We start from the raw sequence: 72,089 nt of genomic DNA, 5'->3' as shown, positions 1-72,089 counted from the left end.
CACATCTAGGAGACATTTGAAGTAGATTAGAATTGAATATTTTTGGCATGTTTGAAAAGGTGTCACGTAGACATCCGAGGTAGATGTACATAAAAGTGTAAAAACTTAACAGAATGATGCCAGGTACATGTATAAAAAGTTGATCTATGTACTGACAACTAATGATCAATGTACATGTATGTCTGATATATGTAACAGTGATAATTAGTTGTCAGGGTTAACAAGAAAATGTCCGTTAGACATCTTCGAATATGTGAAAAGGGATACACTGTGCATATATGAGCTTGTATCTATTTAACTCTTTAGAAACTAAAGGGGCATATGGTTGTGTAAACACAAACATAAATAAACTGTTTTAAAATACATAAGCCATCAGATGTAGTACCAGCAAAACGTTCATCAAAATCTGTTAAAGATTGGGAACTTCTTTTGACTTTGGTTTGCACACATTCAGTAGATTTTTCATACAGACCTACTACAGGCCAGGATGATCTTGACGTTTTCTTAAGTAAGACCACAGCTAGTTAAATAACTTTCATAATTCATTGAAGCTGTGCTTAACATTTTTACCCATTGGAAAAGCTTGAGTACAAAATTTCTGTGCTAACAACTTTCCCATGTTAAAATTCAATGAAGACCCTGTTGAAGATTGTGACCACAGCATGCAGTACAGGAAATTTACAATTATGCCGAATTTCCCACCTGTCACAAAAGTATGTATCCAAAAACAACCTGGTAAGTACCAGTCACTCTTTTGCTGATTATCTGTGTCAATGTGACAAAATACATCCTAATATGTAAAATAAAAAATATATAAATACAAATTTTCATAAAGAGAAACACAATTCCTGGGCCTTTGCTGCATTAACTTATGGCACACTACTCGTACTATTTTGTCATAGGCCTAATTTAAGTACTACTAGTAGGCCTTGCATTACTCATTAGGCATAGACCTCCAAACAACTAGGTTATAAATATGTTCTTATGTGCATAGTGTCCAACCTTACTTTAACGGTTTCCGTTAAAATACACTGTTAAGCGTAATGTTTAAGAGCAAGCCTATCGAATGTAGGCAAAGAGACCTGCGGCCACGGCGACATTGTTACTCTTCGTTCGTTTCGTTTATTTCACTTTTTTTCTTTTTTACAATTACATTTACAAAATACCAATGTCAAAGAAAGAAAAAAGCATGGAAAATCTGAAAAAGCTACGCTTGTACACTAATAACGTGGAGATTCACCATAAATTTAAATACAATACGCTAACTACCCCCCCCCCCCCTCCCCCAATTCCCAAACGGGAAGCACAAATAGCATTATTATATGTGATAACTTTAACGTATATATCAGAAATCATTGTTTAACAAATATAGCTTCAGTTGCTTTATGAATATTGGTAAGGTTGGTCATTTTTTTCAGTTTGGGTTCGAAAGTATTCCAAAATGTGGCACCAGTTAATCTTACAGATTTAGTATTTAAAACTAATAGTGGGTAATCAAAATGAATGGCAGTTATGACTATGGAGTGGATTATTTGAATTTAAAAACAAAAAAAATTAAACGGAGGTGGAAGTAATTCGTGAAGATATTTGAAAACAAAGATTCCAAGCTGGAGTTTATATGTCAAAAACTGTTAAAAAAAGTTACATTCTTCAATATAGGAGTAGTATGACTTAGATAATCTGATTTGCTAATCAGTCGTATCAACTTCTTTTGGAGCACAAATAATATATTCAGGTGAACAGTATGCGCATTGCCCCAGAGAATATTACAATACGAAAGATGAGGATAAACCAATGTATACTAAAGGGATATTAATACCTGATGTGGAGCCTGAAGCCTAATTTATAAAGAATGCCAATCGTCTTAGACACTTTAGTACAAATATAATTAATATGAGTTTTCCAGCTTAAGAGTGGGTCAAGTTGAACTCCAAGGAATTGAACGTTTTTGTTTCACATATTATTGTATTGTTCAAGATAAGTTTTAGTTTGGGTTTAGTGGCATGGTAAGTGTGAAAAACAGTTAATTTTCTTGACATGAAGAGACAACTTATTAGCACAAAACCAATCTGCAATAGCAATAGCAATATGCATTCAAATCATTATTGTTAAATAATATGCTATAAAAGACAAAATTAAATACTTCAACAATTAGGGAGATCAAGGGTAGACTGCTTAAAATTAAAACCAGTAGTAATAAAAATCAATAACATCAAGGCCAGCCATGCTAGTTGAACGATTTGGACGAAAACCATACTGATTTAGTTATAGTTCTGGAGTAAATAAGTTTCTCACTTATTTTAGATAGACAAGTGAGTACTGAATTTGACAATTCCTCAGGTTTTAGCTGTTACTCTAGCAAGTTTGGCAGAATTTGGAAATATACCAGTTGATAGTGAAATATTAAAAATATGATATAATGGCCGGCCAATAACATGTGAAATAGATTGTACAATGTGCACTGATACCATCAACCCCAGATGCACAATTCCTTTTAAGTTTACTGATAATATTGCTTAATTTCTGAAGGATTAGCCGGAGACAAAAATACAGAATTTGTGCAAGAGCCTCTTAGGAAATCATTAAACAGCGCATTAGAAGTAGGAATTTTCTAAGCCAGTGAAGGGCCAATGAGTGTAAAGAAATCGTTAAATGCGTTTGCAATATCATTCGCATTAGTCAAAACGCTTCCATTGTGATTAATCTTTGAGACACTGGTTATTTCATTTCTGTAGACTGAATATTTTATTTTATTTCCAGGAGTATGTCGAATAAATTTCAAAACACCTCTTGTTAACCACGCTGATGAAACTCGTCTATTCTTAGAAGTAACTTTTTGTATAGGGCAGTGCTTATTAGAAATAAATAGGTAATAATGTATTGATAAAACCATCATAACATATGTCATTCCCAATCTAGACAATGAAGTTACGCAACAAGGCTAAACAAACTTGTAGGTATAATTTTCCTTTTATAAAATACGGAATGGTTATTGCCAGAGTTAGTAGGTTGATTTAAACTTTGATAGTATCTAATAAAGAAGATAGGTCCTCGATAAAAGTCGGTATTCAGTTTGCTGGGGGACGATAAACTTCACCAACAATAGTATTTTTACTCTTATTTGAGATTTTTTCAACAAACATTGATTCAAAATTATTACAATTGTGCATTACGTCATCCCGAATCCTATAAGTAATATGGCTTGCAATATAAAATCCAATACCACCACCTCTTTTGTTAGGTCTATCACGATTAGGAATGGACAACATTTGTACTGGTGTATTAGGCTCTAACCACGTTTCAGCTATAGCTACAATGTGAAATGGGCACTGTGAAAGTAATTGGCTTATATGATCATTGTCTGTTCCGTTTCGTCAACTTTGGTTACCATCGTGTGACCAGGCCGTCCTTACTCCATGGTGGTTCCGTGCCTTGTACGGGAGATCTTGGTTCTTCTAGTGAGATCATCTGTGATTACAATCTTCGACCCCTTTAGCTTCCTCCTTGCACCTATAAACATACCTCTGGAACGATAGGAGGTAAACAATGATTGCACGAGATGAGGTTGTGTTCCTTGGATGTCCAATACGATGAGAGCGATCAATGTCGGTTTTGTTGAGAGTAATTCCCAGGCGGTTGGCAGCAATATCCAGTATTATTTTGTCTGTGTTTTCTTGTCCGGTTTCCTCGACTCCGGTAACTCGGACACAGTTCCTCCTCGAGTATTGTTCTAAAGTATCCATTTGCTTAGTCAGGGTCGACGTGCACTCCTCCATTCGGCTATACATTTTCTTCCACTCATTAAGCTCTTTGGCCTGCTCTTCAAGTTTGCATTCGATGTCGTGAATGCCACAAGATTGAGTCGATATAGAGAAGATATCTGGTGGCGAAGGGCGTAAAATTTTACATCTAGTGCTGCCTTTAACACAGTTTGAGCATATTCTGGATTTGTGGACATTTTCAAGACTTTTTCAATGACAGTTGAAACAAGCTGCTGATCCTTTGTTGGAATAAATTTGACATTCTTTCAACATTTTCTTGATAAACTTACCTCCAAACAACTAAATTACATCATCTCCAAAACCCGTCTTCTAGCAACTGCGAACAGGACATTTTTTGGAATAAAAACGAGTGAAAATGGCGTAAATGCATAAACCTCATGCATACAAAAAACGCGTACTGATTGGTTGATCATTCACTCCATGGAAAGAGTGAGCGTCCTTTCCATTTGATTAGCTCATTTCCTCACTCTTTGGTTAAGAGTGAATATTAAGTACTTCGGCTTGGAAATATGAAACTTCCTGCCATCCAATGGAGTGAAATTCCGCTCCAGAGGAGCGAAAAAACATTCACTCCGCGATGAGAGTGAAAATTTCACTCTTTTGTTTCTAGAGTGTATATCCGCGCATTAATTCGAATACATGTGGGGATTAAATCCAATATATGCATGGATTAATTCGAATACTGACGAATGTACATTTCCGCTTTTGCTGTGTACATACATCCACGATAAATGTTTTCAGTGGCGGGCTAGCGATTTCACTTTAAAAACCGAAACTTGTGCAACTCGAACGATCACGTTATCGATAAGATGGATGCGTTACCAGAAATTTGACGTGCCCAGGATAATATGAACGCTGCGATTGATGATATAGGCCCCAATCGAAGCAGCTTCGTGTCTTCATTCGTTGAACGGTAGGCAGTGGTCATTTTCGATTACTCCAACCTTTGTTCTTAGTTTTGTTAATTATTAGTGTAAGCACGTGTAAATTAGTAGGCCTATCTAGCTCCGGAGTCAAGTCAGTACTACAGGTAGTAGGCCGTACTAGTATTAGTAATGTTAGGGCCTAGCCGTGGGAGTATTAATACTTCCATGGCTTAGCGCATGTACTTATGTAGGGTTATTTACAGTTATACGCTACAGCAGGCTCCCCCCCCCCCCCCGAGAAGGCTATTAAAGCCTCAAGTAAACATGCAGAAAATACGATCACACATACTAGGTGTCATACCAGTCTTGATAGAGGTGAATACACACTGATCAAGAACTTTGCAAAGTGAAAAGGAGGAATAAATGGCACTATTAACCTTTATTGGCCAATGCAATCGAATTTGCATGCTACTGAACAGTGTGTTCTAGAAAGACATTACTTAAGATAGGGACACACTAGAGAGCATCCCATAGCTGTATTTTGTATAGCCTGCATCAATAAAGTACCCTAAGGGGTCATGTGGACTTTCTTTTTAAAACTCAATTGTAAAGTAAACAAGTCAAGAGAATGAATGCAAAGAAGATATACAGTAAATACAGATTACAGGTAAAAGTAACAATGCCTTAAAAACTCTTAGAAAACTTATTGTAACAGCTAAAATATGTCTCACAATTTACACAAAACCAACACCTTTAAAGAAACCAAACTATGTGTGACTTCAGAGCAACATGGATCTGTGGGTGTTTGTATTTCATGAAACAGATACAGTAGTATAGTATGTGATCTTTTTGGTCTAACAGTTTTAATCCATTTACTGACTTCCAGGTCTCATGCACACAGGACCGGGGAGAACCCCCGACCATCAGCGCGTCGGCACACCACGAAGAGGCTTAAACGTGGTCGCCCTGCAATGGCGTATACAATGAAGATTGTTGCTTTGTCGGATCCCAAAGCAACGACAAGACCTTCATGGAAAGCACTTAATTTTCCAAATTTTATGCAACTTGGACAACATATGTGTACAGTTTCATGTGGGTAACGATATAATATTAATTAGTACATAAGGTGAAGTTAAAACCTTCAAATTGCAATCACTTGGCAACCATAAGTTCGAATTTCTTCAAAGTTGGTATGGTGATATTGGTCGGTAGCCTACACATGCTGGTCATTTAGGAGGTCATGCATATTTAGGAAGGCATAGCCTAGCAACTATGACTTTGTTTACTGTAAGGCTTTGTTAAAAATTTCCTATGATTTTTTTTATTCTGCTTTCACCAGGTCTCAGGTCATTTCCTTTTAATAAGTACTGTAAATAACATCTCATATTTAAATAGAGTTAAACTGAATAACAATATATTGGACATTGACCAAAGGAGCTATTTCCAATCGGCAAATAAGTATTTTACATGTTGTTATATGCAACATCTGTTACAAATATTTCAATATCTTTAATAATGTTTTATATTCTTCTTCAAATTAATTGATCTTTTTTAATTGGTCACAGCAATAGCTTAGTAGTAATTCATATATGAGTTGTCTGGAAATTTAAGTTCAAAGGTAATTTCAAAGGTAACTTTTTGAAAACATGCCCAGTACATGCTGCTTCTCCCATGTCAATGGATGTTTTGTGATTTGTTCACAGGATTCCATGGGGAGTGGGTGGAAATTAACCAAGGTTATTTTAAGGCCAATTGTTGGGGTCAACACTCAACAGTGGTGGATAGATCTTCTTGAACCTCTTAAAATCATATCTGGCAATTTGTATTCTGTATGCATGTGTTGTATAAGACCTTTAGTATTTTAGGACTGCAAGTAATAACAACGTCCAAGTTGAAAATTACATAACCGTAAGATATATCACTTTAAGGTTCTGTCATAATGAACTGCTTTGCTCATTAAAAGAAATTCTAAACTTTACCAAAATACTATCTACAACTAAACATGTGACGGTCTTTCACAAATAATAAACCCTTTCAAAGGCATGAACCGCTGCACATTTGGTTCTTTAGTTTGCACCTTTCAGTTCATGTGGACAGAAAGTAGGTACCTTGCAAAGGTTGTAAAATTTGGATGCATTTCTTTTTTTTCCCCTCTTCCAATACCATGTAGTGTGCTATTTCTACAAACAAAATTCCCTCTTCTAACGGCAACATGTAAAGTTTTCTATCTGTACCATCTATGACACAAATTTAAATGATACAATATTTTCAGGACATCTTCCAAGAGAATGCACCATACCAGCTAAAAAGTTCCTGTGGGGGCAGTCTCCATCTTTGACCTTACATTCAAAGGGCCAATGCGAAGCGCCTGCCCAGCATAAATGAAAGATAGAAGCAGATATTGTTTATATGTTCTGCCAGTATCTGTAGCAGCCATACATTCAGTAGTATTTGCTTCAAGTTCTAACCATGTGAGGGTTCCATAATATAAAGTTTAACAATTCCATGATTGTGGTGTGGTGGTGGGAACCGATGTTCCCCGATTCAATTTGAAACATGTTTCATTCATGAAACCATGTCGTAGATGATCATCACTTTATCAAATCTTATTTACATGACACAGTGACAAATACTTATACCATGATATTTAAAATTATCATGCAATGACCATTAAATTCCATATTATTCCGGTATGTAGTACTTGATATACATGACCAAAACTTTCCATAGTATTCTAATGACTACATATGTGTGCAGTGTGTGTTGAGTTGTGTATGATGTTTTAATTACACTGTTACTTTTCCATCATAGACCATTTGTCGGATATGTTGAAGGACCCTCAATGGTGCAGATTGTTTGATGTGCCAGCAGGATAAGGAATTTAATGGGTCCCTTGCTGCAAACAGAAAGCAGGTTTTTATTTCTTAATCTATCCTCCATGGCCATGAAAATACGTCTGCACTGTTTGCTTAGATATTTTTGTCACATATAGGCACTAGCAATGTGTCTTTAAGCTCATTGGTTGACAACCTATGGACCAGTGGTTCATTGAAAATAAATTTTCTGGACAAGATGGGGTGGGGAGAGACAGAGGGGCCATAAAGCATGGCACCATGGTGCAACAGTTCACCGCATTTGGTTCTTGAATGTTTACATTTAGATTCATTTATTTTAAGCACTGTATGTACACTCTTTGGTAGTGGTCAGCTCTAAGCTTAATTTGCAAAACTATTTCAAGGTACAATGCATTTTGTTGGAAAAGAAGGAAATCATCAACAAGATAACGTGGTTAGAAACTACCAATCAATAGTAAAAGATTATTTGGAACACAAATGTTGCATATAGTATCATTTAATGAGTCGTTACAAATAAACTGTCACACATTAACAGGTGTGCACATGCATCCAGACAGCTGAAGAGTTTAGCCTGCTCTTTGAAGAAACGTTTCAACTGTTGGCTAGCAAATATAGCTGCTTATTTTACCCAAGTAACAGTAGAATACAAATAATAATATCACGCAAACAGCGAGTTTTACAGGCATTTTGTTTCAATTATATTTCATGATTCTCATTAGACATTTAATTTGAATTCATAGCAATGTGCTGTTGTTGCTAAATGTAAAGTCTTTCCATGGCAGTAAATCTATCCACATATGTGGGTATTGAACGGGTCCGATAAAAAGTATGTGTCAGTTGGCTGCATGCGAGGTCATTGAACCTTGTCAGGCCGATTGTGTCTTCAGATGCGGCTTGCTTTTTTGTGGGATAGTACAGTGCTAGATTATCCCAAGTGCCAGTAATTGTTGTTTCATTTTGTGAGGATATTCCCACAGTTTGGCAGTACTAATACATAAAGTACAGTACATTCACACCTTCATGCAAGCACGGGGAGTGTCAAAAGCAATTCAATAATGTACATACCAATTGAATGATGTGTTCAATTGTTAAAACGCTTTAAATGACTATGTCCGTTGCACAGGTATGTGTTTGATTAGATTTTTCAGTGGTAAACAATGGGACATTAGCAAGATATAAAATATTGTTAAAAACTCGTTGAAACCCCAATATCCCTTACTGTGTCTATCATTGCTATAAAATTACATATTTCCATTCCAAGTTCTTGAAAAACTTAACCTTCATTAAACATTGATGTTTTATTTATAATGATGGAAAATTTGAAATTAAGTTTCTTCACATATTGGCAGGGAATCAGTAAAGCACTTGACTTGACTCTGCTAATCATTTGTAAAATCATTAATTTTAGTTGCCCGTGGTTTCGGTCAATAAGGGTGTGCTGATGGCCCTAGAAAGAGTTCGAACACTTCGGATTAGATGTGTGAAACATTGATTTTATTCCCTTTCGTAACAGCTGTGATCAAGGTGTGAAATATCTAAAAACATACACACATAACGATTCAAAATAAAAAAGGGCGCCAGCCCGATTAATGTATATAAAGAAAATCATTCTCATCTCTCCATTTCTCCCCTTCTTGATAAGTTTTATCAAAATACTCAATTGTTCTGATAAGATATATATAAAAAAAAAGTATACAATGATATAGAAAGATATGGGATAAAAATGTTTCCTTTCACAAATACCAGACTGTCCATGAAAACAATCTAGAAACTGACATAACCTGACAAAACCTAACTATCCTTCTGCAAGACCTAATCTCTTTCTAAAATGGGCATAACCTTCAAATAAATCTTGTAAGAATCTTTTTGCCTACTTGGACTCTCACCACCCTTACATGCCCATCCACACCGGGTAAAACTTCCACTATCCGTGCCAGCTCCCTCTAAATGTATCTGAGCTATACACTATAACCACATCTCCCACTTTGAAATTCCTCTGTGGTAGTCGCCATTTCCTCCGTGTGCTTTTTACGTGGAAAGAAAACGGACACGGACCAAAGGTCAACAGAACCAAAAGAAATCTCAGTCTGTAAAACAACCACCACAAACAACCACCTGTAAAACAACGACCAAAAACCCAACTGAAACCCACAAACACAAATCTCTCACTAACGTAGCGTTTAACGTGACGTGAAAAGGACACGGACCCAAAGGCCAACAGAAGCAAACCACTACAGCGACCATCGTGTCCGGTATAGCGGAAGCGACTGCTGGCAGGGCCGCTCGAGTCAATGAGATCAGTGGCCTGTTTCGTCTCATCAAACCAATCGGAGGACTCCTTAGCTGTAGTGCAGTCCTCCATTGGCGAATCTGGGCCACTTAAAATGTATCTTGAGCCGGTTGACTCGGGGCCCGATTAGTATCACCGATAGCGGGCGTAGCTACCGGTGAACCAGTACAAGCGGCATCCTGCTCCGCATGCCACTCCGCTAATACCATCTCCGCCGTTTTGTCCTGCTCTGCATCAGTGGGCAGGCGGGCAGTCTCGGCAAGTTCGATCAGGGAAGAGCGGGGCGCTAGTGTCGGACACTGGGTCGATGACAGGAGCATGAGGTGATACAGAGACCGGGACGGGGACCGCTTGAACCACGCCCGTAGCCACTCTCGCGGCGTATGAGCGGTCTGGGCATAAGCGGGCGAGATGGCCCGTTTTCCCACACGAGTTGCAAACAATAATCCCCTTTACACGCGGCCAGGGTATGCCCAACCTGTAAACAGCGGCTACACCGCTTGTTCGGGCACAACCTGGCCTCATGCCCTTCCAGCCGACACCTCCAACAAGTGCGAGGCTGGCCTGGGTATGCAATGTGGGCCCTGTGCCCATAAGCCCACAAGGTAGAGGGGATATCGGACTTCAGCTCGACTAGTCCCTGTCTTCACACCCTTACATTCAAGGAAGTCCGGCTCCTCGTAGCCGGTCACTTTCCCGAAACGCCCCACACAAGTGTCCGCACAACAACCTGTTCAGACATGTCCAGAGGGAGATGGAGGACTGTCACCCACATCGAGCTGAGCTGTCATACGGTGTGACCTTCAGTCTCTCAACTCCCTCCCAACACCTGGACGCCTCGGACGCGGGCAGCCTCCGAGGTGAATCGTACATCAAAACAATTCATACCCCGGAGAGGTTTACGCTGAAGCGCGTCAACCTCTCCAGGGACCTTTAAACCAACAGAACGCAAAACTTAAAACTCCTCGACCCTCCGCCATCGTTATCTTGGACTGAAACTGCCGTCGTCCACTGCATCCACTGCAAACTGTCCTCCGACCTGCCCATGTAAGAAATGGTTTGGCGTCAAAGGAACGTCATCTTGTGAGTCTCCCGACTGATAAGTCAAGGGTCTGGAGTTTAGCAGTGCCTCTGCACCAGTGAAATACTGTAGTAAATTCCTCATCTGTAATATCTGCCTTATAAAACCCCATTTTTAATGGCTTTCTTAGCTGCCTTAATCATTGTCTCGTGCACACCACCAAAATGCGGAGATAATGTAATTTTATCATTTGGTTAGCTGTTGACCTTGTTATTTTGTCTTTGTCCATCCTGTCGACAACTCTCTGAGTTCTTTTTCCGCACCTTTGAAATTTATCCCATTGTCGGACATCATTTCTACCGGAACACCACGACGATTAATCATCCTGTTTAATGCATTAAGGAATGAATCTGTGTCGAGTCCGTAAGCCATCTCCAAATGAACCGCGCGAGAGGATAGGCAGGTAAACAAACACAAATATGTCTTTAATTGAGTTCTCAAGGGTAGCTTCACCCTAATCCTCGCAAGCGGTGCCATAATCTGCGACGCAGTCTTTGTTCTAAGTCTTTTACACCCGAAACATGATCTTTCCCAGTCTCGGATCTCCTCTCTGGCAGCGATTATACAGTATTTACTAAATAGATCTGGTAGAATCTGATTTGTTCCCCAAACATGGTGTCTCTCGTCGTGGAACTGTTTTACGATAAGTTTGGTTAGCCAATTTTGCCTTTGCAAAATAATCGGGTAGCTTGCATCATAAGATAAGAAGTCAGAATTGCGCAACCTCCCGTCACACCTCAATAAAGCCTCGTCTTCGAGCTTTGGATTGAAACTCAGGATCTTTGTCACGGGTAAGGTAAAACTATTCGACTGGACAACGTAAATACTCGGATGGCGTGTGTCTTTTGTATAAGCTTTATTTGGTCCTCGTTACCAGGGGCAAAAACCGCAATTCGGTCAGTGTCCGGCTTTTTACACGTATCGGTACGTTATTTAAGATATCTGAAAAGATATATATTACCACGAATTCATCAGCGGGGAACTGAAGTTGCCCCTACATATACTATAGTAAAATAGCGAAGTACTGCGGGCTATAACGTCGCCCAACGGACATCGTGTCCAACTGCAACACGTGACTGCTGTGGTGCACCCAGCACCCTTGCACAAAGTATATTATACCAAACACGAAAACGACGCCCTCACCTGCTTACCCGGCCTATTCATACCGACCCTTTACCTGCATTTTATGCAAATTAATCTAAACAATCACTTGCACAAATTCCATTGATGCCCGTCGAGCAATCAGTGAATTAAACAAAGTATATACTAGAATGTCGTATGTTACTAATTTGAATTCCCCATCTACCAGGTCGGACGCTTTCATCCCTCAGCCGGGTTTTGGTTGGTCGGAACGTATCTCTACTGTTTTGGCTCTGTCATTCCCTGGATCTCACCGACACGATTGGCTACAAACGGTTTAAACTTTCTACTTTGTCGACAAACCCACCAGAGAACATTCATGCTATCCGACCAAAATGTAACATCTCGGATCGACAACTCCAATGCTCCGACAATTGAGATCGCCAATATTAATCCCCATATTGCAGCCATTAGTTCTCTAGCCGTGGCACACTTGTAGCTGATAATGGCGCCACTATAGTCTTTGAGGCGATGAATCTACTCTCTATATGAACACTCTTATTGTTACGAAATAGTAATACTGCCTCTTTGATGTTCCTGAAACACTCCATCGAGAGACAGTACAAGCAAGCCCTTTACATATTTATGTAGGTCGAGGATTGAGTTTTCCCACGAGAAGTTTTAACTATCTTATTGAATGATGTTACAGGGACTTTTCCCAAAATAGATCCGATGTGTCTGTGTAACATTCGACAAGGCTCTTCTCACGTGGTATGGAAGTTTCCATAAAAAGGGCTGGACTTCCAAACTCCCAACCAATCAGGGCAGATCAGTCTTTTGTCCACTGATTTTTATACCGTTAGCTAATGCAGGATGGGCTGGTTATTGGCTGCGTTCTGACTACGCGCAGTGGGATTTTCGGTGGAGTAATCTATAAAAGGCGGCATGGGTTTCGGAGGTTGGTCACTTCTTCGAGTTGTGTAATTTTATTTAATTAGAGAAGAAAACGGACAGCGAAGAAATTAAGACGAATCACTAATCAAATCCTATCTTGTCAACTTGTTTTTCTGAGAACTCATTGTTTTCTTCTATCTTCCGTTCGAGACGTCTCCTGAAGAAGCATCAAATACGGCATCAAGATACTCCAGTACATCTCTCTCGCGAAACCCTATATAATCTTACATTATATTTTGTGATGGCATAGACCACCCCACCATAAACTTCTTGGGAGGCATCCACAAAGCAATGGAGTGACACGAATTCCATTGCTTCATCAAGCCTCAGACACATGGGCAGCTTGACATTTCTAAGAACACTGATTTATTTAAACAACCTATCCTCTTTCCCCGCCAAATCCCCGACAACTGGTTCATCCCACTCTAGACCCGCAGCCCATAACTCCTCGATAATTATTTTGCTCCTCACTATGAATGGTGAAATGAAGCCCAGGGGATCGAATATTGTAGCTAATTTCCTTCAAATACTTCTCTTAGTCAATTTGTAGTCCGCTGGTGGCGGACTTGGCTGTAAGGCAGAGACATCCTCTTTGGACCGCCAGAGAACTCGTAACGTTTTGCCACACCCCTAGCTGTCATGGCGGCTCGGCGTGACAGCAAAATCGTATTGTTGAGTTTTTCGGGGGAGGCTAAGGTCGTCCCCGGACAAGTTTTTTTTTCAGTTTTGCGTTCTGTTGGTTTAAAAGTCCCTGGAGAGGTTCACGCGCTTCAGCGTAAACCTCTCCGGGGTATGAATTGTTTTGATGTTCGTTTTACCTCCAAGGCTGCCCGCGTCCGAGGCGTCCATGTGTTGTAGGGAGTCGAGGGACTGAAGGTCACAACGTATGACAGTTCGGTGTGGGTGACAGTCCTCCATCTCCCTCTGGACATGTCTGAACAGGTTGTTGTGCGGACACTGGGGCGTTTTGGGAAAGTGACCGGCTACGAGGAGCCGGAATTCCTTGAATCGAACTAAAGTCCGATATCCCCTCTACCTTGTGGGCTAATGGGCACAGGGCCCACACTGCATATCCGGGCCAGCCTCGCACTTGTTGGAGGTGTGGGCTGGAAGGGCATGAGGCCAGGTTGTGCCCGAACAAGCGGTGTAGCCGCTGTTTACAGGTTGGGCATACCCTGGCCGAGTGTAAAGGGGATATCGTGTGTAACTCGTGTGGGAAAACGGGCCATTTGGCCCGTTTATGCCCAGACCGCTCATACGCCGCGAGAGTGGCTACGGGCGTGTTTGAAGCAGTCCCCGTCCCGGCCTCTGACACCGTACCACCTGATGCTCCTGTCATCGCCCCAGTGTCCGACACTAGCGCCCCGGTGGAGGCTTTGTTCCCCCTTTCGTGTCCGACCTCTCCTCTGATCGAACTTGCCGAGACTGCCAGCCTGCCCACTAAGGCAGAGCAGGACAAAACGGCGGAGATGGTACTAACGGAGTGGCATGCGGCGCAGGATGCCGCTTGTACTGGTTTACCGGTAGCTTCGCCCGTTATCGGTGATACAGGGAGGTCCACTCGATCAATGACGAGGAGCTAAGAACTCTGCTCCCTCGTAAGAAAAGGGGGAACACTGCCAGGGGCTTGAAAAGACCCATATTGGGAAAACTTCGCAGGTAATGCGCAGGCCTGTTGTCTACCATCGGGACAGCGTACCCCGGATGAAGTGTTGGAGTGGGTTATTTTTCAGGTGTGTGTGGGGGGGGGTTGTGTGGTCGTAACATAATATGGGTTGGGGGGGTTCTGTTTGTGGTTTGGAGTTGGCTTTTTGGGGCTGGTTTGTGTAGCTTTATTGTTTTGGTTCTATTGGCCTTTGGGTCCGTGTCCATTTCATGTCACGTTCAACACTACATTGTATACATTTGTGGGTGAGTGAGAGATTTCTGTTTGTGGGTTTTCAGTTGGGTTTGGAGTTGGCTTTTTGGGGCCGGTTTGTAGTGTTTTTTGTTTTGCTTCTGTTTGCTTCTGTTGGGTGTCCCTTTTCACGTCACGTTTAACGCTACGTTAGTGAGACATATGTGTTTGTGGGTTTCAGTTGGGTTTTTGGTGGTTGTTTTACTGGAGGTTGTTTTACAGACTGGGATTGTTTTTGGTTCTGTTGACCTTTGGTCCGTGTCCATTTTCTTTGCACGTAAAAAGCATTACATCAGTATCCTCTGACGTTAATGTAAAGCCATACCTCTTAACCTGCCAAACTGACGAGTTTTTCAGTTCACCTCTAATCTGTCAATGTAATATTGTGAGTAGAATAGGTTCTCACAAAACAGGTTTGGTTTGCTCATCAAACTCACTATCCCTGGCTGACCAATACAAGTCCAGCCCAACCTAGTACGCCTAGCAATTGGTTCCCCTGGTTTGCCACAGATATCTCTCATTGATCAGTGCAAATCTATCAAATGTACTCCAATTAATAAATCAATCTTTGACCTTTCCCCAAACTTGGGAAATTTTACATGTCACGTGTTACTTTATCAGTTGTTTTACCTGAAACTATTATGTCCACACTTCTATCTAAACTCTGTAGTCCGAACTCTACTGGTATGGTCTGAAAGGTTTCGATTTGACCATTCAAAACACTAACTTCTGTTTTTTTCAGACTTACCATGTAAACCTAATTCAGCGGCAACATCTGAATTAATCAACGTTGAAGTACTGTCATCATTCAGAAGGGCATTAACCTTAATGCGTTTCTTGCCATTCTTGACTATAACTGGCACCATTCGCAGTACAACATACTTTCCTTTACACTCTGCACCTGACATAACTGTAGCAGCCTGTGTACCAAAACTACTACGATCATCCACCCTAATTGATTTTGGATCATTTCACTCCCCCTCCGTGGGGGCCTGTTGACACTATTGTCGACATTGTACTCCCTAGACTGTGGGGGTCTATCATGCAGTAATCGATGGTGTGTTATCTTACAACCATTGATACCACAAACTCTGCTACGTGGACAATTCTGCCCTCCATGGTTATCTGTTAAACACCTAAAGCATAACCCTGTCTGTTTGGCCAACTGGCAACGTTCAGTTAGTGTCATAGACTGAACTTCTTCATAAGTCCAAACACCATGTGGACCACTATACTGTTTACATGACCGACCCTGACCTGATGTTCGAGCATGTCTACCAGACCTCTGTTCATTACCCCCAACTACGAGCTCATTAATCTCTCGAATGGCTTCATAGGCTACTGTTCGGTACTCTGCCTCTTTAATCAGCCAATTTTTCAAAACCTCTATGGACTTATGTTGCTGACTGTCTCTTAGCCACCTCGGGTATTATTCTTCACTAAGACCATATACAACAATCTACTATGTAGCTCTGAATAAAGCCCTGAAACTTTCAGATTGATAATAGTAATGTCCAGCAGATCTGCAAATTTATCAACATCCTTGGAATTTCCTGACCTTATAGGTTAGAAGTTATGTAACTCTTCAAACTGCAGTGCAATTTGCCTTCGTTTACCCCCATACTTCCTCTCTAGCCTCTCCTTCGCAGCCTCATATGCCGCCGCTGAATGATTAAGGCTTTCAATACATCTGAGGGCCTCCCCAGATAGATACTGCCTTAATTGCAATAGTTTATAATCTGGTGTAGCAGGGGCATTGTCAATACATGACATGAAGGCAGCCTTTCAGTTTTCGAAAACTTTGATTTCACAATTAAATACACGAATTGTCACTCTTTTCGACTGTTTCCATAAATCCCGGCCTAGTGAATGCGATGCCTGTTCGGTAGGCCTGGTTACTCACGAAAAGAACCCATTTCATCGTTTTCACTGTCCTGATCGTTATTAGGGGAATCCCCTGAAAATAGGGGGCGCGATTCACCTATCGCTAAACCAGCATTGCCACTGTCTGGCCTAGTGTTAACCCTGAATAGTTGCATACGACCCGCCTCACTGCTTTGTTTGCTTCTCCAAATTCTTTCTCCATGACTTCAATCTGCCGCTGTATTATACTTGATTTCGATGCACTGTTCGGATAAGGCAGTCATCAAAGTTTGAGCAGTCATTTGAGCTTTGTCAACTTTCGCCCAAGCTTCCTTAACGGTCGCTCTATCTATATCAACACTCTGTATTTCGGCCAATCCGGCCTCGATATTCGATGTTTCTTCTGAATCAGACATCTTGAATGTATTAACCTCGCTCTGCTACCAGTTTTCTGGGCTGATGGCCCCAGAAAGAGTTGGAACACTTCGGATTAGATGTCTGAAACAGTGATTTATTCCCACTCGTAACAGCTGTGATCAAGGGGTGTCAAATAACTAAAATAAAAGGGGGTGCTAGCCCGATTTATGCATATAAAGAAAATCATCCTCATCTCTGCAAAGGGTGCTGTTACTGTAAATCAGGATCAGCTCCCCTAATGTTATCAGACGATCATCTCTCCATGGGGTAAAGTTATTCATTGGTCCGGACGCATTTACACTTGAGCCGTACTCTGATCCTCCCCCTCTATTGACAAGATACTGGTAAAAAAAAAATCTTATTGAAAATGTGTCATGTGCAGCCACGTAGTACTATACTCCAAACCTTTCGGTGAGAATACTATGCTATGCACGGCCCACACGTAGGAATTAGCACATGCATGATACAGGACTGGAATTTCACGCGACAATGCATGTGATGTAATGAGGTCACCGGATATCTCGGGGCACTGTTAATAGACTCTAATACAACTAGCAAAATGCAAAGGAACATCTTTCCAGTGAGCGCATTTGTGTATTCCCGCCCAAACACTGTTTAAAAACAATAGGCTATGTTGCCATTATTTGTTCACTGTTTCAGTGATGTCATAAGCATGTCTTCAATTTTATTTGTGTATTGTTTCATAACTTCATTTTGAAGGTGAAAGAAATGCACCACCGTGCAACATCCAACATAGTGAAACCTGAGAATGGGTTCCAAATCAAATGTCGTCTCCCTAGTGGTGATATCCTTCAAAGAAAATTCACTAAACAGGATCCTGTGTCTGTAAGTAAATGTATCATTAATTGCAATATGAGTTATTTCATATAATACATCACTCCAAGAACATGGCATCTGTTACGCCCTGGGTTGTTCGGGATGCGTGTACCCCGTATTTCGAACACGCCCAGGGCTACTAACAATATGTTTTCCCGTTTTGTTTGAATAATTTACCCTGTGATTTGTTGTCCATTCATTCACCATTCCATTTACTTTTGTTTTATTATGCAGGTCTCTTTCGCTCTCCCCGTCGTCTGCCATCACCAGCATTCCAGGCATTCGCTCTTTTATTACGCGAGTTGTTCTGTGTACCGGTTATCTATTTTACTGTCACTTGCTCTCTTAACCTTGTTTAATTAAGACGTTGTTTTTCTTATGTATTTTGTTTTGTGGACACTTAATTTATTTCGTTGAAGTTCGGGCAGAGAACTGGAGACCAGCGGTGAGCAGCACGGCAATAACGTAAAGTATTATTTTAAAGGCAAGGTTCATTTATTTTAGAGAGCGGGTCCGGGAGTGAAGGCTGACTACGGGGCGCCATTCCTTTTGTATAGTATAACTAATAATTCCCCGTCCTGGTTGGCTTCTTTGCATGTTAAAAACTCCGGAGGTAGGGTCAAATTAGGGCTCTCCCGGAGGTATTGCAGAAGTTAAAGGGGCGGGACCACATTAGGCAGTATTTGTTTAGTCTGCCGTTGGCGCCACGTGTCGGGTATTCACTCTCGTGATTCTTAAGAGCCGTGCTGCCCACGCCCTGGTATGTAGTGTATTTGTTATTTATTTCAACTATGTGTATGTTTAAAGTTAATTAAGCTATTAAATTGTTGATTTGAGACCCAGTTCTCTTTAACTATATTCTTCTCTCTTTTTTGGGGTTTTGGTTCAAGCCCTGCTAGCATAAGTCTTCCCCTCCCCCCTTCCCCTGCCCTGACATCAGGTGGCCTCCAGCTGCCTGATTTCCCACGCTACCGCTCGGCCGGGGTACAGGGGTGTTACAGAAATTGGTGTCAGAAGTGGGATTGATACGGGTGATGCAACCCCAATCCGACAGCTCCCTAGGAGACTTCCCTTTCATAAACGGGTAGAAGCACAGGCCGAAGTGAATGAGATGTTGACGCAAGGCGTCATTTCTCCTTCTAAGAGTGCGTGGTCCTCCCCAGTGGTACTAGTGAAAAAGAAAGATGGCTCTTTGCGGTTTTGTATAGACTATCGTAGGTTAAATGACGTTACTAATAAAGACGCCTTCCCATTGCCTAGGATAGATGATAGCTTAGATGCATTGTCAGGGGCTAAGTGGTTTTCTACCCTTGCTCTAAAAAGTGGGTACTGGCAAGTCGAAATGGACCGTAGAGACAGGGAGAAGACAGCCTTCTCAATGGGTAGTGGTCTTTATGAGTTTAATGTGTTACCTTTTGGATTGTGCAACGCCCCTGCCACTTTTCAGAGATTAATGTAGCAGGTACTTCGTGTGTTACATTGGCAAATATGTCTTATATATATCGATGATATCATAATATATGCCCCCACGATAGAGGAGCATTTAGTACGCCTAGGAGAAGTTTTCGACCGATTAAGGGGGGCAGGGTTGAAGCTTAAGCCTTCCAAGTGTGACTTGCTTAAAAAGGAAGTCAAGTATTTAGCTCACATTGTCTCTGATCACGGGGTGGGTACTGATCCCAGTAAGATCGAAGCAATCACAGATTGGCCCCCTCCCACAACACTGAAGCAACTAAGAGGATTTCTGGGACTGTGTTCCTATTACAGGAAATTTATTAGGAACTTTGCAGAAATTGCCAGTCCCCTACATGCACTAACAAAGAAAGGCCAAAGGTATCTGTGGTCTGAGGAGTGTGAAGAACGATTTCAGACTCTGAAATCTAAACTGACGACAGCTCCCGCCTTAGCCTACCCAAATTTTAGTCACATGTTTATCCTTGATACTGATGCTAGCAATACGGCAATAGGGGCTGTGTTGTCTCAGACCATTCGGGGTGAAGAACATCCTGTGGCCTATGCCAGTCGTACGCTAAGCAGTAGTGAAAAGAAGTATTCCGTAACACGTAGAGAGCTTCTTGCTGTTGTAACTTTTATTAAGAATTTCCGCCCCTACCTTTATGGCAGGAAAGTTTTGTTACGCACGGATCATGGCTCCCTCCGTTGGTTGTATAATTTTAAATCCCCCGAGGGTCAGGTGGCTGGAAGTGCTGGGCACATATGATTTTCAGATAGAAACTAGGCCTGGCAGAGTGCATGCTAATGCAGACGCTTTGTCGAGAAGTGATCCCCCCATGGTGCATTCGGGAGCATTGCCTGCCAACCCTCCGATAGAGACCCCAGGGTTATGTAACATAGTTACGGCGGACTCTAATTGGGTTGAGAGCTGTACCAAGGAGCAGCTCAGGGGGTACCAACTAAAGGATAGTAATATTGGGCCAGTGTTGAATTGGAAGGAGAGTGGTTCTCGTCCTCCCTGGGAGCAGATTAGTGGGTTAGATAGGGCGGCAAAAGCTTATTGGGGCCAATGGGACCTGTTAAGCATTAAGGATGGTGTATTGTATAGACGTTGGGTGTCAAATACCGGTGCCCACAATAGGGATGTAATAGTGATGCCTCAGGTCCTGAGAGAAGATGTATCGTACGAGTTAAATAATTCTCGAACCGGGGGTCACTTAGGACAAAAGAAGACAAGGGGGAAAGTTCTAGCCAGATGCTACTGGTTTGGTATGAAAAGAGATGTTGAAAATTGGTGTCGAAAATGTGAGCTCTGTGCCCGTCGTAAGCCCCCCAACCCCAAATCGAGGGCGCAGATGAAAGTTGTTAAGATAGGTGAGCCTCTCCAAAGGGTTGCCATAGATGTTTTAGGCCCCCTTCCAGAGACTTATAATGGCAATAAATATATGATTGTAATTGCAGATTATTTTACCCGTTGGACAGAGGCTTATCCGGTCCCCAATCAGGAAGCTGCAACTGTAGCGTCGGTAGTAGCTGAACAGTTTGTGGCACGCTTTGGTGTACCACAGATTATTCATACCGACCAAGGGTCAAATTTTGAGTCTAATTTCTTTAAGGAACTTTGTAAGTTACTAGGGATAGAAAAGACAAGAACTACTGCATATAGACCACAGTCAGACGGTTTAGTAGAACGGTTCAACCGTACGTTAGAGCAAATGCTTTCTGTGTATAAATTAAAATCAGAAAGATTGGAATGTACATGTTCCTTTGGTTTTAATGGCCTTTCGTTCAAGCCCGCAGGAAACCACGGGGTATTCCCCGAATCTACTAATGCTGGGACGAGAGACTACACTTCCACTAGAACTGATGATCGGCCAACCAGTCTCAACAGTGGTTGCCTCTACAACTTCGGAATATGTCATGACCTTCGCCCAGAGGTGTGAAAAAGCTTTCCGCATTGCACGCGACCACAACACACTGGGCCAAAAACGACAGAAACGGTATTATGATGCACGCATCGCCAAGGTGGCATCTTCGTATTCGGTCCAAGACAAAGTATGGGTAGCAGTACATGCTAAAAAGAAAGGCCGATCTCCCAAACTACAGTTGAGATGGAATGGACCGTTTGTCATCACACACAAACTCTCAGACTGTTTGTATCGTATTAGACACATCGATTCTGCAAAACTGAAAGTAGTTCATGTGGACCGGTTAAAAAAATATGTGACTCCCGATGAACTTAATCAAATGACGGTTACACCGGAGCACACTACGATAGAGCCAGCAACAGAAATTGCCCCCGAAAAGCATATAACTGATATGGGCCATGAGGAAGTTCTTGAAGAGGAGTTGGAGGATGTCGTTGAGACTGAGGGGGAGAGGCCCCCACAATTGTTAAAGCGGAAGCGTCGCCCACCAGTGTGGATGCAAGATTACGAACGATATTAGCTTGACTGATCACCTCGCTTCTATTTGAATAATTTGTAGAAAGTTACTGTGAAGGAAACTGAAACGTTATGTTTCAGAAAGCCATACCTCTGTGCATGGGGGTCGGAAAGTGATTCAGTGATCGTTATGGAAAGGATTTTTTTGGAGATGAACGGAAATGCTGTCTTGGAGAAAACCAATTGTGGTGGTGATAGATTGTAGATGTAACGAACTCTAGAATTGTAAGTTCGGGGCCTCAGGTCGCCTAGGAGGCCGGGGGTCCCCTACACATGTATATATAGAGAGGGAGCGAATATGTTTGGTGAAGTATAGAAATTGTGCAAGTTCATCTACCACGTCATATGTATTATATTACTGGGTAGTGTGTTTGGACATCGAGGGCGAGTCCTTTCGAGAGAGTTGGGGGTGGTGTTACGCCCTGGGTTGTTCGGGATGCGTGTACCCCGTATTTCGAACACGCCCAGGGCTACTAAGAATATGTTTTCCCGTTTGTTTGAATAATTTACCCTGCGATTTGTTGTCCATTCATTCACCATACATACCATTTACCTTTGTTTTATTATGCAGGTCTCTTTCGCTCTCCCCGTCGTCTGCCATCACCAGCATTCCAGGCATTCGCTCTTTTATTACGCGAGTTGTTCTGTGTACCGGTTATCTATTTTACTTTCACTTGCTCTCTTAACCTTGTTTAATTAAGACGTTGTTTTTCTAATGTATTTTGTTTTGTGGACACTTAATTTATTTCGTTGAAGTTCGGGCAGAGAACTGGAGACCAGCGGTGAGCAGCACTGCAATAACAGTAAAGTATTATTTTAAAGGCAAGGTTCAGTTCAGTTCTCGTGGAGTGCGAACGTGTTTTCGGCTGCTCTCCACCTTTCGTTGACCACACCTTTATTGTGTTTTTACGTTGGCCCTTCATTAGTTTACAGTTTGTTTTAGTGTAGTTTGTGTGTTTTGGGTTTGTTTCGTTTTGGTTTGTGTATAGGTGCGTGGCTTTGCCACACCCCTAGCTGTCATGGCGGCTCGCCGTGACAGCAAAATCGTATTGTTGAGTTTTTCGGGGGAGGCTAAGGTCGTCCCCGTACAAGTTTTTTCAGTTTTGCGTTCTGTTGGTTTAAAGGTCCCTGGAGAGGTTGACGCGCTTCAGCGTAAACCTCTCCGGGGTATGAATTGTTTTGATGTACGGTTTACCTCGGAGGCTGCCCGCGTCCGAGGCGTCCATGTGTTGGAGGGAGTTAAGGGACTGAAGGTCACACCGTATGACAGTTCGGTGTGGGTGACAGTCCTCCATCTCCCTCTGGACATGTCTGAACAGGTTGTTGTGCGGACACTGGGGCGTTTCGGGAAAGTGACCGGCTACGAGGAGCCGGAATTCCTTGAATGTATGGGTGTCAAGACCGGGACTAGACGAGTTAGAGTTGAACTCAAGTCCGATATCCCCTCTACCTTGTGGGCTAATGGGCACAGGGCCCACGTTGCATACCAGGGCCAGCCTCGCACTTGTTGGAGGTGTGGGCTGGAAGGGCATGAGGCCAGGTTGTGCCCGAACAAGCGGTGTAGCCGCTGTTTACAGGTTGGGCATACCCTGGCCGAGTGTAAAGGGGATATCGTTTGCAACTCGTGTAGGAAAACGGGCCATCTCGCCCGTTTATGCCCAGACCGCTCATACGCCGCGAGAGTGGCTACGGGCGTGGTTCAAGCGGTCCCTGTCCCGGCCTCTGACACCGTACCACATGATGCTCCTGTCATCGCCCCAGTGTCCGACACTAGCGCCCCGATGGAGGCTTTGTTCCCCCTTTCGTGTCCGACCTCTCCCCTGATCGAACTTACCGAGACTGCCAGCCTGCCCACTGAGGCAGAGCAGGACAAAACGGCGGAGATGGTACTAGCGGAGTGGCACGCGGCGCAGGATGCCGCTTGTACTGGTTCACCGGTAGCTACAACCGCGATCGGTGATACTAGTCGGGCCCCGAGTCAACCGGCCCAAGAGACATTAAGTGGCCCAGATTCTGACTCGCCAATGGAGGACTGCACTACAGCCTTATTAGTTGTGGCTAAGGAGTCCACCGATTGGTTTGATGAGACAAAACAGGCCACTCATCTCATTGACTCGAGTGGCCCTTCCACCCTACCCGCAGCCGCTTCAGCTATACCGGACACGATGGTCGCTAGTGGACCACTCGAGGTCCACTCGATCAAGGTTGACGAGGAGTTAAGAACTCTGCTCCCTCGTAAGAAAAGGGGGAATACTGTTAGGGGCTTGAAAAGACCCGTATTGGGAAAACTTCGCAGGTAATGCGCAAGCCTGTCGTCTGCTATCGGGACGGCGTACCCCGTATAAATTTTGGAGTTAGTTAGTTGTTATGTGTGGGGTGGGGGGTTTGTGTGGTCCTTACATAATATGGGTTGGGGGTTTTCTGTTTGTGGTTTGGTGTTGGCTTTTTGGGGCTGGTTTGTGGAGCTTTATTGTTTTGGTTCTGTTAGCCTTTGGGTCCGTGTCCTTTTCACGTCACGTTGAACGCTATATTTTATACATTTGTTGGTTAGTGAGAGATTTCTGTTTGTGGGTTTTCAGTTGGGTTTTTGCTGATTGTTTTTGGTTTTGTTGACCTTTGGTCCGTGTCCGTTTCTTTGCACGTAAAAAGCACAGTATTATTTTAAAGGCAAGGTTGATTTATTTTAGAGAGCTGGTCCGGGAGTGAAGGGTGACTACGGGGCGCCATTCCTTTTGTATAGTATAACTAATAATTTCCCGTCCTGGTTGGCTTCTTTGCATGTTATAGACTCCGGAGGTAGGGTCAAATTAGGGCTCTCCCCGGAGGTATTGCAGAAGTTAATCGGGGCGGGACCACATTAGGCAGTATTTGTTTAGTCTGCCGTTGGCGCCACGTGTCGGGTATTCACTCTCGTGATTCTTAAGAGCCGTGCTGCCCACGCCCTGGTATGTAGTGTATTTGTTATTTATTTCAACTGAATCTCTGCCCGTTGTTTGCTTTTATATTTGTGTACGGCAGAAAGTCACTGCCTTATTTTTGTTAAGTGTACGTTTAAAGTTAATTAAGCTATTAAATTGTTCATTTGAGACCCAGTTCTCTTTAACTACATTCTTTTTTCTTTTTTTTTGGTGTTTTGGTTCAAGCCCTGCTAGCATAAGTCTTCGCCTCCCCCCTTCCCCTGCCCTGACATCAGGTGGCCTCCAGCTGCCTGATTTCCCACGCTACCGCTCGGCCGGGATACAGGGGTGTTACACATCTAAGTGTGAAAAGATATGGCGAGATTTAATATATATGTCAGGAAAGAGCAGATGGCATCAGGGGCGGATCCAGGATTTGGAGAAAGGGGAGCCGACATCCCGATGATAGCACTTTAGTGATCTGCGTCCAGGGGGAGGTTCTCCCCCTCCCCCTTTGAAATTTTTGGCTAATTGTGAGTGCTTAATTGCAAAATGGTGAAACATTTCGCCAAAAAGTAGAAAAACCAGAAACGTTGCAGACACTCTTTTTAGGGAGCACATTTTTTTTCGATAGACACATATTGAACAACGCTCAACAGTGCATGTGGAGCACTACCATGGATACACTATTATTGTGTCGATTCTTTTTTCTTTTGCGCGAGAATTATGACACCAGATTCACCCAAAGAAGAAAACATAAAACAAGATATATTGAACGAGATAATTATGATATACTTAGCCAATACGGAGGTTTTCCACAACGCCCGGCGCGCTGTAATGTTCCCACAACTCCCACTTCGCCCGCGTGATTGTTTTTCCCAGGAAGGTTGTGGGCAAGGGCTAACCAAACTCTGGTATTTCGGATAATGTGTCAGTGATATTCGTCGAAAAACACTCTGGCTCTTGTTTCCCGCTGTTAGCATCACTAAGGTATCGGCAGCAGCCGATTACCATTGGGAGGGCACCCGTAACCTATTTTCTGAACGCCAACCTTGACTTTGAACACATTTTGCAAATTCATGAGGACCTGATTTGCCCACAGCCTTCCTGGAAATTAAAATGACAGCGTCATAACAACTTGCAAGTATAAGAAATTCTTCGAAACTTACTACAAAGAACAGGAAATGGATCACTGTAGAGGATTACAAAGCTCATCCTTCGGGGGTGGCAGATTTGCATGTTTGCTGTGTTAAATAGTTTGTGTAGCTTAGCCTAGTATTAACGGGTTCCGGAAGCCAACTGAAGTTGGTCGAGAAACCCCGATGTCACGTGTGATCTTGGATGAACAAAGCTATCACTGGACTCCTTTTACCTATACCTACCTACTGTAGGCCTGTATCATTTTGGTCCCGAGACCGCCATTTTACGTCCCCATCAAGCGGATATGAGTGAGACTTTTGGCTACTTTCTTAAACGATGAGAGGAGGGGTAGCAACCCGCCTGTCACCATTGAACCTATCTATCTGAAATTCCCGAATCAATACAAAGAAATCAACAACTGCTGTGCAGCTTGCGGATTGGCACAGAAACAAATATCTGAAATCATCAACAACTAACTACTAGGACTACAGCTTTCGACAGCCCGGATCGAGGTGCGCTCACTCGACCATTTCCCCTATTTGGTTACAAGATAGGCCCACTGGCTAGCCATTAATGGAAATCTCATTATCCGCCTCCCTAAATCGAAACACTGGCAATCAGTTATTGTGTTCACATGAGCAGAAAGACACAGACACCTTACAATAATGGACAGCCCCCCTAAAAACAGTAATTCAAGAGCAACTAGTCGTTCCCCCTCCCCTTCCAATAAAATTGTATTAGTCCCTCGCCATTCCTGACTCTCGATCTGCCTCTGATTCAGTGGGGCACATCCGTCTGAAAAACTTGTGGCGGGGAGGAGTTAAGTAAAACGAGATCTCTGCAAAGTGCCGATGTACTCCTACCCCAATTACCCCACCACGTGCGCCCATGCCCTAATGAATTATTACCACACTGCAAGTTCCTGTCATGCACTGCTTGGAGAAGGAAGGTCGGTCTTATATAATTCCAGTAACTCCTGCTGACACTCGTCATCCAGTTTCTCCAGATTGGTAGGGATTAGAAGCAATCCTTGAGGTGCATGGGCAGACATACCTTGGAAACGGTCGCGTAATTGGTGCACTAAGCCGTCAACAAAAGGCACATAGAGAGTTCGATGGTAGTAGGTTATAGGTTTTTTGCCTTTCATATTATGCCCCACACACCTAGTCTCACATATGGGTTTGATTTTCTTTTTTTGCCGCTTGAAATTGAGGATTATCAGGGGCGGGTTGCATCTCGTCGTTCTCCTCACTCTCTTCACCATATTCGCTTATTTCATCATCAATGGAGCTATCATCTTCTGAATCACTACTATCAACCTCACTTTCAGCCCCACAATCTTTAGGGCTAGCAGTCTTCTCGCTTACATTGACAATGCTCTCTTCAAATGTTCGCTGTCGTTTCAGGAAATATTTAAAGAATATACCAACGGACTTCAGTGCACATACCATGTTATGAATAACTGGGACTTTACAGGCATGAGACAGGGCCAAATTAAGCTCATGAATGGCGCAATGATATGATGTCGCTCTTGGGGAGATTTTTAGAAAATGTTTTGCACATCCATTGTGACACCCCGCCATGTTTGCTGCATCATCGTATGTTTGTGCCCTGCACAATGTTGGGTCCAATCGGACATGCTGCAATGATTGTTAGATCCGATCACAAATTACTTTGCCCCTGCAGCTTTCACAATGTATGAAGTTTATTAATTTTCAACAGGCTCTCAAGAAGCGGGCAACAAGGCCGATTTCTTCCCAGTTCCAAGTATCTGTTACTTCATCTGCGGAGATACCATAAAAACCCGCTGCCATCTTTTATCTGTTCTACCAATGTCTTTTGAATATACTTCTTGATACAAAGGAGTAATTCGTTCGGAGATGTTTTTGACATGTTGCATTACGAGCACATGCTTCCTTATGTTTTTGCAGGTCTGTGTCACCAGCATCGATACGTAGATCACTTAGAGCCTTGAAATTGCCCTTATTGTGGGTCCCCTCCATAGTATCGTCATCTCTGTGGCCTCTGAATGCATTTCATGACAGAAATAACAAACGATCTGTTGCGTTTTACCAGCTTTGCTTGCTGAGCTGATAGTCGATTTTCAATCATCATTAATAGATTGTTTTACACCTCCTTCCTCACCTTGTCGTTATATTTTCTAGGAGGAAACTTGAAGGCCTTTCCTGGCTGCGTTTTTTTTTTTCCAGGACGAACGTGGGTTTCAGGTTTTTCAGGAATTTACAAATTCGTTTGAAATCAGAGTTAGGGTTTAGAAAGTGGGTTAAGGATACATTTTCTATGAAATTGCAGGATTGTCGTTCATAATCTGGGGTCAAAACTAGGAACCAGAATGAAAACATTTCATGGTTCCTTGCTGCTGTTCATTAGTTCCATTCATAGGGAAATTTCTAACAAAGCCGTAATAAAACAACAGTAATTTATGCTCACAAACTTTTGTTGCCAAAGTAATGCTAAGCCCTGATATCAATTGCAACACACATCAGTGTGTGAAGACTATCTACCATTATCATCATACCAAGTTTGACGAAATTCCGACTAGTAATAGTAGCCAAGTAATTGCAATTTGGAGTATTTCACGTTTGACCCCATGACCTCATTAATATTCATGAAATGAGCACCAAAATCAACAGGGTTAATCTACTTACTATGGGCCACCCACTCACCAAGTATGGTAATGATTGGTCATTCCCTTGTTGAGTTATTGTGCATACAAACTTTTCATAACGAAATAATGCTAGGCCCCCCCCCCTTATAAACATGCATGATATCAATTGCATGCAACACACATCAGTGTGTGATATAATCATGAAACCAAGTTTGATGAAATTCCAATAAATAGCAGCCAAGTTATTGCAACTTGGGAGTTTTTCACGTTTCACCCGTGACCTCATTAATATTTTTTAACTTTGACCTTGTATAACTTCGCACACGAAGGTCACACGGGGGTCAACCTATTGACATTTATGATCAGAAGGCACCTTTGACATCTGAAAATAGCATCTAAACTGTAAAAATCCCCAAAACACGAAAAGGTCACCAGAGGTCAAATTGAGGTCAAGGGTCACCCAGATGCGGGTCGACAACTGGATTACATTGAAGCAACTCCCAACCTTAACGGACAATTCGTTCTCAAGTTATCACAAAAATACTAGTTTTTTATCATTAATTGACCTTTGGTGACCTCGGATGACATGACCGTTAAGTTTGAAAATATTCCCCTATACCATTTGCAACTTGTCCCAAAATATCAACCGTGTCACACCTTGGAACTGAGAGTTATTGCATTAAATGTCTGAAAATTAACTTTGACCGCGTATAACTCCGCACACGAAGGTCACACGGGGGTCAACCCATTGACATTTATGATCAGAAGGTACCTTTGACATCTGAAAATAGCATCGAACTGTAAAAATCCCCAAAACATGAAAAGGTCACCAGAGGTCAAATTGCGGTCAAGGGTCACCCAGATGCGGGTCGACAATTGGATTAAATTGAAGCAACTCCCAACCCTAACGGACAATTTGTTCTCAAGTTATCACAAAAATATCATTAATTGACCGTTAAGTTTGAAAATATTCCCCTATACCATTTGCAAGTTGTCCCAAAATATCAACCTTGTCACACCTTGGAACTGGGAACTGTAAAAATTGAAACATTTTTTTCTTTGCCCATTTTCTCACCCAAAATACTAGTTTTTTAACATTAATTGACCTTTGATGACCTCGGATCACATGACCATTAAGTTTGAAAATATTACTCTATACCATTTGCAACTTGTCCCAAAATATCAACCTTGTTACACCTTGGCCCTGGGAGTTATTGCATTAAATGTCTGAAAATTAACTTTGACCTTGTATAACTTACACAAAGGTCACCCGGGTGTCAACCCATTGACATTTTTGATCAGAAGGTACATTTGATATCCAAATCTAGCATCAAAACCAAACATTTTCTTTTTTGCCCGTTTTCTCCCAAACTAAGCACATTTTTTCATTGGCACTGGGAGTTATTGCAGTTTTAGTATTTTGGGTTTTTGGACCATAACTGACCTTTGGGGACCTTTGTGGGCACCAAAAACAATAGGGTTCATCTACTCACTATGTGCCACCCACCCACCAAGTTTGATCATGATCATTCAATCCCTTGTTGAGTTAGCTTAAGCGTCACACACACACACACACGCCAACCTGAATACATAGGTTCCTTTGCTTTTAGCAAGGAACCAAAAAAGGTCCAGAACATGTTTTGGGAAAAAAGCGTCACATGTTTGGAATCCAGGGATTTGATTGGCCGATGCCCACGTTCGTCCTGGGAAAAGAAATACGCTTCCTGGCTCCCGGTGATCTATGAGTCAGAGGTTTGTTTTCATCAGTAAAAGAGCTGCATGCAACACGAAATAGCATCACTAATGTCTGTAACCAGTGCATGTGTGTTAATTCCTGTACTGTCCGGTGTGCGTATTTTTTTTCCCCAGGACGAACGTGGGCTATTAACATAAAATGGGCGTGTTTGCCAGTAAAATACTCTCGCGCATGCGTTCTCTTCTAAAAGAGTTTTATTTTCGGACACATCTCGACGACAACGGAGCAATGGCGAATTGTACATCTGGGAGCGCTTGCCCTGATGTCCCCCCTTGAATCGTGTCCACGATTACAGGTAAATATAGTCTCCTCGTAGTACTAGTAGGCTGTGTAGGTAGGTACATGTAAACAAACTTAATGTAAGAGTAATGTTAACTTTTACCTGCAGCGTTTTACCTCAAAGAGGCGGACTGAAAGACCTAGTTTATATAGGGCAATATGTTTACTATCAACAGTGACTCTATTAATATAGTGAATGCTGCATTGAGATTTGATGCACTGTGCTGTAAGTTTGAATAAATGGAGACCAGTGTTGTTTGTTGTGTGCTATAATATGAAACGGAAGTAAGGGATTGAAAACTTTGAATTCAAATCAGTATAAATGTTATATATTAATAAAAAAATTGCCTCTGACATTTCACCAAACACCACATCACCAAGGATTTTTAGAAGTGTCATAGTTTCTAAATTCTATTGTAAACATACCCGACACATTCAATTGTTACATGTATGTTATTTGTTGTTTTTGTTGTTTTGTTTGCTTTTTTATTTGTAGTTTGTTTGCTTATTTTTCCAAAATACTGCAAATTAGAGTGAAGTGGTTATTTGTACATTAGGGCTTTAACTGCATTTCTAAACTGTAGATTTGCCCATGGCATTTATTCCAGTTCAATTGCTACTGAACTGCATCAAACTCTAGCAGTTTACTTTTGGTTTTAGGACATCTGTTCTGAATTGATACAAAATCTATGATCACCTTGTATTGTTTCCCCTACTTATCTTTAAGTTTATGATTGGAGAATGCAGGGACAAAGCACAAAATATATTGCAATGATATTGGTTCCTTCTAAGACACTGGTTTATTACATTTATATTTCAAGGTCTGCACATCACAAGAATAAAGAAAGAAGGTTAGGAAATTAAAAAATTAAGGCCATTTTGATTACAATACTAACATTAAATTAATTTATCTTTCTCTTACAGCCAATACTCCCAGAATTGCAATCAGGTCATGACTACAAAATTTGCCATTATCAGGAGAATGGAAATGCGATGGAATTTACCCTGAGGTTGCCATTCACCTCTCCTGAAGATGTACTAAGGTGGCTTAAGAAGTTTGAAGAAACTTCATATTCAACTTGGAGGACAAACAAGACTTACCCAAATAGCGGCCAAAAAAATGTTTTTCGGGTATGTTCAGATAGTCTGTGTGAAAGTTGTGACGGCTGTCAGGATATTTATTTTTTAAGGGATTTCAAGAATTATTTTAATCATGTTTTACCCACACTGATTCTCAAGATAAATTGCATAGTTTGATGTTAAAAGGGTTAACATAAAATTTGTGGAATCTGGAAACTGTTAATAATTCATTAATCAGATATGGGCACACTCGATGGCTTATTATTGTTTTTGCCAATATTATACACAAAAAAATGCCATCTGACATCACCAGCCATGTGCTTTTTACACCAAACTATATTTCCCTCATTGCAGCCTTGTTCAATTGAGCTTAGGACCTTCATACTGAGGTTGTATCTATGTTTTGCTAACAACAGGTTGATATGCACTGTCATCACAACACTTTTCCGAGATCCTCAACAGCCGACCTGAAGAAAGGTTCCAAAAACACCAAATGCCCAAGCACAATGTTCGTCATAGTAAAGAGGACAGCTGGCAGTCGTGGTCGAAACAGGTATGAAATTTAAAGATATATAAATTAAAAGGCCCCATATCATTAAAAAGGTGCATTGAAGCAAAGTGCATTGAAGCGAATCTTGAGTGTGTCAATTGTAATTGTCATTAAGTCAGCACTAGTTGCAATCCTGAATAGGGCAATGTCCAAAGGGTTGCCATCTTCAAGAAACTTGTGTTAAAAAAACTGTCAGTGGGGTGTTAATTAACAGTAGGTTGAGTATTTGCATATATATAAACACAAAGTTTACTATGGATTGATTCTCTTTCACATTGTCCTTCTTTGTGGCTGATGACTTGTTAGTCAAAACAGTTAGTGCATATTTTAGTAAATTAAGTTTTTTATCAACTCTTGAGGTCTAAGGATAAGCACATTCGAGAAGGGTATCCCACCCTTATAACCTTGAAGTGGGATCATAACCATGAGGTGGCAAGTGCTGATGCCCTTCGAGAAAGGGATGTCAGTGATGGTACAAGAGAGAAGCTTCTTGAGCTCTACAGATCGGGCCATTCACCATCATCTGCTCTGGATACGATGAAATATGACCTTCAAGAGGGCTGCACAGATGCAGAGTACACAAGACTCTCTGCAGACAGAGCCCGTTGTCCTGATTTGCAGTACTGCTACAGGTAAGATTCGGTATCGAAATTTGACACAGTTGTTTTTCTCAAAATGTCATATAGTTGGATCTTAAATTGGTTTCATAGTCTGAAAACATGTAACAATTGAACCAACAATAAGACAAATCTTTTCCAGGTGCAAAGCTAATGGGTATTAGATGTATTATAAAAAAAATTCCACTCCCTTTGATTGTTGTTTTCTTTGGGATGGAGATAGAAAAGGAAAAGGGGAGATTTTGCCCACAAGACTGGTGAATTCATTGTAGTTATTCTTACAAACAATTTTGGATGCCAACAATATCTACTTCACCAGATAAAATTGAAATTCTCGACACTTGATGCATATTTTTACCCAAGACCACTTTTCCTGGTGCTGTATGTTGCAAAACAGAGTAGTGAAATCAATTAATCAGAAACAGAAATTCAATGTTCATGAATCCAATCCATTGCTCATCATTACTGCCTTCCAAAAGTATGCATCAGAGAGCTTTACCAAATTTGGGTGGTTGTCAAACTGAAACATTTGATTTTCCAGTATGGAAGGTTTAAAATTAAATTTTAAACATGTTGCATCTTTTCCTGGCACCAAATAAAATCATGAATTTTCTGTCAGTAAACATTTTATAAGATTTTTGTGGAAACAGTACACTTAAGTTGCACACGTTTTTTAATGAGCCACTGATTGTGCCGAAAATGTTATCATTATATACATTATATATATGTATATATATATATATGTATATATATATATGTATGTATATATATATGTATATATATGTATATGTATGTATATATATATATGTATATATATATATGTATATATATATGTATATATATATATATATGTATATGTATGTATGCGTGTATGTATGTATGTTCTTACATGCCACACCAATGTGGGGCAGCAGAACTGACACACACATTAAGTTGTTGATCCGATTTTTGTGTAACCTGCAGTTGTGGGGCGCCCCACAACTGTTTTTGCCTATTCCACATTAAAATTATAAAATATCATTAAGGAGTTAATTTAAAGCAATTGATAGTTTGACCTAGAAGTGAATTTACATAATGTTTTTGAGTGTGAGTTATGGAATAACCAAACTTTTTCAAAACGCCCTCTAATTTTACCATGCCCCACAACTGTGTTTTTGTCAAATACCTGAGCTCAATTTGGATGCTCCACAATTGTCAGTGTGTGTGATTCCCCGTGTATGTAGGACTTTCAGTACTCTGAACTGTTTTTGGTACTAGATTCTGTAGCCAGAAGTTATTTTAATTTGTTCTTTCATATCAATGCTAACCATAATTTATACCTTAACCTTATATTATATTTCCATATCATAGAGGCTGCTAAAATAGGGTAAAAAATTACAATTCCAAACCCCTAACTCCAAGGGCGGATCTAGGGGGCAGTCGACCAGGTGGGCGCCACTGAATTGTGGCCTGAGGGAGGGGTATAAGGGGATGGTGTGACACCCTCCCCTTTTGAATTTTTTTGGAATCCCAGTAGTGCCTACATGTAAAATGGTGGCATTTAGACAAACTTTTGCCACTCTTAATTTTCCGTGAAATATGCAGTCTTTGTGGGTTAACATTATTAAATTTTATATATATTTTACCATATTAGTTACGGCAATCGGCATCCTATCCCCTTGAGATGCATTTCACGTCCAAGCCCGTAACCTCGACCTATTTATCACCGCAACTCAACCATCGCCCCCCCCCTTCTTAAAGAATAACTTATTGGGAATAGTTTCTCATAGACACTATTGACACATGGGGAGCGTAGCCAGAGAATTTTCATGCACGTTGTGCATATGGCGGAAGTGATATATGGGAGGGGGTTCCCCTCCACTACCAGTTGAGCTGAAAACAAAAATTGAGGGGATTCTGAATGCACGTCTGAGCCCAAAATAACAACAAACTTCCCTGACGGCTTATGTCATTTATATATTTATTCAGTTTTTCATCTTTGGGTCATGAGGTGGGTATACATACCCATGGTGTACCTATGCGTACAGAATTTTTTTGGATATACCATATTTGCCCGCGGGAACGCATACGTTATATTGGACTGAATTGCGCGATATTTCCCAAATGATCAGCCAGAGAGAGTGGATACTGCCTACCATTTGACCAATTCGGGAGGGCGTGTCAGTCTTGGTGGGTGGGGAGCTGTATGACACACCTTGGTGCAAAGAATGTAGAGTAAATACTGTAAATGTACTGTAAATACTGTACTATATGTGCGCGGAGCGCGCGAAACTTTTCCCCGTGTTCCCTCTCTTATATTAGTGCATTGGTTAATGTGGCATTTTCAAGTGGAAGAGAGTAGTTTGCTCAAAACCTTCTTTGGTCAATTTGGCATATTCATTATTATTATCATTATTATTATGATTATTGTAATATTTTCATTGTGGTACCAAAACCAGGGTGTCTGCTGACCAACATGGTACAATAATAGGGGGTGCGATCCCCCCTAGGGTGATAGGGGGGTTATTTTGAGAAACAATTGAAAAAATACAATATTTAACATTAGAGTATAGGGAGGACACCCACTTATGGACCTTGCAGGCCTTACCACGCACAGGAGCCAGGCCCTTTTGGGCCCATTTTGACAGGGTACCCCCACTACACTGTTAAAAAAAATTCTGTTAAAATACAGAATTTCTCTGGCAGCAGAGTTTCCAGGAAATGTCTGTTATTTCCAACTGCAGATAATCTATGTAAAATAAACAGTCTAAAACTGTTATTAATACAGTTTATTTCTTTCATTATAACAGTTTTTGTCCGTAAACTTACTGTACGACGACCGTTATTTTACACCATATTCTATGTAAAATAAACAGTCTGAAACTGTTATTTAGACAGTTTTTCCCCCCAATTATAACAGTTTCTGTCCGTAAAATTACTGTACGTCAACCGTTATTTTACACCATATTCTATGTAAAATAAACAGTCTGAAACTGTTATTTACACAGTTTTTCCCCCAATTATAACAGTTTCTGTCCGTAAAATCACTGTACGTCAACCGTTATTTTACACCATATCTTATGTAAAATAAACAGTCTAAAACTGTTATTATACAGTTTTTATTTTGCATTATAAAAGTCTTTGTCCGTAAAATTACTGTACGACGACCGTAATTTTACACTGAATTCTATGTTAAATACACAGTATGAGAGCGTAATTCATACAGTTTTTCTTTGCATTATAAAAGTTTTCATCCGTAAATTACTATATGATGGCCGTTATTTTACACTACATTCTATGTAAAATAGACAGTCTGAAATGCTTATTTACACAGTTTTTCTTGAAATACAGTATGTCTTTTTCTCTGTAAAATAACTGTATTGTGACTTTTAATTTACTGTTTCTTTTAGGTAAAGTCTAGTCTTTAATGTTATCTATAGTTTTTTTCCTTGCAATAAATAGGTCTTTGTCTGTAAAATTGGCTTTCAGATGGAATTACTATTATCAGTGAGATTATAAAATAAAAAAACAACTTATTGTTCTCTGAAACTTTTATTTACAACGTTAAAACTTGTTGAAACATATTTTTGAACGTCAAAACCTTAAAAGTAATATATAAGACTGAACATCATAAGGCAATCTCTTATTGATGGCTGGGTATTTGCTGGGTGCCCCAGCCTTTCTTTTGGAAAAGGTTTTGTTATACAGACGATACTTTCATTGTTTGGAAATATACTGATAAGTCTGTATGTGGCCATATTTGTCTCTTCGGCCACTTCAGGAAATCCTGGATCAGCCACTGAAAGTTTTCACAATTGACTGATCATAAAACACTAAGCTTTGACACCTGCTAGTTCCTTGCCCTTTCATTGCTCTACAACAAAGTTCACTCAAGGTCACTGTATTATGTAACCACAGAAACTTAGGTGTCTTCACTATTCTTCACTTAACTTTATTACAACTATGTTCATTTCATGTATTTTTAAATGTTCTAGCAGTATTAAATATATCGCTCATATACCATATTCACTTTAATGGGCATATCAATGTTCACAGAAAATTGATACCTGTAACTGTGGTACCTCCTCTATTGCTGATATAGGATTGTATACTTTTTCTAATTTTCGTGACCTTCTTTAGCCCTTAAAGTTCAAAGTGGAAGTTAAAGACAAGGATATGTTACAATAGGTAAGAATAAAGATTAACTAATCTGTTAACCAAAGATATTGTAAATCATCTGATCAAAAGATATATAAACAATGATTTGACCTTTGTACCCGTAAATGATTAAAAAAAGTTGTCCTTATATTCCTGTGCTTCTGCTTGAGTGGAAGGAGCAGTTTTATGAAAAGATTTCATGTTAAAATTTAGCATAGAGATTTTATATTTTGACAACAAAATATAATTTAGATATCAAGCTTATAGCATTAACAAAATGAACAGAATGACTTGACATCTGAAACTATTATGAATTCAAAACTTTTCTAACATTTGTGAACCTGCTTGGAAGAGTTTCAGAGTTTATGGAGTTATTGGAAAGGTGTCATAATAGCACCAAATAATAGTCTTTAAAAAGTTTGTCAACAAGTAAAACCTTGTAAATATCCACCAACAAAGTAAAACACAATAGTTTGAACTCTGTATAAATGTTTAACTGTTCATTTGTAAATGAGACTTCTCTGTAGCTGGAGAGTCTATGGTTCCAGTTAAGGAGGCTCAAGAGGCTCGCTAACATTTTCTCAACTAGGAACACCTTAAATCAACTAAGTGACCTAGATTTATAATTCAACGTTACCAAATTGTCAGACTAATGTGACGAATCATGGGAAGTGCCTGAAAAGCATTTAGACTGTCCAATCTGACTCAAATTCCTTCAGGTTTCCAACCAAAGCCAAAATTTTGGGGTTGACAGGATAGCTCTTCTTGGATTTGGGGGTCTTTCTTCCCTTTTCTGGATTCAATCCAACAAAGCAGCTGCAAAGAGGAGCAAAAATTAGAACTGTGAAATCATAAAGTTCAAATAAGTTAGCAATTATTAAACCATTTAACAATTAATTTCCTTTGGTCTCAAATTTACACTACAGTATGACATACATGATAGTAAGATATGGTCAAAATATGATGTGACACAACTCAGTTTCCAATTGTATGTGTGCTCACTGGTGTTGATAGAAGCAATTGAGCTGGATACCTGTCTTAATTTACAAGCCTTTGGAATTCAACAGTTTTCTAGGAAATCATGATCTGAAAAGAAGAGCTAATTTGTGAATCCTCTTTTAATTTCAATTTTGTTCAGTTTAAGCTGATACCCTATAGTTGTAACAAATTGTGAAGGTGTTCTCAGTAATTAACCAAACTCATACATTCCCACCCTTCTCCAAAATAATAAAACATGCCATTCAACTATTTACACTAACTTTCCATTGGTGAAAATTATGTAAAGGTCATCAATGTTTACAAAAGGTTACCAAAGCTGCTGTTATTCTTGGACCACAACAAATAGTACAAAATAAGTAAATCAGCTGTAACTGAGAACAGAGTATGGTTTATTTCAATGATCTGCCCACGAGTTGAGTTAACTGCAATTTGTTGATTTTTTTCTATATTGGTACCTTTATGATTGGCTGATCTTTTGAAGGCGGCTAATAATATGCATACACTCTTACATTCCATGTCAAGGGAATGTCCACACAAAATAACAATGGTTAACTATTACTAGGGTACTTTCAGCCTACTCACCGCTGGATAAACTCCATTAAAGTTGCACCTTCAGATGGATACTCAATGTTTAAGATGAAAAACATTGCAAACAGCATGATCATTGCACTTTCAAAAGTTTGAATGTGGTCATTAACAATAACCATATCTACTGCCAACATAAACTTTCTTCCAGTGTACATGTTTGGACCTGCAAAAAATAAATATCAATTAGAACTATTAAGAGAATGTTCATTTAAAGTTAATGCCACTGCTATGACTACCACTACTTTACCGTTGCAGCGTGAATATACTCCAACTCGCGTGCACTAATGGGTCATTATTTTTTATTCAATATTATTTTTACCGGTATTCAAGGTTTGTTTCGGATGTATTTCGATATATTCGTTGATGGCAGATTTCAATATTGTCGGTGTGGATATGAAAGAAAAAACGGTTTATCTGATATATCGATTTACTGAGGCACCCTAGATCAGCAACACAAAAATGACATTGAAAATGTTGCAATGGTCAACCAAAATGTTTTTACCACATATGAAGTCAAAAATGGGCTATAGTTCTTGAGTTTCATGTTACATGCTGAGCATCAAATGCACACATGCATGCTGAATTGATGCTGTAACAGAGTTTTCCCAGTTAAATCTCAGATTGACCCATGACTTTGTCTTCCACAGGTGACAGTGCACTATGAGGTGTCATTGACACACTTGCCAACATATAACTTCCTAGGTTTCTCTAATCAAAGATTCTCAAATTTTGACCACTGTTGATTCAAGTGACCACACCTACATACCACATGAGATCTGTCCAAGATTCCCTTCTTGAGATATCATGTTTACAAAGTATTCACAGTTTCACCTCTGTTGACCCCAAATGATCTTTGACCTTTGCCAAAAACAATAGGCTTCTTGTACTCTATCGGGTACACCCACATGCCAACTATGAAATCTATCTAAGCTTCCTTTCATGAGAAATTGTGTTTACAAGGTAGGCATCAGTAAAATACATACACATGCACAAATACTCACCATCACAAATTTCAAAGGTTACAACTATCATCCAAACCAAAAAGGGGAAAAAGAGCAGTGTATATGTACTGGAGGAAATGCATATTAGAGCAAAATCCTCCAAATGCTTCTCACCTTGAATAATGATGCATGGGGATGTTGACTTCAGATCCTTAGTAATATTCTACACAGTACTGGTTTCCTGTACATAATGTAAATGTAGGAACATTAAAATTGTTTGGAATACTTATCTTATTATGTGGGACAAAACATTCAAGATGCCATCTGGGAAAACAGTAGTATCTTCCAAAGCATAACATAAAATAAATGAAACTGAGGGACAATATGCATCCCTGAAATCAAAATGATGACAATGGGGAAGATCTTAATCAACTGATGGCATATGATGTACTGAACTTTGGACTTCAGAGTCCCAATACACAACAATTACAACTGACCTACAAACAGTGAACATCGCAGAGGAAAATCGTTATAAAGTCAATCAACTTGACTAATACATCTACATAACTGTAAGTGTAAGAACAACAAACCAGAGAAAAACACAGACAAATAGTGCTATTCTGAGACTGTTCACAAGCTTAATGATTTATAAAGGTAGCTTCTTCTTACCTTTGCAAGGTAGAAAAGATCGTCCCATTTATCTCCAAGGTGATTGCAGAGGAGGAGAATAAGTCCTGGAACATCAGGGGAATGATCACCACTTTCCTTCTTAGCACTCTCCCATCAGCTATTATATTTTGCACCTCCTTCTTCTTCTTTGCTGACACTTGCAGAAACTTCTGAATTCAACTGATTTCAGTTTGATGCCCACTAAGTCTTCAAAATATCCCATCATCCCAACCTCCTCAAACAAGAAAGGATATTCATCAAGGAGAGCACATACAGGAACTTGCTGACTGTTTATCTTGGCACGGATGGTTGGAAATACATTTTTCATGAGGAAAACAAGCTCATTGTCATCCCATATGTTAAGTTCATGCATCACCTTTAAGTCATCTGTCTTTTTTCTCTGCGTGTCTCGATCCTCCCCTTCAGGTAGGTCCTCTGGTTGCCAGTTTTTGCAGCCATATGAGGTGCTGAGTTTACGCTCTTTGTTAGTGCTTCATTCTGTTCACCCTCTACAAACAGAGGGTAACCAACATTTAGGTGAAATTTGCCTCTATTGAGATTGCTCATACGGTTTTCCAACTGTGTAAGAAGGGATGCATATCCACTACCAACAACAAGTCCTTCAATGTCATCTTTAAAGGGTTCTGGAAACTCACGAACGATCTTCTGTGCAATAATAGAAAGGTGCTTTCGTCCTGGACTTGACTCAACTTTCATTATATATGTCATTGCATAATATTCTGATCATTTCACGCCGTTCTTTGGGAGTGGGTCTCTGTTTCTTCTGGAGTGATTTTGTGAGGCTTTTAGGCATTTTATCCCAATCAACTTTAAATGACTCTGCCCAATCTGCAATTACCGCTGCTGGACTTGATCCTGCTGAACTGGGCACCCAGCTGCATCCTGGTGAACTGGCCACAGAGTCGGGTTCAGATGATTGTGAAGATTCTGATCCAAGCAACTTTTCTTTAAGAATGAAAATATGTCACATCAATGAAAGTAGATGATATGAAATGAATAAACAACCTTGATAAATTATTTCCTGACAACAGACATATATTGCATTAAGGTACTAGTTTTTTGGACACTCACAGAACATCAGCATTTACACAATAAACAGGGGCAGCACTCAAGCTCTCAATCTATCGAATCAAGCATATCTTCAATTGGCAACAGGGGCATTCTCTGACACGTCTGTTTCGGTTAAGCCGCTGCTTGTTTGTTGATGTACAGGTAGGGGCCCCTCAGAATGTAGGTGTTTTTTGTAAGTCACCTACAGCTCACCAGATGAAGATTATGAAGATTATCTATTAACTTAGATTGCATTTGGGTCCAAACATGAAAATATTTTTTTTATCATTTTTTTTTGGCATGGATAAAAACCACACTAAAAAACACTTGCCCCTCAAAACGCTGGTCAACAATTTTGCTTATAATTTTCCAGGAACGTCATGAATTAAAAACAAATTTTGACTGGTTCACTCATTTTAAACTCTCTAAGAGTTATTTAAAAATTGATTGTGTTTCTTGTATTTTTTCCCACTGAGGTTCCCAAAATGCTGGTGTATTGCCCCTCAGAATGCTGATTTTCCCTAATGAAAAATACAAAACATGACACCTCCTTTCCAAAATTTTTTTTTGTTTTCCCATTCCTTGGCATATTGACAGTCAACAAATGGAAAAATATTCCCCACTTAAGTAATAAAAGAGCAAAAGTAACCAACAAACATCCTAAAGACAATTAACAATACTTTGGATTTCTTCTAACTCAACTATCTACACTTGTACATATGGCTCCTGACATTGCTGTCAAGAACATTCCAAATCTTCTTATATCAACAACTGAACCTGGTTCTCAAGCACATGAATCCCTGTTGTCAGTGTACAAGTTATTAGATCGACACTTAGCAGCACAGAAGGTAGCAAGACCAGTTGTCATTGTTTCTGATGGCCACAGTTCCAGATTTGATATTGAGGTGTTGAGGTTCTTGAGAGCAAAAGAAATGCATCTTTTCATCACTCCACCTGATACCACTGGAGTCACACAATTACATGACCAAATCAATCAAAATTTGCACTGTGAATACCATAACAGCAAGGGAGAACTCTTTTCTGCGGAATGCACAGTCAACAGGGATGGTTTCATGAAGAAATTGGCAGATGTTGAAATAAAAACAAACTTGAAATAATAAAAAATGCAGCAAAACGTGTTGGTGTAACCATGGAGCTATATATCCCAGGTTTATAGCTCCATGGTGTAACTAACCATGGCCTGGGTGTTGAATGGATGCAAAAGGACAAATTTGTTCCAGCATCATCTGTTATTCAAGATGAAACTGATGAAACGGCAGGACCTTCATCATCAACTTCCAACACATCAATGGTTGAGTCGCCAGTTGGCATCAAGAAGTACACCAAGCAGTACTATACACAAAAACTGGAGAACTCATTAGAAACCATCCAGAAGCTTGAAAATTCATTCAAGAGTACGCCATTGGAGGAGATTGATGGACTACTGACAATTAAGAAAGTGAAGCCAAAACCAAAGGTAGACAAGTAACATAAGGGTAACTCAAGTCCATGGATCCATGGAAGGACAACAAATATAAGAATCAGTGGAGTTATTGAATAAAGAGAACGAAGCAAGGGACAAAGCCAGACAAGACAATAAGCTGAAGAAACAGTGTAATCTAGAGACATTTTTGAAGTGCAAGTCACATTGTGTTTGCTTGAAACCAGATGGCAAGTGTGAGGCAGAGAAGTTGAAACGGGGTACACCCCTCAGTCCGACAAGTTTGCAGTCCGACAAGTTTGCAGTCCGACAAGTTTTCAGTCCGAAAATAAAATACACGTTTTCAGTCCGAAAATGAAATACACGTTTTCAGTCCGAAAATAAAATATACGTTTTCAGTCCGAAAATGGAATACACGTTTTCAGTCCGAAAATAAAATACACGTTTTCAGTCCGAAAATGTTTTCAGTTGGGGAATGAAAGCAGTTTTAATGCCATAATATCCCCAATAAACTGTGACAGCCCGAACTGATAGTAAATAAATCGATTGAATCTTTCGTATTTACTCATAATTGACAAATAAGGAGGTAAGTTTTAGAAAATATATTGGAATTTTCGGTCCCCTGGGACCTTCGTCAGCATTATTGGCAGTCGACTGAAAAGTACAAAATGTAACACAGTGAAAGTATGACGCTAGGTTTAAAGTGTAAATTGCATTGATGGAATTAGAACCAAACAAACCATGACTATACAGGAAGCTGATTAAGGAGCGAAGAACGGATTACATATGTTTGTAGAACTGATAGTTGTTAAGGGGTCCCAAGTCTTTGTTGAGGCCGGTGATGTGAGACTTAATACAAAAGATTCAATCGATTCTTTTACTATCAGTTCGGACTGTCACCGTTTATTGGTGATATTATGGCATTAAAACTGCTTTCATTCCCTAACTGAAAACGTTTTTCTCATTTTCGGACTGAAAACGTGTATTTCATTTTCGGACTGAAAACGTGTAGTTTATTTTCGGACTGAAAACGTGTCGGACTGAAAACTCGTTTTTTCGGACTGAGAACGTGTATTTTATTTTCGGACTGAAAACGTGTCGGACTGAAAACTCGTTTATTCGGACTAAAAACGTGTATTTTATTTTCGGACTGAAAACGTGTCGGACTGACAACGTGTACCCGTTGAAACTGTGTCCCAAATGCTTAAATGTGCTGGCTTCCCAATTATATGCAGTAAAGCTGCATGTAAAGATGAAAATGGAGTCAAGCCTGATATGATTTTGCCTGCTTGCACACAAGGGAAGCGTGTGCGTCGGCGACTTCTTGTTGATGACTCATCTGTTGAAGAGATGTCTGTAGATGATATTGAGGTTGAAGGTGCAGAAGAGGTTGAGGTTGATGGTGCAGATGACGTTGAGGTTGAAGGTGTAGATGCTGTCGAGGTTGAAGGTGTAGATGTGATGGGGTTAAGAAGGTTGGATATGAAGGATGTGAAAGTGTCGATGTGGGTTTAGAAGAAGTGTATGATTGGTAAAGTTCTACAAAAGGTGGGAGATGAAGTCTGTGTGAGATGTTTAGAGAAGCCATTTGGAGTAGATTAGGGTATGACACAGGAAATGGAAAAAGAGTCTGCTCCCATATTTTATGGTGAAGTGTATGAAGCAGAAGTGCAACCAGGGATGGTGAAATGTGGTAGAATGTAGAAATACATTTATCAATAAACATGTGTATGTGAAATGAAAAGTTGATTAGTTTTATAGTTTAGTTATTACCCTACAGTATACAAGTTTGTCTTTTCTGATGATGCTTTATTTGTTTAATTAAAGTTTCAAATGATAAAGTTGTTTATTACCTGTTAAATATAAATCATTACAGTTAAAAACAGATTGTTCTTTCTTCAGCTACATGAAACTGTTACATGTGAATGTAGGTTCTTTAAAGTGTAATTAATATTCGTTTATACTATATGTGTGTGGTACTGTATTTTGCGCCAACCCATAAGCACCCACCCAGTTGAACTGACCCACAATGTTAAAAATCTTGAAGGTAGCAAAACTTACATCCAAATGAGGTCTTCATTTATATAGTAGTCATTTTGGCAGTATGTTGTGAATTGTACATATCTTAGTAAATGTAATGGACATAAAATTGAGGGAATACTGTAGAAGGCAATAGTAAATATTTCTCAGAACATTTAAAAAAAATATGAGAGCAACTTATTTAACGTAGTTAAATTACAAAATATGTGAGGTAAGTGTTTATTTTTGGTGTTGTTAGTGTAAAATTATATGTTTCATGTAAAAATACAGTTTTGATATTACCCTGTAATGGATTTATTAATTTTTCATATTTGTTTTTATTGACCCTCAAAACGCTGGTTTAATGCCCCTCAAAATGCTGATTCTGATCAAGTAATGATGTTTTCAAAAATATCAAGTTACGTACAAAGTGCTATATTTCACTGATCATCATTCTACAAACAGGTAATTTTGCAATGTAAATTACCCCCTAGTTTTCCGTTTTTGATGCAGTGCCAAGAAGCTACACTTCAATTAATAGCAAATTTTAGATGCACGGTAAGCAAATAGATGATTGTACCCATATATTTTTTTGGAAACTATAAAATAATTTTTGAGTTGTTGGCAATTTTAAATTCATCATACATATATCCTATCTAAAAAGTATAATAAAAAGTTCATGACAGGTTCAGTTTTTTTTCTAGCCAATAATATTTGTTCACCTACATTTTGAGGGGCACCAGCATTCTGAGGGGCCCCTACCTGTAGGCAATGGCTTTGTACACATGTACACACCGTACCGTATGCCATATGGACCTTGTGCATAAGCATCGGACAAGGCGTGCTTCATAGTTTGTTAAGTTGTCGAGGTGTATTCTTATACAGTATGGAAAGCAAGCCATTTCCACAGTTCTCTGCATCTTTCAATCAGTATAGCCAAAGTGTGAAATTATTGGGGCAATTTTTGTTGATTATTGGTATACAAGTGTTTTTGGGGCAAAGTAACACTCATACATATCAAATTGTTGCGTCAATGGCATTATTTGGTCACTGCAGACATTTTCGTAGTGCCCGCTTATTTGGACCCCAAAGTGGGGGCCAAGTATGATCCCAGAGTAGAGGTACTGTACCCCATACTAACCCATAGTGGTTGTTTTTCAAGGTGACCTTTAGCCTTGTCATACTCTCATATGAACTTCAACATACTCTACAAACAACATAGAACGTACGTTCTATGTTTAATTTGAATTGAAAAGAAGGGTTTCCTCTTTTCTTGTTGATAAATATTTTAGTTTGGGTATGTGGTGTATCATTTCATTAGTTTGACCTAGTGTTTTCTATTTGCTCACTACTTGAAAACTGCTTTAAAAAAAATTCAAATCTAATGTATAATACTAATAATTAACCCAGAAAATTTTCTTTAGAGAATTACAAAAATGCTAATGATGTACTATGAGACCAGTTTCCTTATTCAATTTGTGGTACCAGCAACTGTCTTAGACAATAAGAGAAACTTCTGTGTATCACATGTACTTACTATTTAGAAATTTTTCCATCTCCTCTTGTAACTTACTTCTTAACCTCCCCTTTCACCTCTCCATTCCTCAAAAAAACCACCTAAGCGGTTACCTGATAAATTTACAAATGCAGGTTTATTGTTTGCATCGCATCCTTGAAATTTAAACTGTACCAACATTATATTCAAATCTGCATATGTGAACCAATGTTTTTGTTTAATCCAGTATTGAATAAACATGGCTACATCGTAATCAACAACTCCTTCAAACAAGTCATGTCCCAGGCATGATGGCAAACCAGGTGCACACACATGAAAATACCTCAAAGAATTAAAACATGAATTAAATTTAATTCCTTGATGATGATTTTCTTCATGATCTTCAAGGTGTGCAATGCAAGAATCATACTCCTCCTTGGTTCTAGGCTTCCCAACAGCATATGGTGCATTACATTTGAAGTCATGTGAAGTTATTAAACAGTAGCGGCACATGTTAGTTCCTGAAAAACTCTCAATGAAACCCCCAATACAATGGGAACCTAAATTATCCCCTAATATACAAGACAGCGCACCTTTCCAGACCACCCCGTCACTTGTTTCTATTCCAACTTCCTCTAATGTTTTCAAATCATTTATCACTCTCTCAAAAACCTTCTGCTGCCCAAAGACCTTAAAATCAACTTCTTTACAAAAAACACAAGCTGCATTGCATCAACAACAGATCTGTACTCAGGTTGGGTGTTTCCAAGTGTAAAGTACATTGCTAGTATTTTGTGTTTTATTCTTGCCGACCCAAGTGGGTTTACAATTTCAAATGAGTCTTCATAGAGAATGATGGACAAGGATCTTTCACAACTTTGAAACAAACTATTTTTTTTTAAAAACTGTACCATCCACTATGTCAGTAAGAACAGATGAGTCTTCACTGTGATGCCTACTTTGACAAAATCATCCGAAAGGAGCAATTGAATGCTCTCCTTGATTGGAATGTAATGATAGTAATGCATTTTTTGTGCTGAATCTCTCCCTAGTGATATTGCAATTGGAGCAACAAACTTGAATGCTGATTTATAGTAAATTACTCTTTTCTACAGTGCTGCGTTCTGAGTTTTCCTTTACAACTACTGTATCAATAGCAATCCATGCATCTATCTCATTCATATAATCGGCTACACATTTGATACGTTCTTCTGCTAAACCCTCATCTCTCAATTTTTGACATAAACTGTGAATAGTTTGAAGCTCCTCAACAATCATTTGAATTGTTTGTGATGGAACAAGTTGTTTTGCCTGAAGTTTCAGAAGAAACAAGGCAAAATTTTGTTGGAATTGAAGCCTAGACTGACCTGTTTCTTGCACCCTACCTTGGCAATTGTTACTGTTTTCGAAATCACAGCTTATGTCATTTTCAATGACAAATCTATCAGTCTCTGTAGACACATCAAAGCAGTTAGTGTCTAGAGGTATATCTTGATCCAAAGAGCAATGATCACGAGTAGAAAGTTTGTATTTATCCAAAATGTTTACAGCTCCCCAGTTTCTGTGACAACGTGACAAATGTGCTGTAAATGAACTGGTTTTTGAAAAATCTCTTTTGCACTTCTTATATGGTCAAGATACAACTTGTTCTTTTCTTATATGTGCTTTTAAGTGTGCCAAATATGAGGACAGATCTGTGAGTTCTTTTTGACAGATTTCATACATACAAATCAATGACAGGTTAACTGACTGAAGTTTTGCTGCAACTGCTGTTTGCTTTTGAAGATGGCGGTGATACCTAGTCACATGAATCTTCATTGCAGCAAAAGTTGATAGGGTATAGCCACGGGTAGCCAAGTTTTCCGGGAAAGCCAACGGCAGCCGCCCAGAATGTATCAAAAGAATTCCCGCCTGTGCGCGAGACGTCATAGCTGTTACAGACACGTTGACGCCAATAATCGAGCTAGACCGGCTGGGTCGAATGGGAGGAGGGGTTGAAGGGGGGGGGCGGTTCAGATGAATGAAATGACATTTGCTGTACTAGACATATTGAACAACATTTTGATACGTTCGGTGACCCATTTAGCTATAAATAGCTGCATGTGTGTGACCCAGTGATCGTACATTGAGCACACGGAATTGTCATCGGTTCATGTTTTACTGACAATACAAGTTAACATAAAACAACAATAAATTAGACCACATCTTGAAGGCTGGGCATTGTATTCTTGGCAGCTCACAGCAGTAATTGTTTTGATAGGATTTCGGAAGTTGTATACTCCTTAAACAAACGGTAAACCAATTGGAACAGTACCATCTATTGTAAAATTATGTTTTCATTAGTTAACACGTTAGGCATTTACAAATAATTCGTTTCTAAAACTCTAAATGGTTAGATTTCACATATTTGACCTACAGACCCTTCAAAGTTACCTTTTACATTGGTTTCGTTCGCTGGACAATTAAGGGTCATTGATGAGCCTCACGGGGGTGGGGGTTGTTGCTCAAATGTAACACTAAGGCAGAAAACGACTGTAGGGACAAAGTTAACTGGTAATTGTGGGTTGGATCATGGAGCTATCGGTAATAGCTTCATGGTTGGATTTCATTCTTTTCTTTGCCAAACGGTAATGTTACTGCACAATGGATTTTGTTGTAGCCTATACCATTGTATATTGGTAACGTGTTCCACCTTCAAGTATATTTTCGTATAACACTCTTCAAATTCCAATTTACATGCATTAGATTGCAAAAAAAAAAAAAAAAATAATTCTGTAAAGTACATGACACATATAACGTCTGTAAAAATCACATAAGTTTACATGTAAATATAAAAAACTGACATATTCTGGAAAATTTTACAGAATTATCCTGTAAATTTTCATTGCAGGAAAAAATACTACAATTTTTTGTAAACCACTTGCTGTAACATAAAACGTCTGTAAAAATCACAGATTTTACATGTAAATATTAAAAACTGACATATTCTGGAAAATTTTACAGGATTTTCCTGTAAATTTTCTTTGGAGGGAAAAATACTACAATTTTGTGTAAACCACTTGCTGTACAGAAAACGTCTGTTAAAATAACAGACGTTTACATGTAAATATAGAAAACCGGCTTTTTCTGTAAAAATCGACAGGAATTAACTGTAAATTTACAGAAATTTTTAACAGTGTAGGGTGTCTGCTGTCCAAAATGGTACAATAATTGGGGGTGCGATTCCTCCCAAGGGTGATAGGGCGGTTATTTTGAGAAAAAAACGAAAAAATACAAAATTTAACATTATAGTATCGGGAGCAAACCCACTTATGGACCTTACAGGCCTTACCACGCACAGGGGCCTGACCCTTTTTGGCCCAATTTACAGGATACCACCACTAGGGTGTCTGCTGTCCAAAGTGGTAACATAATTTGGAGTGCGATCCCCCCTAGGGTGATAGGGGGGTTATTTTGTGAAAAACACCGAAATTAGTCAATAATTTAACATTAGAGTATACGGTGGAAAGCCGCTTTTGGATCTTGCAGGCCTTACACGCACAGGGGCCTGGTCTTTTTGGGCCCATTTTGACAGGGTACCACCACTAGGGTGTCTGCTGTCCAAAATGGTAACATAATTTGGAGTGCGATCCCCCTAGGGTGATAGGGGGGTTATTTTGTGAAAAACACCGAAATTAGTCAATAATTTAACGTTAGAGTATACGGAGGAAAGCCGCTTTTGGACCTTGCAGGCCTTACCACCCACAGGGTCTTGACCCTTTTTGGCCCATTTTGACAGGGTACCCCCACTAGGGTGTCTGCTGTCCAAAATGGTACAATTATTGGGGGTGCGATTCCTCCCAAGGGTGATAGGGGGGCTATTTTGTGAAAACCCCCGAAATAAGTCAATAATTTAACGTTAGAGTGGAGGAAACCCGCTTTTGGACCTTGCAGGCCTTACCACGCACAGGAGCCAGGCCCTTTTGGGCCCATTTTGACAGGGTACCCCCACTAGGGTGTCTGCTGTCCAAAATGGTACAATAATTGGGGGTGCGATTCCTCCCAAGGGTGATAGGGGGGTTGTTTTGTGAAAACCCCCGAAATAAGTCAATAATTTCACGTTAGAGTGGAGGAAACCCGCTTTTGGACCTTGCAGGCCTTACCACGCACAGGGGCCTGGTCTTTTTGGGCCCATTTTGACAGGATACCACCACTAGGGTGTCTGCTGTCCAAAATGGTAACATAATTTGGAGTGCGATCCCCCCTAGGGTGATAGGGGGGTTATTTTGTGAAAAACACCGAAATTAGTCAATAATTTAACATTAGAGTATACGGTGGAAACCCGCTTTTGGACCTTGCAGGCCTTACACGCACAGGGGCCTGGTCTTTTTGGGCCCATTTTGACAGGGTACCACCACTAGGGTGTCTGCTGTCCAAAATGGTAACATAATTTGGAGTGCGATCCCCCCTAGGGTGATAGGGGGGCTATTTTGTGAAAAAACACCGAAATTAGTCAATAATTTAACATTAGAGTATACGGAGGAAAGCCGCTTTTGGACCTTGTAGGCCTTACCACGCACAGGGGCCTGGTCTTTTTGGGCCCATTTTGACAGGGTACCACCACTAGGGTGTCTGCTGTCCAAAATGGTACAATTATTGGGGGTGCGATTCCTCCCAAGGGTGATAGGGGGGCTATTTTGTGAAAACCCCCGAAATAAGTCAATAATTTAACGTTAGAGTGGAGGAAACCCGCTTTTGGACCTTGCAGGCCTTACCACGCACAGGAGCCAGGCCCTTTTGGGCCCATTTTGACAGGGTACCCCCACTAGGGTGTCTGCTGTCCAAAATGGTACAATTATTGGGGGTGCGATTCCTCCCAAGGGTGATAGGGGGGCTATTTTGTGAAAACCCCCGAAATAAGTCAATAATTTAACGTTAGAGTGGAGGAAACCCGCTTTTGGACCTTGCAGGCCTTACCACGCACAGGAGCCAGGCCCTTTTGGGCCCATTTTGACAGGGTACCCCCACTAGGGTGTCTGCTGTTCAAAATGGTACAATAATTGGGGGTGCGATTCCTCCCAAGGGTGATAGGGGGGTTGTTTTGTGAAAACCCCCGAAATAAGTCAATAATTTGACGTTAGAGTATACGGAGGGAACCCGCTTTGGACCTTGCAGGCCTTACCACGCACAGGGGCCTGGTCTTTTTGGGCCCATTTTGACAGGATACCACCACTAGGGTGTCTGCTGTTCAAAATGGTACCATAATTGGGGGTGCGATTCCTCCCAATGGTGATAGGGGGGTTGTTTTGTGAAAACCCCCGAAATGAGTCAATAATTTGACGTTAGAGTATACGGAGGGAACCCGCTTTGGACCTTGCAGGCCTTACCACGCACAGGAGCCAGGCCCTTTTGGGCCCATTTTGACAGGGTACCACCACTAGGGTGTCTGCTGTCCAAAATGGTAACATAATTGGGAGTGCGATCCCCCCTGGGGTTATAGGGGGGGTTATTCCGAGAAAACCGAAAAAATACAAAATTTAACATTAGAGATATAGGAAGGAAACCCGCTTTTGGACCTTGCAGGCCTTACCACGCACAGGAGCCAGGCCCTTTTGAGCCCATGTTGACAGGGTAACACCAATAGGGTATCTGCTGTCCAAAATGGTACAATTATTGGGGGTGCGATTCCTCCCAAGGGTGATAGGGGGGCTATTTTGTGAAAACCCCCGAAATAAGTCAATAATTTAACGTTAGAGTGGAGGAAACCCGCTTTTGGACCTTGCAGGCCTTACCACGCACAGGAGCCAGGCCCTTTTGAGCCCATGTTGACAGGGTAACACCAATAGGGTGTCTGCTGTCCAAAATGGTACAATTATTGGGGGTGCGATTCCTCCCAAGGGTGATAGGGGGCTATTTTGTGAAAACCCCCGAAATAAGTCAATAATTTAACGTTAGAGTGGAGGAAACCCGCTTTTGGACCTTGCAGGCCTTACCACGCACAGGAGCCAGGCCCTTTTGGGCCCATTTTGACAGGGTACCCCCACTAGGGTGTCTGCTGTCCAAAATGGTACAATTATTGGGGGTGCGATTCCTCCCAAGGGTGATAGGGGGGCTATTTTGTGAAAACCCCCGAAATAAGTCAATAATTTAACGTTAGAGTGGAGGAAACCCGCTTTTGGACCTTGCAGGCCTTACCACGCACAGGAGCCAGGCCCTTTTGAGCCCATGTTGACAGGGTAACACCACTAGGGTGTCTGCTGTCCACAATGGTACAATAATTGGGGTGCGATCCCTCCCTGGGATGATAGGGGGGTTATTTTGAGGAAGATAGGCTCCGGGAGCCCGAGTCCGGCGAGAGAGGCCGGAGGAGAGAGAGAGAGAGGAGAAAGAGATATTGCCCCCAAGGTCCCGGCACCGTCCGGATTCTATGACCAAGGGGGGAGGCAAGGCTCAAGGCCAATAAATAGCCCATTTGAAATTCCGACCGGAACGGACAGAATGTCCAGGTCGAGGGGAGTGGTACCCGGCTAGGTACGCACACCGAGATGGGCTCCGGGGGCCCGGGTCCGTCGAGACCTCACAGGGAGTGCGGAACCGAGGTTCCACTCCGGATCCCAGGAGCCGGTCCCGGAGCCGGGAACCGATGAGATCAACAACTGCTGGGCCCCCAGAACGGGGTAGTAAGGGCAAACGCCCAATCCGAAAAGAAAGCCGACCCGAGCGAGGTTCCCACGTCAAACGGAGATATACTTATCCCCAGCCTCAAAGTTAATCCAGCTTCCAAGAGGGGGAAAAGTCTCTTTCATCAGGGGAGTGTTGCCCCCCGGAACTAGCAGCTTGAGCTGCAACGACAGGTTCGAATCAATTGCGGAAAGACACTGCAATCGCTACACCATTTATCACTACACATCCCAAATGTGTGTTTAACGAGTACCAGCAGAAACCAGGACATGACATAGATTTCCTGGGCATTCATGGGTCATATTCTCCTCGCTAATTATACTTCTCTCTCATTATAATTCATCGCCATATGTCTAGGTTTGAAACCTTACTTGTGTTTTCTTGTTTAAAACGCTTGTGGAACCCCCTCCAGAGCATGTCAAAATGCGCAAAACTGAAGCGATTCTAGTACAGTCTCGTAGTACCTTGGCAAACTGCCAGGAAGACAACGTTCTCGAAACTTGGCAAAGTGCCAGGAAAACGAAGCCTTTTTAGTACCTTGGCAAACTGCCAAGAAGATATACCCGCGCTGTATATTTGTTATGAGAGGGGGGGGGGGGCGAGCAGTCACCTGGATTGACACGTGTAAGCTCAACGTTTGCTGCAACGAGCTGTCGACTACGTGAGCGATCCCATGGAATAAGCCTCTCTCTCTACTTTTTGGGTGAATTACCAATACAAACGCGTTAGTAAGTTGGAAAAGGGGTAGGATAAAACCCCAGCGAAGGTACAAGCGCTAACGCGCTCCGAATAATGAATAATGTTCGATGTTCCGACATTTTAAGCACAGTTGCATTTTGTAGCACCTGATAGCCTAGTCGTGACTATGCGCTAGGTGGTTTCAATAGGAAGTTGGAAACTTCTACTGTACTACACTACGAAATTGACACGTCTCGACATGGAGAGATTTGAGGAGTAACGGGTACGTTATCATAACATTCATTACGTGTTTACGTTAAATGTGGGTTAGCTAGGGTTAGCATATTCGACATACTTTTCGGGACATAAATTGGTGTCGTGATGTAACTCGATGCGTACTATCAAGTGATGATCTTAAACTTGTTTCAAGTCGTTTACTCCTGTAATGAGGGCACTTTAAAGTTTTACCTAGGGGTCCGTTTCTGAGACAGGAGGAATAAGCTATCAAGTCCAGACTGTCCATTATTCATTAGGTCCCGACTGTCTACTATTAGGTCCCGAGCGTCCAATTTCAGGTCCAGACTGTCCATTTCTAAGTCCAGACTGTCCATTTCTAGGTCCCGAGTGTCCAAGTGTCTGAACCCAAAATCGTGAAGGAGTGGCAATTGCCCCCCCCCCCTGTTTCCACCCTTGCCTAACTCTATATCGGTGTGCTTGATGTGAAAAACATAGGCCATGCTGAAAGTAAGTCAATTAGTGCCATTTTCGAGTATAGATTCTAAATTACAGCACAGCTTCTAATTATGTTGTAATGTTTAATGCTATAATTTCAAACAAATTTCATACAAAGTATCGTAGTAATCCTATTAACATTGTAGTATAAGTGGCAATGATGACAACACAACCACAAATGTGCTAGACAATATATCCCTTAATAACACCATTGCAATTGATTTGAATAAAACAATGCTCAATAAAATATACCAAATGAAATCATCCCACTAGCATTTTCCTAGCTGATAGCCAACTAGGTGATACTGTATCTTAATATATCTTAGATGCAAGGTGAACAACCCAGATTTGGGATGGTGGCTATATCCCATCATCTCATTTAACAGCTGATTGAGGCCAGCACTAGTTCATAGTTGACCTTAACACCATTTTTATACACTGGAACAGAAATGAAAAGAACACATTTTTTCATTGTTAATTTACAATTTTCAATTTTAATAACAAGCAGAATAATACAATGTCAACCTGAAAGGATTAATTAACTAAAATAACTCAACTGTTAAACAAAGTATAAAAATAGAAATATTGTTCAAGTGAGTGGTACAATTTTGATTGTTACAATTAATATTGACAACAAGATGTACTGTCACTGGACATTTTTTATTGAAAATGTAATATAAATTGATGAATTTCATTGAATCTACATAAATTCAAAACATTTAATTGTTAATTTTAGTGCTTAAATGCATGAATATATATGTACAAATTAAGTGAAAAAAGCAGATGTTAGAGTTATTAAATTTCAATAAAATGTAATATGTGTGATACAACAGTCAATGGTTCAATCATGGTTACAGTTCAGTGGTAGTTAGCTGCAAGGGCAGATCTAGAGAGCATGGTTGAGCTGATCTTCACAGTACTTTTCTGGTGTACTGTGTAATGGGGTATGAAATGCCAGTAAATGACAATACTGCATAAAGTTCATATAAATTGACACTAAGAAGCAATAAAAAAATTGATAAAAAATGCTCCTCACTGGATCTATATACCCTCAAGTTAATAAGCCATTTCTACTCAACAAAATTAATTAAGTACTACTACATTCAAACAAATCTTAAATTTGCACTATCATAAAGTATATAATCAATGCTGAAATGATATTTACGTGACTGAATGAGTTCAAACTTTGTACATAATGAAATGCAAGACTCAAATTTTATATTGACTTTGCCACATTTCCAATAATATTGTAAAATATTGAATTATTCTTTTTCGAAGTGTGGCACACAATTAACATATATAAATCATTAAGCATTGAATTTTATCACATTAAAGTAATGTTTCAGTATTTAAATGCAGGATTCTAGTTTAATTGCATCCCTGTTAAACCTGGCACTGCTAAATTGAACTATGGATGGGGGACCCCAAAATAAACTTCTGGATCCACCCCCTTAGCAAGACTTCATCTGTAGTACATTCTCAATTATTACCATGGATGTCTGGGCTTCATTTTCTCCAGAATCAGTAGAAAAGTCAATTAAAATGTTAATGAAATTACAGTAAATATATTGAGTAGCATATTGCCTTTTCATGAAATTAACTAATTTACTAATGCATAAAATACACATGCATTGACTTTAAAATATGTATCCAACATTGATTGCCTAATCATATTGTGGGACATAGAAATTACTTTTTCCAAGAGTTTGTACAAAACTAACATTACAAAATCTACATGATTTAAAAAACATTGCACTGACATTTGTGATATTCAGCACTCATTTCAGTACTTAAATTTGGTATTTTCAATAATGTGTAAACAGAGAAACAATGAGAAACATCTATAAAAAGAACAGAATACACAATTTGAATTCATTTAACAAGTAGAATAATAATGTGTGATTAACTATAAAAATGTAATCAACTGTTTAACTTTAACTGTTGAAGTTTAAACATACAAATATTGTTATGTGAATGCTATCTTGGTTGTTCGAATTAATATTGACAGCATGGTAAAAGGACTTTTTATTGAAAATGTACAAATCTACAGTATATGCATACAAAGACATTTACAAATATTGAATTTCATTGTTAATTGTAGAGTTTCAATCCATGAATATATGTAAAATTTTTAGTGAAAATGTAGATTGTATAATTATTAACGGTTCAAATTCCTTGTTGCAATGCTATTTCACTGGTAAAGTTAGCTGCTAGGACAGATTCAGAGGTCATGGTCGACCTCCTCCTTACAGTACTTTTCTGGTGTACTGTATGTGGCATAATAGAGTACATGTACATGTATGAAAGTAAATGTCAATACTGCATATAAGTTCATATAAATTAAACCAAAAAAACAATAAAAAGGCAAATTGATCAAAAATATGTTGTTTCATCATCATATGGTATGTTAGTGAGGCATCTCTCTACTCCAAATTCCCACCCCTCTTTTCCAAATGTGATCCAACCCATGAAACCGAAAAAGATCAGTTCGTGATCGATCAGTATTGGTAGAATTAAATTTTTGATAATCAGACACTAATTAAAAATAATGTTGTATCTTATATTTCAGAATAAAATCTTATTATCATGTCATTAATGGCTGGAAGTATTTCTGACAGGTTTTCATTCCTTTTTTATAGTTTTTTATATAAATTGTATTTGTATAGGCCGGCTGCCAATATTGTACTAGTATAACAATGCAGATCCTTGGTTATGCAATCATGCAGCATTAAATGTTTGATTCCTCCAAGCATTTCCAGTATTGACATCAGACTCCTTACAAATAAGTGCAAACTGTATTGAATACTGTAGCTCCCAATTAATGCATGAAAGCTCACTTGGTGCAACCATGCATCATGATGTTATAATTAGGCAATATGCAAGGGTGTGTGATATCCTTAATATTGGAGTGTGAAGATTTTTCTGAATAAATTCGCTGGCAGTAATGAGTAATTGTTTGTTCACATTTTCCAGTATCATCAACTATTACAATGGCAAATCAGTAAGAAGCATTATACTGTTGCGAATTTGTAGTGTTTTCAACATGCTAATTTATCCCATTTGTACCATACTGTGATATAGAATACAACATGGTAATCTTCAAGCTATATATGTCTCATTATTTGTTGCACATTTTGCTCAGCTATTATTTACTACACTACTGTACAGTAGCTGACTTGAAAATATACCTCTTGGTTATATATCACTAACAAATGTACAACACAGGCTATTTAAATGGAAGAGATGGTGTGTATACAATCCAGAATCCAGGCATTGAATTTGAGATTAAGATGTTATCTAGAACAGACCATTCTTTATCACAATTTAGATTCAAATAGGGAACACAATGTCAGTTTACTTTTTTCTCTCAATATGGCTTGTCTGACATCACACTTGGACAAAGAAGAATACAACCCTGGAAACTGGTTAAGTGTAAAGGTCCTAATGCTCCTTTTGTAACTGTGCTTTAAATTTTTTCTGTATAATGTTCCAAACTTTGGATTTGATTTGTGTAATTGACCTATTTTGCAAACAGGCATTGTTTTCTCTTGCATCATGACATGCTTTGTATGCAGGAGGATGCATGGTTTTGATGGCTTTCTTAAGCTGTGGGTCATTCATGACAGCCTTTTCTTCATGTTTACTCCATTTTGTTCTTGAGGATATTACTCTCTTTTTGTACTTTGTATTGACAGTTGTATGAGCCTGGCTATCAGGTATTTCTTGAGTTTCAACTTCATCTATCTCACTTTCATTCTCATCAGACATTTCTCTATCTGACAAGAGTTCTTTATTATCTATTTCAAAATCTGCCAAAGCTTTTCCTTCATACTTATGAATATGGCCCTTTTCAGCAGTAAGTAACAGTTTGCCGACTTTCGCAAGAAATATCACATCTTGTGGAAGGCGGTAGTATTCTTTGTGAACACTAATGTTATGCCCCAAGTGATTAGCCAGTTGTTCTAATTCTGATTCAGAAAGATTCCAAATTTGTGACAAGGTAGCAAGATGCTTCCTCATATTTGTGGCTGTAAGGCGCTCAGGATTTTGAGCCCCACACTGTTGTGCATATTTATGCAGGCAATCATATCCAAGAAGAGGCTGTAGAGACTCCCCTGATGGGCATGCAAAGATGTAAGGGTTTTGGGGATCAACACCAGCAAGTTCCCTAGCGTTGTTCAGTATTTCTATTGAATCTTTCATGTTGGGGGTTAGCATTACTGGAACACCGCGGTCTCGCTTACCCATTGTCATTATTAGGCTTAGCCTTTTTGAGGCAATTTTTGTGCTACTGGAAGTGAATCATATATCTCATCTTCAAAGTCTTTTTTTTGGCCCTGTTTGTTGTTTGTAATCTTCCAGTTTAAGATTCTGGGTTTCCCCAGGTCGACGTCTGTTAAACATTATCAGTTGTGTAAGAGTTAGTGAGGCCAACTCCCTCCATAGCGATGTTGTTACCTCTGTTTTCAAACTTTCTTTTGTCTCTTTTATGTTACATGATAATAGTTGATACAATTTCACAGTATCAGCTGTTAGTGGTATTTTAGGGGGCTTTTGCAACTTTTGTTTGCTTTGCTGTTTGTAGATTTTAGTGGCAATTTTCTTGTTCCACTGCAATTTCTTAAGCTTTAAGAATTGCTCGGTCATGTTCTCTTGTGAAGCATCTGCAGCTTTTATTGCTTCTGCAATACTTATCTGCAATACTTATCTGCCAACACATTTAAGCTTTGACCTAGCTTTTTAGCCAATGATGGTGTGGCAAACATTTGCGATGCATCGTCAAACCCACAGCAGCCCTTCACACCTGAAATTACATGATCAAAATCGCATGGATTTACTAAATCTTTAGCTGATTTTATGGCACAATTTAGCTTTTGGGTCTCGAGAAGAAGACGTGCAACAGATCTCATCCTATCTGATACAATGTAGTGTGCATTTGGGCTGTCATTGATGTAGTGTTCCCCCAATTTGCATAACCAAGGATCTGCACGTATTGTTAATACAATATTGTCAGCCTTCATACCTGCAAGTATGTTCTGCAGTTTTGAACTGCAGTCTGCCTTTGTGGGAAGCAGTACTCTGGCAGCTCTCCGAAGGCCCAAGGTTTGTTTACTTTCATTTTTAGATTCCGAGGTGCAATTTTTCTGGTGTCTCCAGAGAGATCTTTTTGCAAAATATCCGTGACAATCTGGATAAGGAATGAAATCCTCTGCATCCAGTAGCCCCATTTGTGGTCTTTTATACACCAAAAGTTGACCTTTACCTTCTTTGAAGACTTTTATATTGTGGGCATGGTTCCCCTTTTTTTTAATTCTTCAAAAATGGCATTTCGTTCCTTTGACTTTTTAGGTTCATTTAAGGCCTTAATCACCAATGATTCATCAAAATGATGAGTTTTGAAATGTCGTGCTATTTGTACAACAGTTTTCTCACAGTAGATGCAGTAGTGTTGTCTGTTCCAAGCTCTTTTTGATTTTTCCTCTGGGGCAGTGTACTCTGTTGATAATACACATACCTTATTACTAGTACTGGGTTGATTCTCATCAGCAGCATAGCCTTCATCTGATGTGTTAGCATCTTCTTCTGAAGAGGTGTCGCTTTCTTCATCAAATGGTACAAAATCACTTTCGACAGCATCATCTTTAGAGTAGCTTCTTAATTATCTAAGTTGCCTTAGCCTTTTTGGAATCTAATGTAAAAAGACATGAAAATTTAATACAAATACAGAATTTCCTTGAACTACATGTACTGTATAATGCATCTCAAATGGCAAGCTATGCATAACTTTCCAAGGGCAGGACCAGCGGGTCCCCCCACCCCCTTGCGAAAATTAAGAGGGCCCCTCGTTTCAGAAATCCTGGATCCGCCACTGCTTTCCATAGAGTTTCTAGGGAATCGGTATATAATATCTTACTTTTTGGCATGACAGTCTTAGAATACCAACTGTAGTGCAATAATCTAGTTATTTTGTTAGCTTTGAAAAAAATGTCCAGTAACTTTATGCATGTTTTTTTAAAAGTGGCAAATGCCATATTCAATCTAATAGAAGTGCCACTGGGCTAAGACAAACACAAAACCATGTGCATGTATTAGGACTATGTTAATATTGATTTCCAAATCAGGTACATGTAAAGTGACTATAGTTAGGGGCCAAGAACATCCCTGATTGCGACAAAATGCCATGTCATGTCGTTACACAAGAACGTGAATTCCTGTTATTGTTTAACAACTGTGACTGAACGTAAACACTCCGTGTGTTGTTGTTTTTGCTTTGTAGTAAAAACAGGTGTCAAGGTACCAATCGTTGGGACATGTTTGCTCTGATGGGGCCACTGTTTCAAAGATTTTCTAATCAAATTTAATTCTGAAAACACAAACTTTTTGTGTGAATAAATTGCAGCCCGCAAAAAACTTATTTCATTGAACTACAATCTAACGCTATGGAGAAATGCTATTAATTTGTCAATTTGTTAATTCATGTGTAGATTTTTGTGGAGTGAAATCCTATTGTGGGTGTCGCAAATGCTGATTGGTCAATTACCTCAATCAACCTGTGGTAATCTGAAGAATAAAAATTGGAATTTGCACCTCACTAAATTAAGTTGGGCACTCACATACATATTGTATACAGACTGTCATATAGTAGGAGACTGTATGCTAAATCTATGCAATTAGAGTAAATATGATATTTGCTTAATCTTGTGTATGTTTTGTGCTAAAATGGAATAAATGGTGGTTACTAACCACTACACAGTGGCGTAACGTTGGGTTGGGGTGCCCAGTGCAAAAGTGACGGATTGGGACGCCTCTGACCTATGGTGTGCATGGTGCAGCACAGTAAATTAATTTTGGTTTTGAAAGCCATATAGCCACTTAAAAATGATTGTAACTTACAAATGATTGTAACTTACAAATGATTGTAACTTACAAATGATTGTGAATTTCTGTACTTTCAAAGATTCGTCACTCGCTGCTAGTCTACTGATAGGCCCTGATTGTGACCTGACCATATCATAATGCTTATAAATTTTGGATTTTTTTCAAGGTTTTGATATTTATAGGGTGAAAAGCGTAAAGTGGGTCAAGGTTTCTACTTCTCTTCCTAAGCCATTATAGCCATGCAAACAAAGTATTATCGTGTTGAAAGGGTATCCAGGCCTGGTTGCCCCTTAGCCCGGGTGCCTGGAGGTTTGCCCCCCCCCCCCGAGAGCATGAGAGTTACGCCACTGACACTAGTGTGCTTTGTTCCTATACAAACAGAAGTTGGGTTTAATTGACAGACCATGACATGAAAATCTCATCAACTATTTTTTAATATCCTATATGTAACACTACTTCCACACACGATTTTTTATGCATACTCTTGAGCGACACACATGCATGCATTGTACTAGCATACAGTTGTAGGTCAATGGTACCCATACTCACTGTCAGTTGTGGTGCAACTGCAGACTTCCATCATTTCATACAGATAATTTAGATTGGAGGATATATGTACCGCTTCCTTATGTTTTTTCTATGAAGAATATAAGGACTATTATTTTGATCTAATTTTAGTGGAACTACAGTAATACAACACTAATGCCTAATACTTAAAGGTAGTTAAGGGTATGTTTGTTTGCTTCATGATTCTACTTTAATAGGTCTCCATTTATTGGTGAGAAAGAAATTCTTCATACTGATGAAATATTGCCTCTCTATATATATGTTCTGGTATATACTATGAGATTCACTCAGATTGCCTTAACTCTTCTCATGCATGAAATTTAATGCCATCATGGTTCTTTATTAAGTTCAACTGATATTTCCATTCCATTCATTTATCTGCATTGTAACTGGAATAGGAGACTCAATTGATTTGAAATAATTAACTGCAAGGGTAGTACTGTACATACCTTGGAATCATTTTCTTCATAGATAGCTTTGTCATTATCATCATCAGATGTCTGCAAGAAGTAGAATAAAGTGAATCAATAAACCATATAAATTCATTGTTGATATGCAATATAGAACTCTCTAGGTGACAGCTGCAATACATATTTCCATTCCATTTATTTATCTGCATTGTAACTGGAATAGGAGACTCAATTGTTTTTTGAAAAAGTGTGGTTTGAAATAATTAACTGCAAGGGTATTACTGTACATACCTTGGAATCATTTTCTTCATAGATAGCTTTGTCATTATCATCATCAGATGTCTGCAAGAAGTAAAATAAAGTGAATCAATAAACCATATAAATTCATTGTTGATATACAATATATAACTCTCCAGGTGACAGCTGCAATACATATTGTTATAGTGATATTTCCATTCCATTTATTTATCTGCATTGTAACTGGAATAGGAGACTCAATTGTTTTTTGAAAAAGTGTGGTTTGAAATAATTAATTGCAAGGGTAGTACTGTACATACCTTGGAATCATTTTCTTCGTAGATAGCTTTGTCACTATCATCATCAGATGTCTGCAAGAAGCAGAATAAAGTGAATCAATAAACCATAGAAATTCATTGTTGATATACAATATATAACTCAGTGATTCATTGGTACATTGATCAGTTGCAATTGTAAGCCAATGGTACCCATAGACACTATCATGTGTGGAGCAAACTGCAGATTCTAGTTTCACACAGATAATCTGATCACACCTTTCACATACAGTATATTCTGGTGGCCATGGCGACTAGATCTTTTCATTTTGGCGACTTAAAAGTCTAGTCTTTAGCTAATTAACAGTACCCCTGATAATTAATACTTGTAGATATGCATCATCAAGACAGCTGGGAAACATTCACTGAGATAGGCCTATAATTTATGCAAGACTGTTTACCTGTTCTTCTATTTGCTGCATCATTTTATCAAATACTGGTTGAAGTTCAGGATACTCCTGTAAATCAAATAAATTGATTTAATACTAAAATTAAACTGTGATCAAGTACAATATTTCTATGCCATTTTTGCAAATTTACAGCACATACTCCTTTGGTATTTCAAAGGATTCAATAGATGCAATGCATACAGGCCTATGGTAACTATTAACACTTTTTGCATATTATTTGTTATAGGAAGAACAGTTTCTTACTGGACAAATAGAATCAAAGAATAGGCAATGGTGCATTTAGTTTAACTGATAGCATTTTACTATTTGAAGAGCAAAATTGAAGGAACTTATAAATTTATATATATATACTTTGTTAATGAAACTCCAGGATTGGAAGCAGTTATACTCTTTCAAATTTACTTGTTGTGTGGTTCTGCTGTGGAACAAGAAACCACATGGAATTTGGGAAAAGTATGTTTCTTACACCTCAAAGATAATTGGTATGACATGCATGTTATATCATGCATACATTGATAGTTAATCAGTGTGTATTTCAGAAACATAAACATAAGTACATTATAGCACATTTTGATGGTCTGTACCAACAACGTGCACATACTGTATCTGCCAATTCTTAGAATGTACAGCTTTGGGCATTTACTACAAATCTGCTTATTTTGATCTCTTGTGTATTTCGATACAAAACCTATTTTTCTATGATCATCAATTGACAGATTCCAATTTTAAATATTTTCCTCTGATGTTAGTATCATATTAGTGATAAAAATTGTAGGATTCCTATGGGGAAATGAATTTAGCACATTTTTGTTGAGATGCTGTATATATGGCAATGTATGAATTTTTTGGCTCTTTTTTTTGTGGAGGGGGGAGGGGGTGGGAGCAGAGTCAAAACATTTAGTTAGGATTTATTCAAGTTAACTTCTCCAAATCCTTATAACTCATGTGATGAAGTTTTTACCAAAACAAGCCTGTGGAATATGTTCCGAAATCACGATTTGAATTGTAAAAAACATGTATTGATTTTACCATGTGAATTTACATGTTCCCTACATGAAAGTTAAATTGGAAGTAACATTTTTATTTTTGGTTATGTTATGCTTCAATGACCACCTCCTTTCATAGACAAGAATAGGTAAGAATATACTACAAAATTTATTTTGGTAATATTTCTTCCCTGGAAATTAGAATTGTATATACTTTACCTCTTGGCAGGATACAGTACAAATATCTGTTGAAATGAAGAATAATTGTTTAAGTTTTGGATATTATACATCTATTCCTATTACAGTAAATAAGTTTAGCCAATACCAAATAGGCATGATAGAGCAATATCTAAAAATATCTGAAATATCTTAATATTTTGTAATTACAGAAATTCAAAAATGTTACTTTTGCATTCAGTCGGTTAAATAAACAATCAGGTAACATGTCAATTGAACTCACCATATGAGTACATATTCCCTGTCATTTCATCCAAAAACACAGGCTCATTGGGGTTGTTATCTGTGGCAATTTAAAAATGAAAATCGATAAGTCATAAAGACAATGAAGAGAGTGTTCTCATTAAAAATTAATAGTCCAAAGGCTTCATTTTTCTCAGATCGGCATAAAAATATAATGAAATATATATAGCATAAAATATCTAACAGAATACATAAAGAAAACTTGTTAATTAATAGGTAACAATTAAAAGGCTATTTAAATGCTGTTTCACTTACCAAGTGAATGATGGTATTTTCTCAGATCAGCATCAAAATATAATGCACCATTTGGGGATTCTGAAAGAGTGAAAATGAAGTTAAAATTAGATAAAAATTAGTGAGTTCAATAAAAGTAAAATGGCTCTAAAAGTATTTGAAACAATTTGTTCGGATTGAACACAATAAAACTCACCTGTGAATGAGACTGATGTTGATTTGCATGCAGTTTCCTAAAACAAGAATAAAATTAACAAAGTAAGTATGAAACATATTTAAAATGACATTTAAATGTAACAAAATAACAGATCAAACTATTTTCACAATCACCTTTTTTTATTTGTTATGTTAAAACAGAAAAACATGAATTTTCTAAGAACAAGAAAAAGGTATATTGTGTCAGAAAAAACAACAACCCCCAATCCCTAGGAATAGGTCACGCAACTAGGCCAGGACATCAAGACAGGTTCAGTCCTAAGATCAGCTTCTAACCTAAACATAGATCAGTGAATTTGTCTAACATAAGAGACTCTTCCTGTACCGAGTCAACCATTTCATTGAATGGATATGGGAGAGCAAAATACAAACATCTTTACAGCTAGTTCATGCAGAACCTGAAAGCAAAACTGAATATAGTTGTCCATTTTTTTTTATCAGGGTGATATGGAATTCCAATGCTATGATTGACATGACCATCAACATAATAGCTGTTGCTTCAGACCATGCTATTTCTATATTTCTGGCCGATTCTTTGTTTTGCAGCCTAAAAATTGCTTGATATGGGACGGGTTCAGTAGACAGTACAATATTCCACCTGTTATATGAGGTATTGACTATGTCCATTCTGATATATTTTATATTCTTAGGTTATAGATTATATAGTAATATATTGTGTATTTTAGCATGATGGAAGCTTTCCCGTATTTGGCCATATGCTCATCAATGGCTGAAGGGGGTTTTTAACCTTCATGTTCTGTACAGTCTGACAGTAGCTTGATCTAAGAACCTTGTGATGACAAAGTGGGATACACAGCTTCTGAATGGCACCTCTGCCCTAAATGTCTTGACTGACCAATACATGATAGCATAATAATGTTAACATGCAGCTACGACAACTGACGTTGTTTAGATACAGTTTAAAAAAAATTGGACTAGGGCTTATTGAATCATGTTTGTGAAATTTACCATAGCCCCACAAAAGTATCCATGGTCAAATCATCTGTGTGAAACAATGCAAATCTACAGTTTGCACCACATTTGACTGTATGTATGTCCCGATTCTGACCAACAATTGAATGTACCATGCACTAAATCATGTGTGTAAAAATCATCATAGCTGACACACCGTATAGATACTGCTTCAGACTATGCTATTTCTATATTTCTGGTCGATCCTTTGTTTCGCAGCCTCAAAACTGCTTGGTATGGGACGGGTTCAGTAGAATATTTTCACCTGTTATATGAGGGATTGAATATACATATTCTCTTATATTTTATATTCTTAGGGTATATAGATTACATCTATTGTGTATTCTAGCTTGTATAGTTTAATACCCATACCTATAATTATTGTCTTAAATTCTTAGTATTCATTTCCTCCTGAGGTACTTCATCATGCTCTTCATTAGTTGTCTGCAAAAAGTACATTCAGTGAATTATTGATCTTGATTGAAATAAACATAATGCTTAGAGATTTAGGACCTGTCTATATTGGGGTGTGTTATTAAAATGATCAAGAATTTCCACACAATTGGCATCCATACAAGAGTGTATTATCAATATTGTTACCACTCGGTTCCGGGGACCACCAATTGCCTTTCTTATCTGATGGAACATTTCCCCCGTATTAGGCCATATATGCTAATCAATGGCTGAAGAGGATTAACCTACTGTATAGTCTGACAGTAGCTTGATCTAGGAACCTTGTGATGACAAAGTGGGATACACAGCTTCTGAATGGCACCTCTGCCCTAAATGTCTTGACTGACCAATACATGATAGCATAATAATGTTCACATGCAGCTACGACAACTGACGTTGTTTAGATACAATTTAAAAAAGAGTGTACTAGGGCCTATTGAATCATGTTTGTGAAATTTACCATAGCCCCACAAAATTATCCATGGTCAAATCATCTGTGTGAAACAATGCAAATCTACAGTTTGCACCACATTTGACTGTATGTATGTCCCGATTCTGACCAACAATTGAATGTACCATGCACTGAATCATGTGTGTGAAAATCATCATAGCTGACACAGCGTATAGATACTGCTTCAGACTACATTATGCTATTTCTATATTTCTGGTCAATCCTTTGTTTCACAGCCTCAAAACTGCTTGGTATGGGACGGGTTCAGTAGAATATTTTCACCTGTTATGAGGTATTCAATATGCCCATTCTGATATATATTTTTATGGTTTATATATTGTGTATTCTAGCTTGTATAGTTTAATACCCATGCCTATAATTATTGTCTTAAATTAATTTACCAAAATATTGTAGTACATACCACAGTTTTTAATTCCTCCCGAGTTGCTGTTTCGTGCTCTTCGTTAGTTGTCTGCAAAAAGTACAATCAGTGATCTTGATCAGTGATCAGTGATCAGTGATCAATTGAATGTACCATGCACTGAATCATGTGTGTGAAAATCATCATAGCTGCCACAGCGTATAGATACTGCTTCAGACTATGCTATTTCTATATTTCTGGTCGATCCTTGTTTCGCAGCCTCAAAACTGCTTGGTATGGGACGGGTTCAGTAGAATATTTTCACCTGTCATATGAGGTATTCAATATGCCCATTCTGATATATTTTATATTTTTATGGTATATATATTGTGTATTCTAGCTTGTATAGTTTAATACCCATACCTATAATTATTGTCTTAAATTAATTTACCAAAATATTGTAGTACGTACCACAGTTTTTATTTCCTCCTGAGTTGCAAAAAGTACAATCAGTGAATTATTGATCTTGATTGAAATAAATATAATGCTTATAGATACTGCTTCAGACTATGCTATTTCTATATTTCTGGTCGATCCTTTGTTTCGCAGCCTCAAAACTGCTTGGTATGGGACGGGTTCAGTAGAATATTTTCACCTGTTATATGAGGGATTCAATATGCCCATTCTGATATATTTTATATGCTAAGGGTATATAGATTACATTGAGATATATTATAGATGTGTATTTTCAATAATTAACCACTGGGTTCCCGGGACCACCAATTGCCTTCCTTATGGAAAATTACTCCCGTATTTGAGCATATCTCATTACTTGTCTTTTATTGAATTGGTTAGGGTCGATAAGAAGTGTCATCTCTGGTCAACTAACGCATGCTTAATAAATGCTGGCAAATATATGGTACGGGAAACTGTACTGGCCACGCACTGTTTCAGTTTATTTCTTGTCTATATTCATGCCTTATTGAAGCTTACAATTTCTCAATCAATGTGAATGCGAGTTGAACTTGTAAGACACATAAAAAAGTATTGTTATTTCACAGCATTTTAATTAAATTTTAATGTTACCTTCTTTCTCCAAGGGCAATAACCACCATAGTCATATGTTATCTCCTCCCCTGGTAGTATTTTCTTCTTAGCATATAGACAAAGATGTGGTATTATATCATCTTTTGCAACCTTCATAAAGCAGTTGGCATTCCTTTTGTCATCATTGACAAGTCTTCCTAGGGAGTTGTCCTCCTTTGTAGCATCAACACTGCAAAGATATAAAATAAGACTGTTTTACATTGAATTAACTTGTAAAATCAATCTTGCTCTATAAGCAGTGTATAACTTCAGTAAACAACATCAAAAAAGTTATTCTAAACATTCATGGTGCCACATCCAGCAATGTTTGTTAAACATGGCATAATTTATTTTTGAAAAACTTACAATCCCCAAAGCTAAGATGGAGAGAGACAAATTACAAGTATTGAGTATGAGTTTATATGAGTATAATTATTAGTATCATAAAAGTGATTTGTTATTTCCTGTTTGCAAATACTCAGAAGCATATATTCCATCAAAGATTTTTCCACTTTGGATATAAGTGAGGTATCGATCTCAGTAATATATGTCTAAATATTCTCCCAAAAATTTAGTAGCAAGATGTTTTCTGTCTTAGTTGTAACCTGTATTGTCATAAATAGCTGTTAAAATATTGTTTGATTGATAATTTACCAGATATTTTGTCCATTATGCATGAAGAAATAAAGGTAGTTTATGTCTGCAACTTTTTTCTGACATCTTATTTCAGCATTTTTCCTTGGTGAGATCCCCTCTGTATTGTAGGAGAAATTCTCCAGAGGATATTTCCTCTGTTGCAAAGACTCCTCTACCTTACAAAAGAAAATGGTCTTAAAGTCAGAAGAGTTTTAGATCACACACAAAGATGTACAGTAACTCAGTTTTTTTCTTTTGGAACACCATAGTTTCTGATGCAGCCAATTACAAATTTAGTATTATTTATCATGGTTAAGTCTGCATTTGCAATTTGAAGACAATTTCACTTAATATTTGCATTGGGTTTGGTGAGCTCTTAATTGCACCATTAAATTTCTTGTCGATGTCAAAAAATACTAATAAAAAGATACTTTCTCTCTGAACTATATTAGGCTGCCAGACTATGCCAGAAAGTTTCATCTATAACAGCTAGTGTCTAATTATGACAAAAAACATTTCTAGGGGAGGCCCTTAGGTATTTGTTGGGCTGCCAATGCAAATGCTAGGAAATAATTCAAATAAAAACATATGGGCATCAGGCTTCCCAGCCCACCCCCATTTAACCTCACAACTGCTACACTCCTTGCTCTCACTGCAGCCCCTGTTCATAGAACCCTGGATTAGCCCTGGTATGCAAGCTAATGAATTCAAATTTTCTGTTTATGCTAATTTGATGATACTCTAGGTAACATTGAATGCTGACAATTAATGGCAACAACTTTTCCCAAGACTTAGCAAGGAATAACTCATTAAATATTATTTGACGCATACCTTTTTCCTTATTTATCCATTGAACAGATAACCCATTTCTATCTGCCAATTTTTTTTTTTAGGTTTGGTGTAGGTTGACGTCTGCACCGTAAGTTATACATCTGCAAAATAAACTGACACAGTTATAGGCTTGAAAAGCAAAGTTTAAGTGAGAAATACATGAATAATATAACTTTCCAAATGTAACTAAATCAGTTTCAAAAATATACTAAAAATTGAACTAAAATCTGTTTACTTGTTATATCTGCTGCTGCCACTTCTATTGTTTAAATTCAAATAAATTCTGAATCAAGTTGTGGGGAAGGGGGGGGGGGTTAGTATATACCCATCTTAATTATGGACAACTTTATTTTCAAAGTAAATTACTATGATGGACCATTACAAACTGAAAATACTGACCACCTAATTTCCAGGAGGAAAGGTATCGTCAGACCCCCCCCCCCCCAAGTTTCCCTTATATGGGAGAGGAACCAAAGTGCCAAAACAATGTACTATCATGGACAATTACAAAAATGGACAAACTTTTCTTTCAGGGTGAGAATGGTCACAAAGGGCTCCTGATTTGGTTGGGGAGGGTGTTGATTTACCCCATCTAATTTATTGACCAAAGTTTGTTAACACAACTTACTATGATGGACCATTACAAATTGAAAATACTCAATCCTACCCCACTGTTCATGACTCAACTGTGTATCATGAAGTCACCATATATAGGTTAGTGTTTACTAATATGCAACCCTTATTTCACCTCTCCTTGTGTAGTACAGTGCACAATTTACAGAGCTAAGGCAAGACTTTTGGTTCTCAGATTGGTTCATAATCATAGCTCACAGTTTTCTCCCTTAAGTCCTTTAAGTCTACTGGATTTAATTTTAGCTCAGACTGCACATGTCAGAAGGAAGTTTGTCTATGATTTTAGTCAGGAAAATCAATTTCATGATGATATTGTGTATACTGCCTATGCTATATGATATTTCTAGCCTACCACACTTTATGTAGTGTTGGTTAGGCTGATACTTTATTAGTGTGGTATTTAGTGTGGATATATCATGCTAAAGGAACCTCCTTAGAATGTTTATACTATGTAATATATATAGAATTTCTAAAGAATATCAGAAATCCTCAGGCAACATATCCTATACAGTAGGCTTGCTTAGAATTTAGTAGATGTTTAATTAACTCCAAAATAGGACCTAGGCCTAGCTAGAAGCCATATCACAATATTATTAATATTAGCCTATTTACTTGTCAGTAAAATGGCAATAGGCTACGCTTAGCTTAAATAATGGGAGTAAATTAAAATATGCAGGCACAGCTAGATAGGCTAGGTGCTCTCTAGTAGGGGTCTGCCCAATATTCATAAGGTCCGCTATTCATAAGAGTCATTGTTCATAAGGTTCCTTATTCATAACATGCATTTTTTCGATAAAAAGTTTGTTGTTCATTATGAAAAGGGGATCATAATTCATAAGATCCGGTATTCGTAATGGAAACAAATGTTCAATATTCATAATAGGCAAAACTGTTGGATATCCATAATAGATAAAAAGGTTCGTTAATCATAATAAGACAAAGGGTTCCCTATTCCTGATAGAGCAAAGGGTCCGTAATCCATAATAAACCAAATGTTCCTTATTCATAATAAGACAAAGGGTTCCTTATTCATAATAGAGCAAAGAGTGCGTAATCCATATTAGACAAAAAGGTTCTTTATTCCTAATCATTAAATGGGACAAAGGGTTAATTCGATATTCATACAGTAATGGAGCAAACGTTCCATAATCCATAAAGGGAAAAAGTTTTCTTATTCATAATAGGAGAGAAGTGCGATATTCATACAAGTGTAATTGGCAAGGCCTATTATGAATAACGAACCTTTCTTCCCATTATGGATAACGAACCTTTTTGTCTAAATGAATATCGAACCCTTTGTCTTATGATGAATAATGAACCTGTACCGGTCGTGGCAAGACGCAAAAAGACGGATGGTTTCGTACAAGAAGTAAAAGTCACCGCAATTTATTGGCTCCGCACTCGTTTATGACTATAACTCCCGTAAAACTATCGAAAATACAAAAATACAAAACTTACAGTACTAAATACAACATTTTTATAATTTGTTTTTTGGCATAAATAAAACTACACAAACTTCACTATTGCACAAACATGAACCATCAAATACACATGAAGAAAGCATTTAACTTATAATATATAAACACCAAAATACCTCTTTAGCCCTTTAATGTCTAGAACTTCCAGCAACCACTATCACCAACTGCTTACGTGGCATTACATTCCATTGGCTTCGCATGGATCTCAGATCTTGATATTAATTTATGTGTTCTG

The 72,089-nt window shown here is 39.1% G+C and overlaps 2 protein-coding genes and 1 long non-coding RNA gene across 4 annotated transcripts; 1 reads left to right on the top strand and 2 right to left on the bottom strand.

The window, feature by feature from the left end:
- Positions 1-30,069: 30,069 nt before the first annotated feature.
- Positions 30,070-33,349, top strand: LOC139954679 (uncharacterized). 2 transcript variants are annotated; one of them, XM_071954599.1, is made up of 4 exons: positions 30,070-30,538; positions 31,447-31,653; positions 32,019-32,155; positions 32,512-33,349. In XM_071954599.1, exons 1-4 carry the CDS (start codon positions 30,506-30,508, stop codon positions 32,786-32,788), a joined length of 654 nt encoding a protein of 217 aa, XP_071810700.1. In that variant the 5' UTR covers positions 30,070-30,505; the 3' UTR covers positions 32,789-33,349. The 2 variants fall into 2 exon arrangements, 1 of the variants encoding a protein (XP_071810700.1); XR_011788169.1 differs by lacking the exon at positions 30,070-30,538 and having other exon boundaries at positions 30,549-31,653; positions 31,957-32,155.
- Positions 33,350-36,281: 2,932 nt separating this feature from the next.
- LOC139984974 (uncharacterized) lies at positions 36,282-41,259 on the bottom strand. The gene is made up of 4 exons (XR_011799247.1): positions 40,104-41,259; positions 39,609-39,675; positions 38,488-38,656; positions 36,282-37,722 (listed from the first exon to the last, which is right to left on the bottom strand). It is a non-coding gene; the product is annotated as an uncharacterized lncRNA (long non-coding RNA).
- An 18,253-nt stretch (positions 41,260-59,512) lies between these two features.
- On the bottom strand, positions 59,513-68,586 carry LOC139954950 (uncharacterized). The gene is made up of 11 exons (XM_071954973.1): positions 68,277-68,586; positions 67,251-67,301; positions 64,934-64,970; positions 64,759-64,818; positions 64,484-64,543; positions 64,243-64,268; positions 63,029-63,085; positions 62,613-62,663; positions 62,347-62,397; positions 62,095-62,145; positions 59,513-59,888 (listed from the first exon to the last, which is right to left on the bottom strand). The coding sequence occupies exons 1-11, from the start codon at positions 68,391-68,393 to the stop codon at positions 59,859-59,861; spliced, it is 591 nt and encodes a 196-aa protein (XP_071811074.1). The 5' UTR covers positions 68,394-68,586; the 3' UTR covers positions 59,513-59,858.
- Between the last annotated feature and the right edge of the window lie 3,503 nt (positions 68,587-72,089).

This window comes from Apostichopus japonicus, chromosome 17, assembly GCF_037975245.1.
Source record: "Apostichopus japonicus isolate 1M-3 chromosome 17, ASM3797524v1, whole genome shotgun sequence".
Classification (NCBI taxonomy): domain Eukaryota; kingdom Metazoa; phylum Echinodermata; class Holothuroidea; order Aspidochirotida; family Stichopodidae; genus Apostichopus; species Apostichopus japonicus.
This window is presented reverse-complemented; position numbering and strand designations above follow the sequence as displayed.

Bases quoted from the DNA above. Each gene is read 5' to 3' on its own strand.
- LOC139954950 (XM_071954973.1), bottom strand. From the start codon at position 68,393: ATGAAGGTTGCAAAAGATGATATAATACCACATCTTTGTCTATATGCT. The intron at 64,269-64,483 runs GTGAGTTCAATT...TCATTTCAACAG, and splicing joins AGGGAATATGTACTCATATG to ATATTTGTACTGTATCCTGC. The intron at 62,398-62,612 runs GTATGTACAGTA...TACTTCTTGCAG, and splicing joins ACGAAGAAAATGATTCCAAG to ACATCTGATGATGATAATGA.
- LOC139954679 (XM_071954599.1), top strand. From the start codon at position 30,506: ATGTCCCCCCTTGAATCGTGTCCACGATTACAG. The intron at 30,539-31,446 runs GTAAATATAGTC...TTTCTCTTACAG, and splicing joins AATCGTGTCCACGATTACAG to CCAATACTCCCAGAATTGCA. The intron at 32,156-32,511 runs GTATGAAATTTA...TCAACTCTTGAG, and splicing joins GGCAGTCGTGGTCGAAACAG to GTCTAAGGATAAGCACATTC.